This window comes from Amblyomma americanum, chromosome 5 (genome assembly GCF_052857255.1).
Source record: "Amblyomma americanum isolate KBUSLIRL-KWMA chromosome 5, ASM5285725v1, whole genome shotgun sequence".
Classification (NCBI taxonomy): domain Eukaryota; kingdom Metazoa; phylum Arthropoda; class Arachnida; order Ixodida; family Ixodidae; genus Amblyomma; species Amblyomma americanum.
The window spans coordinates 180,422,411-180,493,890 of record NC_135501.1 but is presented as its reverse complement, the minus strand read 5'-3'; the positions used below and the strand labels follow the sequence as shown (position 1 = coordinate 180,493,890).

The 71,480-nt window shown below is 48.3% G+C and overlaps 1 protein-coding gene, 1 long non-coding RNA gene and 3 pseudogenes across 4 annotated transcripts; 1 reads left to right on the top strand and 4 right to left on the bottom strand.

The window, feature by feature from the left end:
* Positions 1–2,685: 2,685 nt before the first annotated feature.
* On the bottom strand, positions 2,686–14,758 carry LOC144135367 (uncharacterized). The gene is made up of 2 exons (XR_013315480.1): positions 14,610–14,758; positions 2,686–3,111 (listed from the first exon to the last, which is right to left on the bottom strand). It is a non-coding gene; the product is annotated as an uncharacterized LOC144135367 (long non-coding RNA).
* A 7,791-nt stretch (positions 14,759–22,549) lies between these two features.
* LOC144135366 (sodium-dependent dicarboxylate transporter SdcS-like) lies at positions 22,550–40,577 on the bottom strand. The gene is made up of 12 exons (XM_077668043.1): positions 40,329–40,577; positions 38,517–38,751; positions 37,616–37,678; positions 37,408–37,480; positions 34,273–34,392; positions 32,519–32,635; positions 31,502–31,582; positions 29,674–29,781; positions 27,194–27,365; positions 24,287–24,448; positions 23,636–23,773; positions 22,550–22,842 (listed from the first exon to the last, which is right to left on the bottom strand). The coding sequence occupies exons 1-12, from the start codon at positions 40,575–40,577 to the stop codon at positions 22,672–22,674; spliced, it is 1,689 nt and encodes a 562-aa protein (XP_077524169.1). The 3' UTR covers positions 22,550–22,671.
* Positions 40,578–41,181: 604 nt separating this feature from the next.
* Positions 41,182–43,551, top strand: LOC144134421 (uncharacterized; annotated as a pseudogene).
* A 9,542-nt stretch (positions 43,552–53,093) lies between these two features.
* Positions 53,094–54,960, bottom strand: LOC144135365 (ipis-1 pseudogene; annotated as a pseudogene). Its single transcript, XR_013315479.1, has 2 exons — positions 54,888–54,960; positions 53,094–54,256 (listed from the first exon to the last, which is right to left on the bottom strand). The product of XR_013315479.1 is annotated as an ipis-1 pseudogene (transcript).
* An 8,709-nt stretch (positions 54,961–63,669) lies between these two features.
* LOC144135364 (iris pseudogene) lies at positions 63,670–68,360 on the bottom strand (annotated as a pseudogene). Its single transcript, XR_013315478.1, has 2 exons — positions 68,249–68,360; positions 63,670–64,965 (listed from the first exon to the last, which is right to left on the bottom strand). The product of XR_013315478.1 is annotated as an iris pseudogene (transcript).
* Between the last annotated feature and the right edge of the window lie 3,120 nt (positions 68,361–71,480).

The following is a 71,480-nucleotide window of genomic DNA, read 5'->3' as shown; positions in this document are numbered from 1 at the left end:
GATGCACCCGGAACACCACGCCGAGAGACGGGCCGACCGGGCTCGTCAGTTCGAGAAACGCTTCAGCGGACGTCCGGACGTCACGTATACGGACGCCTCTTACCATCCATCGAGGCCAGCGATGGTGGCGGTAGCTCTCGCCCCTCACCGCAGCTGGTACACAGCCTGCAGCATTCGCAATGCAGAAACAGTCACCGAAGCTGAGGAGGTTGCCATTGCGCTCGCGCTAGCCGACCCTAATACCAAAGTCGTCATCAGTGACTCTCAACAGGCTATTCGCAATTACGATGCTGGCCGTATCTCTTGCCAGGCGTTACACATTCTACGTTCTACAGCACCCTCTTCCACATCTCGCTTACTTCTTTGGGCTCCAGCCCACGAGTCGCTCAGCGGAAACGCCCAGGCACACACTCTCGCTCGAGATCTCAGCTGCCGAGCCGAGAGTATGATCAGCCACCCTGCTTCCGCTGACACTAATATCCCACGCGCTTCACTATCTCTACTCACCACTTACACGGACATACTCCAGCACTACAGACTCCAAAGGTGCACATATCCTCCCGCACACCGCGATCTAACAAGGCGCGAGGCCGTCCAATGGCGCAAACTACAAACTGGCAGCTTCCCACACCCCCTCTTATACAGCAGGATCTTTCCGGAACAGATAGCCCCCCTGTGTAAACACTGCTCAACTCCGGCCACACTCATACACATGGTGTGGACTTGTCCACATTACAACAGAGACAACGCAAACACCCCAGAGACGTGGGAGTCTCTCCTGTGTACTTCCAAGCCAGCAGACCACCGGTCCTTTGACTGGTCCCCTGTTTTTGGGCGCAATAAAAGAGTTTACCTACCTACCCCAGTGGGCAGTTTGTGATGACATCAAAAGGCGACGGAAGCTCTCTATCCAGTGGGCCGGTTGCCACCTGCCAAGTTGGGTGGTTGTGATGACGTCACACGGTCACGGGACCCCACTCGGCCTTTCGGCGAATTTCGTTACGCCGCCAAAGTAAAGGTGCGCCCAGCATACTCAGCTGAGCAAGCAGAGCGAGCCGAGCAAGTACAGTATGAAGACACGAGAAAACATGAAGCAAATGTATGCCGCTGATTCGTTCGGGGAATTTATGCTTTTTGTTTTTTCATTTCTTACTTCACCACATGAACCGTAACTCTCCAGGCAAATATGGGCGCCATGATTGAACGCTTGATTTGCTTAACGCTGCGCATACGATCTGCCGTAAAACTGAAAGTTGAACTAGTTGTCAAGTCTTTTATTACCAACTGTGGCCCTTTCTGTATGTTCGCGTCGCGAAAATTCCTGTGTAGGCCCACAAGGCCTTAAAGCAACTCTAAAGCTCTCTCTGAGGGGAGCGCACAAGCTCCCTCAATCCCTACACTGCATTATTAACACCTGAACCACATGATACACTGCTAGACAAAGCAGACAACCCACAATCACGCGCGAAAGTTGGCGAGCCCGTTCCGGTGACTGTCATGCTCGCGCCCGCCCTAGTTTTACGCTGTGGGTGGTTATTGGTTAGATTCTTTCAGACGTCACACGGCCGCCATGGACGCAGCCAGTCAACAGCCACGTTGCTCCGGCAGGTCAGGAAGCTCCGCCTCCCGGGGAATGTATAGTAGTAGTAAGTGGTTTTTATTGAAATAGCAATAGAAAGTTAGGAAAAGATCTTTGCTAGCCCCAGCATCTGCCATCGATACCGAAGCGCGGGAATTCGTGTTGGGGATCGCGAAGGAGCGCCCACCTTTGAGAGCGCAAAAAGTGGCGAGAGCAGGGGGTAAAGGCGCGAAGGCGCTAAAATTATTTGACTGCATAAAAATCGGCTTCTACAAAACGCGTTTAAGAGTTCTTACTGAAGTAGATTCGTCAAGCTTCGTCCTTTAAAATTACAGGCACACTGAAAGACCCTTTCGTGGCCCCTTTAAGCCGGTAGTAGTATATAGTCGGTTGTCTCCCCGACTCAAAATGCAATGCTCGGCTTCTGCACAGGCAGGCTAGCGATTTAGGGGATGCCACCACAGTAAATATGAGCATGAAACTCATTTTTCATTCCGTTTGCCGCATGCAAACAAAACAATTTTGGGTCAGAATTCCTCGCTACAGACAAGCACACATGGGGAACCTCAGCCTTCACCCTCGTCGATATCGTGCATAAAAACATCAGATGACAACGGCATATTGAGCAAGAAAGTAGTTTCTGGGCCCATCTGTGCATAAAATCTCCGCAAGAATATTAGCAGGTGTCAGCGGTGGCCGGCATGGGGAATGATGGAGGGGTGGAGGGCTCGTTTGTCTGCAGAAGTTCGTCCTACTCTACGTGGACTCCTGGACCTGTAGGAGACCACCCTGGAAGATTTTTTTTCTTTTTTTTCTAATAAAAGTTGTCTCTATCCATCCACCCATCCATCCATCCATCCATCCATCCATCCATCCATCCATCCATCCATCCATCCATCCATCCATCCATCCATCCATCCATCCATCCATCCATCCAACGCATTATAAAGAGCGTCACAGATGCGCGGTTCACTGCAAACACACGAGGAAGATCGAGCAAGCGGAGACAAAAGTAAACAAAAAGCGTTTAATCGTCACAGAAACGATTGCGTATAGAGCGCAGTAAAGAGGAAAAATTGACGTAGGAATAGGTATAAGTCTCAGTACAGGAATATATAGTACATTTAAGGATCGGCATAAAGTTAGAAAGGGAGGCGCTGTCGCAGAGAGGCACACAAAAAATGATGTAGGGCTGTTGGAAGCGAGGATGATGAAAAGGAGGAATTGCGGGAAGGAAGGAGAGGGTTGAGAGAGGGGAAAGTCAGTCGTTCCGGTCGTCGTCGTCGTCGTAGAGAGAAGGGAAGGAAGAAGAGGAAAGGAAAGGAAGGAGGGGCGGAATGGTAGGCGCGCTGCTCCTGAGGTGGTGCGCGCTAGGCGGCGCTGTTGCTGGATTTGGCGGCAACGGCGCCGCCATTGGTGATGCGCATGGCGATGGCCCGCGCTGGTAGCTCGCCCCACCGAAACAGCTGAGCGCCCACCGTGTCCACCGACGAGGCCAGCACGAGAAGCCTGGCGGCCAGCCAGGGGCACAACTGCACAGGAAGGAAACGCGCGCAAGCCTCGTCAATGGAAGGTTACTGACGGGGCTGAGGCCACATATTCCACTGCGATGCACCCAGTGCGATACACCGCTCCCGTGCCGCCTACACTGGGGCAGTTTTGTGCGGCTATGCAGTGGAAGCTCACGAGGGCGAGGCCAAAGGCTTTCACCAGCTCTTATAGTTTATATAACGTGATAGCAGCGGAAACATTTATTGGAAGCTTGAAATCTATAATGAAGCCTAATTCATAGCGCGCGAACTCGCACAGTGCACCCTACCATGTCAAGCTATGTGTCCTATAGGCAAAATTAAATGAAAGTTATTGATTTTGGTTTGGTTTGTGGGGGTTTAACTTCCCAAAGCGACTCAGGCTATGAGGGACGCCGTAGTGAAGGGCTCCGGAAATTTCGGCCACCTGGGGTTCTTTAACGTCCACTGACATCCTTTCATTTCCTTGGGTTTCCGTTCATTGTTCAACTTATGCACAGAGTCTTGTTCATGCTCCAGGTAGCGCACCGCAGCAACACCGAATGCGTAGGAAAATTCGCTTCAAAACAAATGCTTAGGAAGACACTTAATTGTCATTACCTGTGACATTGCGGTAGCATAGCGCCTCCGCGCGACCGTTAGTTGTACTGCCAAAGTACTACACGATGCATAAAGGCAGTGCACACATGTAGGCGCCCTCTGCACCAGGGGCGCGCAACAGCCCTGCCCTCTGGCTCTGTACCAACGGAGCACTTGGCAGGTCCTCACATGGGCTAGGACAGCTGCGGACAGCCGCTTCGCCCGCCGCGAGCCTCCGCTGATCACGTGCTGCGCACCGTCACATCCGTGTCAGCCAATGGGAACTAAGTGACGGAAGACGGTCATGGCATTTTTTTTTTGGCCGATGAGGCTCCTACTGCTATCGCAATAAAAAAAGTAAGATCCATCAGTGCATAGTTACGATGGGTACTATACAAAACTGTGCGCGCATATTGCAACCCTCGGGAAGAAAACTAGGGCAACAGAAAAAAAAGACAGTCGTAACAGCTTGAAATAAGCTACATCAAGACAACTGACAATATGTCCTTGAAAGCAAAGCAAGCAACATTCAACATGTAGGGCATGATCAGTTCTGTACCTGCAAAGATAAGCGCCATTTTGTTCATTTTGTCATTGTTCATTTCATTCAGAAACTGCCAAACTCTTCATCAAACACATTAAATATGTGTGGCAGGTAGCCATCCCCTTACCATATTTCCATAATTTGTAAATCATCGTGGCTTAATATACTTTCCTGTTTTCGTTAAAACAGCGTTTAATTCTATATATACTCCAAGTAATGACGTGTGGGCTCAGCCAAGTGGAATAGTTCCCGCATTTCCAGGAAAGAGAGAGCGGGTCTTCGCTCTATACGCGCCTACCCATGTATAAAGTGCAGTGTGGTGACATCTGTCGCGGAACTTGTGAAGTTTCCGTTGACGTGAGCGCTCAACGAATTTGTGCTGCTTGCGCTCACTGCGCCCAGCGCCTTATGACGTTCCAACGTTTTCTATGCCAAAGGCCATCTTTTCGATCGACGCCAGCTGCGCAGCACAAATCAGTGGACAGCGCCAGTGAAGGATCACTATATTGCTAAGCGCTTTTAGAGCAGTAGCTCTGCTCAAAGCAAATGTAGATCACCATTCTGTGCCTTATTTGACCTTGGTTTAACCTTGAGCGGCACAGCATTGCAACAGAATGACGTTGACAGATTTACCTTGGCCGATTTGGACGAAAATTGATGTACAACCACAACTGACCGAGCCTGTCATGATGGCCGCCTCAAAATTTGGCTCGGGCAGTTGCCAAAATTTGGCCTGTGCTGCCCCCGAAATTTGACCTTGGCTGATTTCGACCAAAATCAATGCCCAACCATGACTGACCGTGCCCGACACGATTGCGACCTCCAAATTTGGCCCGGGTCATTTCCGAAATTCTGCTCGGCCGACCCCCGAAAGTTGACCTTGGCCGATTTGGACGAAAAAGTATATCTAACCACAATTGAGCGTGTGGGGCGGCCTTCAAATTTGTCCCGGGTCACCCGCGAAATTTGATCCTGGCCGATTTGGACGCAAATGAACGTCGGACCATAATTGAGCGTGCGCGACACGATGGCGGCCTCCAGATTTGACCACAGCTATTGACAAAATGCTATCGCCCAGCCTTTGGGTATAACTGAGGTTAGGTCCTGCATAATTTTTTTGCACACTCACTTCGTCTGACACACATATCACTAAGGCGGATCCCGCCGTAACGCCTTCAAACAACGGGGCCGGTCACACACGCCAGGCCGCATCAGCAACAACAGAGGCGGCAGAAACGGCTGCCAGAGTCGCTCCCGATCGAAGACACCATCCGGAGGCGGCAACAGCGGCGGCAACCGCCGCTCGCGCTTCCGGACTAGTTCGAGATCCGGGGCCAGTTCGAGGTCCCGGAGCGAGTCAACCGGACGCCGAGAAAAAGGTGGGCTGGACCAACAGGGCTCTCGTCGCTCGAACCAGCGGCACCGAATTCCCACCCCTCATCCCCTCCCAACCCCTTAGGTCACAAGCGAATCCCCAAAAGGACAGTAGCCAAGTGATCGAGCTTAAGAGGATCATAAAACGCCATAACGCTCAGATCCAGGAGCAGAACGCCCAAATACGGACGCTTATGAATAAGATCGAAACGCTGGCGATTAACGGCAGGTCGGCAAATGCGAGACCCCAAGACAACAGCACGGCGGATGGTGCCGCGGAGGGACCCCCCCCCCCCCCCCTTCGCCCCGCCTAGGGCGGGCGGCGGGAGAGGCTAGCAACGTGCATCAAATAATAAAGAGGCGATGGACGCCGAAGAGACACCCGCGAGCGGAGAGGAAGCGGCAACCACAGAGACCGCGAGGAGACCTGACGGTCATTTTGGCCGCAATTTCCCAAATTAACGAAAGGTTAGGCAAAATGGACGCCCGACTCGAAGCTGTCGAGAGTCAACCTCACACGCCATCGGAGAGGCACAAGGGCCTAGCGCCAAAAGTAGCCTCAACATCGGTGAGGAACCGCTTCGCGTTCCTGAAAAAGGAGCGGGCCGAAAAAATCAGACGCGATCGCGAAAAGGCGCAATCGACTCAAGACGTCCGGAAAGGATGATGCAGAAGCCAAGTAAGAAGCACAAGAAGACCAAGGGGGGGGGGGGACACCACCGTAATTTACCAATGGAACTGCCGCGGGATTCGCAACAAAGAACCGGAACTAATGTTACGCAATGACGGGCAAGAAAACAAGCCCGATGTAATTGCGCTACAGGAAACAAACGGGAAACCAAGACTCCCGGGGTAAGCCACTTACACGGACCCAACGGAGAACGGAACGGCGGTGCTCGTCCGCAGCAACGTGGCGGCAACTCAACATGTCACGGCGCAGGGCGGGTGCGAGCACACGCTGGTCGAAATTCATGCGAGAGAAATTGGCAGCTCGGGCAATTTATTTGTAATGAGCGCGTACTGCCGGCCGTCACAACGGCAGTACGAATTTGACCGCATCGTGAGCCAGGCGAAAGGGTTGGCGGGGTCCAGGCCGCTCCTGATCCTTGGCGACTTTAACGCCCCTCACACAACGTGGGGCTATAAGTTCCAGTCCAAGAAAGGAAAAGCATTGGCCAAAACAATGGAGAATGACGAGATGGCCCCCCTGAACGAGCCGGGCGTAACCACCAGAAGAGGCGACAGTGCCGCGAGGGACACCACGCCAGACCTGTCGTGGTTATCGGTCACGCTATAGACGTCTCCTGGAGAAGCGAATAAGTGGACCTGGGGTCTGACCACAGCGTGATCGGCATCACGATCCGAGGCTCCTGATATCGCGCTGTGCTGGGGACGGCGCGGATCACTGATTTAGACAAGATGAGAAAGTTTACCCAACCACAAGAAGAGGCGTCCGAGGAAGAATCGGGACAAGCTGAAACACGAAAGACCTACATCGAATGGGCGAGGGACCAAAAGACGGCCCTCCAAAAATTTACCCAAGAAATCGCAACGACGTCGCAGACACCACCGTACGTGGACGCCAGACTAACCCACATGTGGGCGACCCGGCACTCGTTAACGCGGGGGCGGAAACGTCAGAGACACAACAGGAAGCTGGCCAAGCGCATAGCAGTTTTGAACAAACAGATCGCCGAGCACGCGGCCAAACTATGCAGGGAAAATTGGCTGAAGACCTGCGACAGCCTGCAGGGCAAGCACTCGACGGGGAAGACGTGGTGTCTCTTGAGGCATCTGATCGATCCGCTGAGTAGCAAAACTGCGACCAATCGCAACCTCACCAAAGTATTCAACACATACAATGGAGACGGTTGCAGGCTCCTGGAAGACCTGAAGGCGAAGTACCTAAAGACAGAGAAGGGCCAGTACCCGGTGCCCGAGAGGTACGAAGGACCCGACAACGAAGAACTGAACCGGCCATTTATCATGACGCAACTGTGGACAGCGATAGATGAAAGTAACAAGAGAAGTGCATTCGGCAGGGACGCTATAGCTTACAAACTACTCGATAACATGAGCGGTACAGCGGCCCGCGGCCTCCTAGAGCACATAAACGAAGCCTGGGAGAGCTCGCGGTTGCCGAAGGAATGGAAAAACGCCGAGGTCCGCTTCATTCCAAAGCCCGGCAAGGCCCTCACGATAGACAACACGCGGCCCATCTCCCTCACGTCCTGCGTGGGGAAGGTGATGGAGCGCACGGTCCTTCGCCGGCTGCAGAAGCACCTCGAAGAAACGGATCAGATGCCGGAGACGATGTACGGTTTCAGGAAACATTTCAGAACTAAAGATGTGATGTTCCAACTCCACGAACTGGTCGTCAAGCCGACAACGAGCCACGCGGGATACTCGCCCTCGACCTGAACGGAGCGTGTGACAACGTGTCCCACGCGAGCGTGTTGCAGAGTCTGAACAAGACCAGGTGTGGCCAAAAGACATTCGGCTACAAAAAGATTTTCTATCAAACCGAACGGCAACGATCAGGATAGGGCAGAAGAAGTCGGACCCTGTTGAGCTCGGCGATAGGGGCACCCCTCAGAGATCGGTCTTGTCGCACCTGCTCTTCAATCTGGCCCTCCTGTCCCTGCCCGATCTACTCAAGGAAATCGAAGGCGTGGACCACGCGTTCTACGCCGACGATATAACGGTGTGGACGGCCCGAGCCGTGTCCTATGCCTGGATGGAAGAAGCCTTTCAGCGGGCGGCAACGACCGTGCACGAGCACGCAAAGTCGTGCGGACTGAGCTGCGCTCCCTAGAAATCAGAGCTGCTCATGATCCAAGTGGGAAAATCCAAGAACGAGCTGCCGCCGAACGTGATCATCACCATCGACGGAACGGCCATCAAGCCAACACAGCAGATTAGGATTCTAGGCCTACAACTTCAGAGCGACGGGAAGGCACACGCCGCCGTCACAAAGATCAAGACTACAACCGAACAGATACTTAGTATGCTTCGGAGGGTATCTAACAGAAACCGAGGCCCTAAAGAGGACGATGCCATGCGCCTGGTACTCGCGTTCGTCGTGTTGCGGGTTACCTACTCCGCCCCGTATCTCCAGCTGACGAAGGCGAATAGGGACACCCTAAACACGATGCTTCATAAGGCAACGAAGCAATCGCTGGGCATGCCCATATACTCGTCCATGCAAAGACTGCTAGACATGGGCGCCCACAACACGGTGGAGGAGCTCATCGAAGCCCACCTCTAGAATCAGAGAATCCGGCTCAGTCAGACCACACGGAACATGGACGAGCAGTCCTACGCAAGATAGGATGGCAAATCGAGCCTGTACCCATCAAGGCGGCCCTTCCGGAAGACTGGAAGACGACCATTCAGACCAAACCCCTTCCCCGGAAATGACGCCGGGCAAGGACGACGAGAGGCGCAACTCGCGGGCCGAAGCAATAGCCCGGAAGCTGTAGGAGAACTCCGGGGTCCTCTATGCGGACGCCTCGCTTCGAACGCGCAGTGACCGTGCAGCGGTCGTGGTTACGACAGAAGACAGGCTGATCGTCAGCGCGTCAATGAAGACAGCAGACCCCGCAGTTGCCGAAGAAGCGACCGTGGCGCTCGCATTCGCACAACCGATCGTGGACACCGTGATCACCGACTCAAAGACAGCCTACGAAAGCTTCCGCACGGGGGTAATCTCCTCCGCGGCCCGAGCCATTCTATTCAAGTGCAAGCCTCCCGGAAGAGCCATAGAGCTCATGAGGGTTCCGGCTCACTCGCAGGTAGCAGGCAACATCATCGCAGACTACCATGCCCGAGAAATGTTAATCCGGGCCGAGCACGAGCCGAAAGAGCTAACGCACCCGGTTACCAGCTTTCGGGACATTACCCGGATGTAGCGAGAGGAAAGGTGCAGACTGCCAGAACCGCACCACAAACTCACCAGGCAACAACAGACGATCCTTCGTCGAGCGCAGGCGGGATCGCTTGCTTATCCCGTACTGATGAACCGTATGTACACTGCGGAACACGCTGTACTTTTTGCAAAAGAGAAAAAGGCACCCTGCCGCACGTCTTGGAAGAGTGCACAGAACTCAAGACCCCCCTCCTCCCCTTCCCGCCAACCCTCCCAACCCCCAGCCCCTTGAGCGATGGGAGACCTTGTTATCCAGCCCCGCCCTACCGATTCAGCTCGTACTGACGGACAGGGGCCAGGAGCTGCTGGGAACATTTGGGTCCCGTAACTAGGAAACCACCCCGTCTGGTGCCTGCGTGCACCACCGATTTATTTCGGGCCCAATCAATGTTGATTTATCATTCATCATTTCATGGTTAGACAATATTTAAACACATTTCTGGCTTCTCAGGCAGAAACAAAAGGGACAACGCGAAGTCGTCCACCTCGCCCTGGGCGCTGCTGAGATCAAGGAGATCCCTGTCGATGGCTGAGGGGGAGGACATGGCTGGGACCGACCTGCGCCTCGGATTGAAATGAAAATTTGTTCTTGAGTCACCCGTCACCCGTGTCACCCGTGTGGTGTGCAATGTCAGTGCACGTTAAAAAAGTTGGGCTGAGGCTTAGATAAAGTGTTAAGCCTGGATATCTCGAACCGAAAAGCTTCGTGGCGGTGCTCGTGGTTTAGCTTAAGGTTTCATACACAGGGTTACAATTTGGGTATACCTTTATAACTTTTCCAAAACGTGTTGTCTTAGGTATACAAAGCTTGTACAATCGTTATACAAGGCTATTAAAATCTCCAACTTTCACGCTACCACTTCTGGGTCTTCTCCTCCTTCCCCGGCGAAAGGTCAGACGACGGAGGCAGCGCGCGGCGGTGATGACGGCTGCGGCAGCAGCGACAACCTGCACTCCGCGTGACGTCACTTGGTTTCGCGCATGCGCAGCTGTGGCAAATCTGTAGTGTGGCTCACGCGAAGCCCGGTGTTGACGAGCCTAGTGAAGCTTTTCGCGTCAAAATCCTGAGGTAGTCGAAATTATTCTGGTCCTCCACTACGGCACCTCTTTCTTCCTTTCTTCTCTCAGTACCTCTTTTATCCCTTCCCTCAAGGCGCGGTTCAGGTGTCCGCCTATATGTGAGACCGACAGTGTGCCATTTCCTTTCCCCAAAAAGCAGTTTTTATTTTCATTTCAAGGAAATGACACAGTAAGTCTCACATCTCTGTGGCCACCCGACCAGAGCTGTAAGGGAAGGGATAAAGGAGGGAGTGAAAGAAGAAAGGAAGAAAGAGGTGCCGTAGTGGAGGTTTCGGTAAAATTTCGACCAACTGACATCGCACAGCACACAGGCGCCTTATGCGTTTCGCCTCCATCTAAACGCGGCTGCCGTGGTCGGGTTCGAACCCGGGTACTCCGGCTCAGTAGAGAGCGCCTTAACCACTGAGCCCCCGCGGCAGGTGATTTCTCTCTCTCTCTCTACGGCGTGTGAGTTTCTAGATGTGAAATTTGTTTTTTTTAAGGGGAAAGCTTCACTACACTAGGTAAAGGAGTCGTCGCGCAGGCCGGAGAATAACCTTGAACGACCTTCAACTCAACCACGTTAGCCGTGTATGACCATATGTGGTACAGTTATGATGTCGAAACCTTGACCCGTGACCTTTAGTTGACCTTTGACCGCTGATAGTGAGTTGACCTTTGTAATTGGGTGCCCTTTTGTTGAGTTTTGACCTTAAAAACATCCGATGGGGTTATGTGATGCCAAGTGATGACATCCGATGGAGGTGTCATGAGACCATGTGATATCACGTCATACCACGTGGTCGTGTGGATATATAGATAGAACGGCTGTCGCGAGCGTGTAGCGTGGAGGGGGCAGCGGGTGGCTTCGTGGCCTTAAAGGGCTGGGATCTGGGGGCTCTCGCAGCAATGTGGCGAGGGCTCCTTGTCACCGGGGGTATCTGTTGCTAAACCGTCGTCATCGCTTTATTTGACGCGGTTGTTGCGACGAGCGTCCTTTCTTTCAATCTTTCCTCTCCTATCTCTTTCACTCTCCTAGTGTCTGCACGTGGCAGCGATTGTGGCACAGCTGAGCCAGTGGGCAGGCCCGTGCACTTTCCTTTTCATTCTTCCTTCAGTCGCAACAACAGCGTGTAGCGTAGCTGTCACGGACGAGCCTCAGACGCTTAGAAAGCGTCCCTGCTTTTCGCTGAATTACAGGGTTAGCCATGTAAAGCCACTGCCATTTTATCTTTATTAGTGTAATATGAAAATTTGTTTCTGAGAAAATGAAATGCCAGTATCTGTCTTGCATATCGGTGGACACCTGAACCGTGCCGTAAGGGAAGGGATAAAGGCGGGAGTGAAAATTTCCTTTCCCCAAAAACCATTTGATTTTTTTCGTCTCGATGGAGGCGAAACGCAAAAGGCTCCCGTGTGCTGTGTGATGCTAGCGCACATTAAAAATCCCCAGCGAATTTATTCCGGAGCCCTCCGCTACGGCACCTCTTTCTTCCTTTCTTCTCTCAGTCCCTCCTTTATCCCTTCCCTTACGGTGGTGTGGTTCAGGTGTCGCCGAGATGTGAGACAGATACAGCGCCATTTCCTTTCCCCAAAAAGCAGTCCAATTTTCTCCATCGAAACGCGGCCGCCGCGGTGGGGTTCGAACGCGGATATGCCGACTCAGTATATGAGCCCCTCGTTCGAAACTTTCGAGAAGTTGGCACCTTCTTTGCTTCATCATGAACTAATAACGCGTGCAACATGTACACATTTCTTGTTTAAATTACCTCTCTCCTTATCTTCTCTTCCTGCCCTCTCACCTCTTTCATTTTTATTTTTCCATTCTTCTTACCCTTTATTTCCGCTGCCCCAGCTCAGGTGCTTCAGCACCGATAGGAGATGCCGGGGCTAGCAAAATCTTAATCTTCCTTTTTATTATTACTCTAATAAACCACTACTCCTACTACTTCTCGCTTCCCCCTTCCCTCTACGGCGCGGTTCCCGTGTCCACCTAGATGTGAGACATGTAGTGCGCCATTTTCTCAAAACCTTTTTTTTGAAGCCAAGCGTCCTCTGTGAGCGTTCTAACTAGGTAAAACTTGAACAAAATACTGGTTCCCGCAGCCGCTGGTCATAATGCAAAGCAGAATAAAACTTTAATTCTTATTTTAACTAACAGTTTAATGTCTCATCTTAGGCGAAGCGCCAGAAAAATGTGTAGAGGTAGTTTCTTTAGAGTATTTGGAATGAAACGCGCTTTTTATGCCAGGTGATTACTAACTTGGTCTTGCGTTAGATATTATAGCATGCGGTATAAAAACGGTAGATCGCGTAAGCACTCGTTCAGTAGCATATTTTCGTCCGCAATGTTGAGGGACGTTTTCGCCACATCTGGCAATATGGAGCGCCGGCTAGTCTGCAAAATGATTTTATTGTTTTATTTGTGTTGTGTGCTGCTGCCTCGCATCAGTGAAATTAAAACGAAAATTGTTTTTTGAGGAAAGGAAATTACGCAGTTAACTGTCTCCAGTGGACTCCCGAACCGCGCCGTAAAAGAAGGGATAAAGAGGTGGCGTATTTGACGGCTCCGGAATAATTTCGGCTACCCGTGGATCTTTAACGTGCGCTCACATCGTAGAGCGCATGGAAAATTGAGTAGTTTTTTTTCGAAAGGAACAGTGTCTGTCTCTCATATCGGCGGACACCTGAACCGCGTCGTAAGGGAAGGGATAAAGGAGGGAGTGAACGAAGAAAGGAAGAAAGAGGTACCATAGTGGAGGGCTCCGGAATAATTTCGACCACCTGGGGATCTTTAACGTGCACTGACATCGCACAGCAAACGGGCGCCTTAGCGTTTCGCCTCCATCGAAACGCGGGCGCCACGGTCGAGTTCGAGTCCGGGTACACCGGCTCAGTAGATGAATGGCTTAAGCACTGAGGCATGGCGGGAGGTTGAGTCTGAAGAATATAAAGGATATAAAAGAACTAAATAATATAAAAAAGAAATGTGTAGGGAGAAACAGAGCCTTTCGCATTTCCGCTCATAAGCAGACGTAAATGCAAATTAATTTTTTTACTTTTAAATATTAGTGCCAAATACTGTAACCTATACTCGTGAAACTCTCTGCTAATGTTATGAAGCAATTACAAAATAAGCGGTGAAAGTCCCAAAACATTACCGGCACTTCCATGTGCACCCGCCGCGGTGGCTCAGTGGTTAAGGCGCTCGACTACTGATCCGGAGCTCCCGGGTTCGAACCCGACCGCGGCGGCTGCGTTTTTATGGAGGCAAAACGCTAAGGCGCCCGTGTGCTGTGCGATTTTAGTGCACGTTAAACATCCCCAGTGATCCAAATTATTCCGGAGCCCTCCACTACGGCACCACTTTCTTCCTTTCTTCTTTCAGCCCCTCCTTTATCCCTTCCCTTACGGCGCGGTTCAGGTGTCCAACAATATATGAGACAGATACTGCGCCATTTCTTTTCCCCAAAAATCAATTATTATTATTATTACTTCCATGTGCTCAAGTTTGGAACATAACGCATGTTAAAATGCATGCATAGCGGTGAGCAAAACCCTTTCACTCTCCCTTTAATAATAATAATTGGTTTTGGGGGAAAGGAAATGGCGCAGTATCTGTCTCATATATTGTTGGACACCTGAACCGCGCCGTAAGGGAAGGGATAACGGTTGGAGTGAAAGAAGAAAGGAAGAAGAGGTGCCGTAGTGGAGGGCTCCCGAATAATTTCGACCACCTGGGGATCTTTAACGTGCACTGACAACGCACAGCACACGGGCGCCTTAGTGTTTTCCCTCCATAAAAACGCACTCTCTCTTTGCAAACTGCATTTTTGTCGCAGCTGAAATAGGTAGCACTGGTCTGTCGCATTGCCCTGGTTTGCGTCCCAACTTGAAAACCAAAAAAAAAACACCGGGTGGCAATAGCTTGGACCTCTTTTGAGGTCGTCGAGAATCACAGCCAAGTTCCAAGCCGGTGAGGGTGATTTACACCCTGATCACGGGTGCGTAACTCACGTCGGTGTTGGCGACGACTGCCGGCATGAGGAACAGAGGCGGCGACGCACGGCCCAACAACTGGCGGTGGCTGAGTCGCTTGCGACACGACTGGTGCCGGCTTTTGTTGTCTCCCACCTTCTTGGCGGCCGGCATGGAGGCCAGGATATACATCTGCGCACAGAACCATGGGGCTTTTGTGCATGACGAGGGCAATTGCTCATTTTACAGAAAGGCTTACTGACAATCCTCAGGGTGAGGGTGTGTCGAAAAGCTGTACCGCGCCCGATACATGCCTTGCTTCCCCCGATAAATTACTCCACATATGATTACATTTTGGAGGGACTTTTGTTGGCCTAGTTGGTGCTTTACTTATAGAAGAGTATGCACTCACATAGCATGAATACCACGCAGGGAAAGGCTCTGATCCGCAACAATGCGACAAAGGAGAGTACCAGGGAAACAAGAGAGTTCTTGTTCATTTTCTCTTGCTACGTGAGTGATTGATCGATTGATTAAACAACTTTTATTTCCAAGCCGCCGCGGTGGCTCAGCGGTTATGGCGCTCGGCTGCTGACCCGAAAGACGCCGGTTCGATCCCGGCCGCGGCGGTCGAATTTGGATGGAGGCGAAATTCTAGAGGCCCGTGTACTGTGCGTTGTCAGTGCACGTAAAAAAACCCCAGGTGGTCGAAATTTCCGGAGGCCTTCACTACGGCGTCCCTCATAGCCTGGGTCGCTTTGGGACGTTAAACACCCGAAAACCAAACAAAACTATTATTTCCATAAGAAAAGTCGTTTCTCCCCGCCCCCGGCACGTAGGCCTGTATACGTTAGCACTTTTAGTATCTAACGCAGCATGTTCGCGAAGATTATCAGTCAGACAGCAGGTGTACGCAAGAGTTTTGCTTGTAACATACCATGTCGACGGTTAGGGCGATAGTGTTGATCCTGAAGAAAGTGTCACGCTTACTTAATGTTGTACAAGGGATTTTGGGATATGACGACGGCGATTGGTGATCAACAAGGCCTATTAGAGGGCTTTAGAAGGGAGGCGCGTTTGTCCTCCAAAAGGCGTATCAATCCCGATGATGATGAAAGTAGGCACTGTAACACTGTAACAGCTCCATGAAGGAAATTAAAGGGACACTGAGGAGAAATTGAAGTTGGCTTGTATCCATAGAATACCAGCTCCTGATCACAAAAACGCCACTCTTCCTGAAAACAAAGCTCTTGTAATGTAGAAAATTGCAAGAACCAAAATACAGGTATCGCCGCCACAGGCCAATCTCGCAAGTACAAGCGTGATGACTTCCTAGGACAAGAGGCGCCACCATGGAGTAATTTTCCTTACTTCATGGATGTCACGAATCTCCGAGGCTTGCAAAGGAATTTTGCGCACCGCACCGCTAGCGGCCAGAAATCACGGAGTCCCCGTTTACGTCACGTTTCTCGTCACTCCGTTCTGTGTCGTCATAAGAGCTCGAGTTTGAATCGGAGCGGCGGGAAAAAAATTTTCAACTTCGAATCCAAATTTCTTTGAAATAAATGCATCTTTCGCTCCCGGACAAGCCTCAACAAAGCCATGAAATGCCGAACTATCAGATATTGCTAACAAAAAACCTTTGATAGGGTTCTCCTCAGTGTCCCTTTAAGCAGGGTCAACAGTATACCTTCCGGCGAAGTGTGTGGCAATCAAGAAGTCCAGCATGTGCCTGCGCGGTGAATGTTAAGCGAATGGGTGGACAGTTGCGCAGTTCGGAGGATGGGCTGAAGCAAGGAGAAGGATACGTGCAGCACGAACGTCGCGATCACTTCGAGGCATCACGCGCGGGCAACGAACTTGCACGGTAGCTTGCATGGGAGATATGTGTTTGCCGTGGAAAAATCTGACACTCCTTAGCAGATTGTTTCTTCAATCTAAATCTTTGCCGTTTCATTAAAGCACGATTCCATATTTTAACATAAAAGTCATTCTGGTATAGCGCGGTTTACCATTACTTCGGCCCCATTATCTCTGTGCTTTAAGATTAAACTGAGCATTTTTCATTCCGATTTTTGACGGATCACTATAAAATGGATGTTGATATTCTGACCTTGCGTCTCACTAGTGGAAACTAAAAAAAAATGGTCGAGCAGTATCTAGGCTATTGCGATCACAAGTTAAAGGGGCACTTTTAAGGCTCAAGCCTTAATGGCCGTATTTATCGTAGCAGCGTCGTGCCTGCGTGCGCGCGTGTTTGTACCCATAAAACGGCGTTCTCATGCAACCTGGCAAGTGGCGGTTACATTAATGACTGGTTCCGCGAGGTTGCTCGGAAAGAGGAACCTGGATTGTAAAAACCCCACGGGTGGCAGCACTTGCCATCTCAACGCAGTAGCGCACCGCTCGAAGCGCTGCACCACTGCGGCAGGAGTGGTATGAGGACTCCCTGTACCTGGGGTCGGAACTCGACCGCGGCGGCCGCGTTCGATGGAGGGGAAAAATTAAAATTGTTTTTTGGGAAAAGGAGATGGCGCAGTATCTGTCTCGCATCTCGGCGGACACATGAACCGCGCCGTAAGTGAATGAATAAAGGAGAGAGTGAAAGAAGAAAGGAAGAAAGAGAAGCCACAGTGGAGGGCTCCGGAATAATTTAGACCATCTGGGGATCTTTAATGTGCACTGAGATCGCGCAGCACACGGGCGCCTTAGCGTTTTTCCTCCATAAAAACGCAGCCGCCGCGGTCGGGTTCGAACCCGTTAACTCCGGGATCAGTAGCCCGGCGCCCCATCCGCATTTAACCTGATTCGAAAGCTGGTGGGGGAGATGAGGCGGGCGGCGGTATAGGCGACGGTATATGGTGGCGACTGCCTTCACGAAGTTATCGCACAAATAAGAAGGGGTGCGGCGGCGTCGCGGTGTCGGCTAGGTAAAGCCATGCAGAGGTAAAACTGCCAGCGGCATGGCATCGGGATACACCATGCCGCAGCGCACGGCTTGAGCATTCACGGAGTGGGCGGCTTTAGGCCTTGTCACACGTAAGCAGTCTTAAGCGTCTTTGCCGTTTTTTTTTGTAAAGTATCGATAGGTGCATATACCAGCAAGGGCTTCGATGGAATTACGTGATTACATGGTGGATATCTTCGTGCTGCTGCAAGCCGCTATCACTAAATAGCGCCACTGCAAGATCTAATGACTACGCCACTTAGCATAACAACTTACCTGGAGATAGATGGCCGGTAGGACGGCACCGCGTGAACGCAAGAGGCGAAGTGCTGCTTTGTCTAAGCCCTTCGCAAGCTGCCACCCGTTCGCGTTCGATTATTTCCTTGCTCGTGCTCCCCGTGCTGGCGCAGTCCTCATCTTCTTTAGCCTAGAGCGAGGCTCGGAGTGCTTTGCTCGTGTTGCTTAGCAAAGCCTTGTACAAATTCCAGTTCACCCCATGTGATGCTTCCAGTATATATACCAAAATTGATTTTAACGCGACTGCGTTAAGGAGCTCATGTCGCAGAAAAGCCGGTGTCGTCAGCGGCGTTGCCCGTGAGCGAAAAATGGCGCATTTCGGTGGACACCTGAACCGCGCCGTAAGAGATGGGCTTTTCTTTCCCTTACGGCGCGGTACGGGTGTCCAACGAGAATTGTGAGAGAGGCGTCATTTCCTTTCCTTAAAACCAATTTTCATTTCATTGTCCGTCCCTTACGTCCCGGTTCGGGTGTCCACCGTGATATGTGAGACAGGCGTCCTTTCCTTAAATTGTCCCACGGGCCACGCGTCGCGCCGAACCGGCGACGGCATTCCGTGCATCCCTTGGCAACGCGGCAACACGCTGTCGCGATTCGCTCTTAAAGACTAAGCTTAAGCGTCCTCCAACTTTTTTTAGGCGAGTATGGCACAATATCATGACAAAGAGAGACAAAGTACATTTATTGAGTCCCTAGCGGCTGCGGAACTAACCAAGACGGCGGCGAGACCTGGACTCAGCGGAGGGTGATAACTCAGGTGCGATCACGATGTGTTGGGGAAGGCCCCTATAGTTTCTTGATCTGGCCGAAAAATTCATTTTTCAAGAAAGTGACGCAGTAACTTCCTCACATATCTCGGTGGACTGTATTTCCCGTTTCATTTCGTTGTTCCTTTTTGTTTACTTCTTCCGTCCTCACCATTCATTTTATTTTCGTCCAGGAATTATTTACCTCAAAAACTCTCTGTGCCCCCCCAATTCTTGGCCAATCTCCCTATGTGGGCATGTGCCATAGTATGAGGACAACAACAAGAACAACAACTACAGAACCGTGCCGTAAGGGAAGAAATAAAGGAGAGAGTGAAAGAAGAAAGGAAGAAAGAGGTGCCGTAGTGGTGGTGGTCTCCAGGATAAATTTCGACTACCTGGGGGTCTTTAACGTGCGCTGACATTGTACACAACACGGGAGCATTTTCCGCTTCATCCCCGTCGAAACGCGACCACCGCGGCCGGATTCGAACCCGGGTACTCCCGCTCAATATACGAGTGCCTTAGCCACTGGGCCACCGCGGCCTGGTTGATTTTGACCCAGCATGCGGAAAGAGTGCTTGAAAGACACACTTTGCTTCTGTCTACAACTGCGAGAAAGCGATTCATGTGCATTTCTTGGACCCTGTCTCCACTACTGTCTGATGACGTCATTGAGATATGGTCACAGATCCGAACGATATCTCTGTAGAGAGTCATGTAGTGAGAAAGGCAAAAAAAAATGTTGGCAGTGGGATGAGAGAGAATTGGCGTGACTCGGTCGATTTCTTTTAACTTACAGGTCTCAGGATGTCCCGCTACAGGCCGAAGAAGACAGTTTGAGATGGGATGATCGTTTTAGGAAAGAATTTTCAAGATCGTTCATTTCCGGGCTAAGCACACTCACCAAGAATGAAGCCCGATGACGAAGCGGAGGATGTAATGCGAAAATTAGAAGACAAAGAGGAAGGGTATGCTAAGTTTTTGTTTCACAGTTGCCGCGTTGCCGAGGGAACGAGGAGACTTGGCGGGCTTCAAACCGGCATAGAACTGCTGGCGTCCTTGCGATTGGCATGTGTTCTTCACAGGTCACTCTCACTACCTGTCAAACGGCATCGACACACGACAGGAGTCATGGTAACTGAATAAGAGAGAGACAAAAGGAATTGTAATGAGAGGAAAGGAGGAGAGTTCGGCCGGTGGTAACATGACCCTGGCCTGCTACTCCACATCGGGGAAAGGGGAGAGAAGGGAAAGAGCGAATGAACGTTGATGATGGCATAATACAATGAGTTTAATAGGGCGATGTCCCACGCACACACTCTAGCTGGAACTCGCACTGCGGTCATTAGACGTACGTGAAATTCATGTCGTGAAATTCATGTCTTGAACACACTGATTCTTTCTTCTTTCACTCCCTCCCTCATCCCTTCCCTTACGGCGCGGTTCAGGTGTCCAACGATATATGAGACAGATACTGCGCCATTTCCTTTCCCCAGAAAACCAATTATTATTATTAACACACTGATTCGGAGTTCCTGGGTTCGAACCCGACCGCGGCGGCTGCGTTTTTATTGGAGGCAAAACGCTAAGGCGCTCGTGTGCTGCGCGATGTCAGTGCACTTTAAAGACCCCAGGTGGCCGAAATTATTCCGGAGCTTACTACTACGGCGCCTCTTCTTCCTTTCTTCTTTCACTCCCTCCTTTATTCCTTCCCTTACGGCGCGGTTCAGGTGACCACCGATATATGAGACATACTGGGCCATTTCCGTTCCCCGAATACCAATTATTATAGTTAACACACACCCACGCATGTCATTACACACACACCGACACCGACCGAACACAAACCGACGCAAGGAGTAGGGGTCCGAAGAGGTTCATCTGCGGCAATAGAGGTCATGTGGGCCGGGAGAATGTGTCATTCGCGATCACGTGAACCATGGGGACTTCACACTAAATTAATTCTGCGTTTTTCGGAAGTTGAACAACTGCAGGCTTTACATATTCGTAACTTCGATGAAAGCTGACCTGCATAGCAATTCTTCAAGGCCGTTCCCCTCGCCCTCAGAATCTGGCTCTCTCTCGGTCAACCAAACTTGTTGAGCACTGGTGATTAACTTCCCGAGGACGTTACGAACGAAACGAACTCCTGCCTGTTTGCCTGCTTGGCACTCGACTTGATCGGAGCGCGGCTGGAAGATGTATCCTCGATTTTACACTCACAACTTAATATCCACCTTCTGCAGGTCTCCATGCTTCTGCATGTTCGTGAATCACGATTACAATGAGCCACTACGTACCTCAGAACTCGCGCAGTTGAACCTGCTATAGGCCATGCGCACTCAGAGCTTCACCGCTTTCAGCAGCTACCTACTTTATAAGGTAAGTACATGGAGCGTACTTCCTGAAATTAAGTATTGTCTTTCAAGACTACCACTGATAGTTTCTCGGCAAAAGAACCCCACAAGTTTTGCCACCTGTATTGTTTCGAAAGCTGAAACGAATGTAACGCGGAAATGGCTGAACATCCGTCAAACAACCTTAAAGGGACATCAGTCGTTACCAGTAGATTGCTTTATTCCTTTGATGTGTGGCGTCTCTGCGTGAAATCGCAAACTGGTTTGCTCCAGAGAGGATGCTTTACGTGTAGGTGACGGCTTTTATTGCACCTGACATCTTACTCTCTCACATGAACTAACGACGACTTTGCTAACAAAAAACTCAATTTTATACCGTTGCTGAATTGATGAAAGTGCAACATTTGGGTTTCTTAGTCACGCCGAAAGCGGTTACTCCTTTCGCAAATAATTGGGACACACAATCGCATCACGTGTGCGATGCGATAGCATAGCTCCACTTGTCGCTTGAGCGCGACAAACTTTCGGCTTGGTGACTGCACTGACGACTTAGTTTACGTCACTCCTGGTTTAGGCGGTGTCACTTCCGATCTGGTGGTGAAACTTCGGGTCATTACTATCAGAAGGAACTAGTCTGGCTCATACACACTTGCCATACACAGGATTCGTCACGTTCAGCCTGGTCAAGTTGCTTTTGGTCTATGTCCAACGCTTCAACGCAAATTCGTCCGACGATGATGTCGCATAAAAAAAAGATTGATGTTTCATGTCGAGAAAATTCATAACGCATGGCGTTCCCTCGAGCACCATTTACTGCCTTCCCCAAAGATGCGTGAAGATGCATCTGTGCCCCTCACATTGGCGACAGCACACTCGCACAACAGTACAATCCACAATTACTGCGCCGATGCCTCGGGGGACCTGTCGTCCTAGCAGCAGCTTCCCATTTGACTGCAGCGCAGTCGAGCCGGTCGTCTTGATTTCCGTGCCTGTTGTGGTGGAGCATAGTCGGTTGTCTTGGCGGCTCAAAAGCACAAGCTTCAGTTTCTGCGCAAGCACGCTCTGTCAGGTGCATTAAAAGGCGCCAGCACAGTTCCTATGCGCAGCATGCAAACAAAATAATGCGCTGGTCAAAATTTTTCGCTACCGACGAGAAGGCACCGGGAACCTCAGCGTTCCTCACATCCACATCGGGCGTACGCACATCAAACGACATCCCTATATTTCAGCAAGGAAGCTGTCTCCCAGTATATCCAAGTATAAAAAGTCCCCAAATGTATTGGCAGTTATCAGTGGAAAAAAAAAGGGGGGGGGGATGTTGAACAGCTGGTTTGCGCGTTAAACTTCACCCCACGCGCTGTACTCAATACAGCGCGTCTCAGTTATTGCAGAAGTGTCAAAAATGAACACAAGTGCTTAAACGCAACAAAGGTAACTCCGTATAAGGTGCGCCAAGTTGGAAAGGTCGGCATAGGGTTAGGTATGGCTATGGCTACAGGAATATACAGTATCCTTAAGAAGCGTCCTAAGGTAACAAAAGGGAGAGGTGTGGTAGAAAGGTGCACACAATAAGAGAGGGGTGTTGGAGGATAACAGAAAGGGCAGAAATTGGTACAGGAAGGAAGAGATTGGAGAGGGGAAAGTCAGTCGTTCCGGTCGTCGTCGTCGTCGTAGAGAGAAGAAAGGACAGAACCAAGAAAGAAAAGAAATGAGGAAGCGAAAAGAAAGCGAGCTGCTGCGGAGGTCATGCGCTAGCCGGCGCTGTTGCTGGTGTTGACAAAGATGGTGGCGCCATCGTAGATGTGCTTGGCAATGGCCCACGACGGCAGCTCTCCCCACGGGAACAGCGCCGCTCCCACCGTGTTCACCGAGGCCAGTATGAGGACAACGGCTGACAGCTTGACGGCCAGCCCGGGGTACAGCTGCAAACGAATACACGCGTGGACGGCTCGTCGCAACAAGGCCTTCATTTTGTTTCATTGCAGGATGCATTCTACATCTTGTACCACGCACGATGGTGCTCCGTTCGCAAGCCGCCATTCTGCAAACAATTATCGCGTGAATGCAGATATGAGAATTAAGAGTATATGCCAGTGTACGGCGTTCAAACGGTTTTATAGAATGGTTTACAGCGGCGCTAGTTTCGTGGGACCACCCGTCTAGAATTGGGAGGCGATCAAATGGATTAATGCGGAGGAACTGCCAAAGTTTAATCTACAACTATCTTATCTTCCTGTATGCTGTCATCCTGCAGCCTGGAGTCCGAATCGCACCATTGCAACCGCTACTGCAGCTTGCACCTTCGTTAAGCCACTACGACACTACGTTAAACCACTATTAGTTGTACACTTGAAGGCATCTATGAACCAACTGCCCCAACATCACGTCTTATTTCAGTGCCTGTCTTCTACCCCGGGCTCTACTCTACCTCTCAAAAGCATGCGCTTTGTGAGTGTGTCTCTGCATCTGCTTTCGTCCTGTCCTCTTCGCGAAGTTTTACACTTGCTGAATCTATGAACCGACTAAGAACATGTCCGACTTCAGACCATGTGTGGTGATGCTAGGTCTCGCCTGCCGAGCGCGGCTGGATACATGTGCTATCGTCGAACCAGGCTGGGCATTGCGTAGGTGTCCGCTTATTATTTTTAAGTAGCGTGCAGCCGGTGCGTTTTTATTTTGTCTTTTTTTAATATGCGGAGGAAGGTTGGGACTTACAATGTCGTTGAACTCGATGTCCATGGCGGCGGTAACGATCGCGATGCTGGGTGCCGCCGTGGGCAGAATTGTAGGCGTGCACGATGCCATCGCCACGGGCAAGGCGTAGTACAGTGGGTGCACGTTGGTCAGCACACCCTGCGGCGTGCACAGGTCCGCGTAAGCGCGTGCAAGGCAGGGTGTAGCTAAGCTCCACCTGACCCCCAACTTGTATTCACTCTGATTGAATGAGTGAAAGAGAACGCCTTTTGTGGGAGAACTCGAAATGGACTTACTCCTGGCTTTCGTACTTATTAGAAGACTGGCGATTCTCAATTCGTAAGCGAGACAGAGGCATCATGGCACGCTTGTTGAGGAAACCCCAACTTTCTTCAGCACCCCAGACATTATAATGGTTGTTTTACACTAGGAAGTCGTTTCATCAAGTAGCTGGAACCTTGTAACATTAAACGATCAGTCCGAAAAACGTCCTTGCGCCATAATGTGTGCATCTGTCATCACAAATTGCGGTTTCTGAAAGTTACACAGCGGATACCGGAACTAAAAGAAATGGGCGTCTGCGCTCAACGTCCAGCCATCGCGTACTGCAATTTCTGCAACGAACCGACTGGACATCACGCTCAGAGCAACGCGACTATGCTGAGTTCTCACAATGCCCGTGGCGATTGGTATGAGGAACCTGGCGATGACCACGTTGGTGTTGACCTCCGCGAGCAGCGAAGCGAGCAGGGTGAGCAGCACTTGAGTCTGCAGCGGGCTCAGGGAGTCCAGGCGGGTCACCTTCTCAGTGATGCGCCATGACAGACCAGTGGACTGCGTCAGAGTGCGCAAGGGGTGCGGCTTTAGGCTTAATGGCGCATCGCGTACAGACGAACCGAAGCGTGGTGTTGTACAGCCATCCTGCTTTGCGACAAGGCCACGCTTCGGTTCGTTTGTACGCGATGCGATCAAGATGCGCGGTCTGTCCGAGATTGCTTCAAGAAAGCATATTTAAGCTGCGTGAAGTGTACAAGGAGCTATGTTTTGGAGATGAAGTTATCGAGTTGATGAGAGAGTTGTGTTCTTTAAAAGAGTTTTGATTTTCTCACGTGAGTGAAACACATGTCCGCTCGTGATGTTTGAGAGTGCAGCGCAGAACATATTTGTGATCTGTTGTAAACTGTCAAAAGAGGCAATAAAGACAAAGAAAGCCAAAGCGTGGCCTTGTGGTAGAGCGTCCGCCTCGCATCCGGAAGGTGCTGGGTTCGATCCCCAGTGCCGACGGGTACCCACCGGTTTTTTAATGGGTACAAGATTTCCCCCGGCCTGGTGCTCGGCTCTTCTAGGGTGAGGTGCTTGAGAAAAAAGGGTCTTGACCACAGCTGCCTTGACGGATCAGCGATGAGTTCCGCCGGCAAGCAACCCTAAATCCGCCTCGTGCGGTAGAAGCCCATTTGTGTCCTTTTTTTATGACTGCTCCTGCTGATGCTGCTGTGTGCAGCGGATCAAGGTTCGGCGAGAGTTGTGCGTTCTGTCGAGAGAACTGCGGGCGACGGTGTGTGCGTCTCGCGAGAGGGGAGGCGTCGTCGCGGAGACACCGTGGCGCTGAGGGAGTTGCCATCTCTGCGGAAGGTCTGCTTTGACCTCACGGAGGAGGAAAAGCCGTTGCGCTAGGGCGTGCGCGCGCCCAGGGACAGCGCATCGAGGCTTTGCTCGCGCTCGAACCCTGTTGGCCGAAGGGGTACCCCCTTCAGCAGGCTGCGAGGTCGTTCGAAACTGTCGCTTGGCCCGCGAGGGATGCAGCGGGGTTTACGGAGCTTCTCCCAAGCGAACACCCCTAAAGAAAGCCGGGCGCCAGGCCGGGGCCGCTTGTACTCATTTTTACCGGTGGGTGTCCGGCAGTGGGTTTCGAACCAACCACCTCCCGCAGCCGAGACACTGCAGCACATGGGCGCTCTGAAAATGCTGAACCACGTACGAGCACAGAGAACGGTCCCATGTTGTGAAACGTCAGCGCAAACGAAACAAATATGCGAAGCATAATGAACTCTAGCTGGCTTGTTTATCGTCGTCCAGTGTCACACCTGCGTCGATGCCAAATGTCAGGTCTCGTGATCAAACATGGCGGGTGGGTGTGCTGAGGCGCATGACTAAGCATGACACGTGATGCGTGGTCATGACAAGCATGTCATGTCGTGACGTCACGTCACCCATAGAAAAGTTACGTCAGCAAATAGGAAGCGACGACCAGAAGGTGCTCCAAAGCGGATGTGACGACCTGAAGCAACGCAGTCAAACCGGAAGTGACGACAAACGCTTCGATGGTCTTGTGCAATCGTAATACAGGATGGGCATTGCCTAGGCGTCCGCTGATTTTTTTAGGCTATGTAGAAGGACGCATTTTTCGCAAATCGTATATTCAGCAAGATGTGCTCGTTTGTTTTGCGCCCTGCATGCACCTTGCAATTCGGGCGCCAACATGGGCAACATGTGTCAGTACTCTAGGGACATATCGTGCGATCCTTTCCGTCACTGGCCGCCGCAGTGGCTGAGTGGTTTTGGCGCTCGGGTGCTGATCCGAAAGACGCGGGCTCGGTCCCGGTTGCGGCGGTCGATTTTGATGGAGGAGAAATTCTGGAGGCCCGCGTACTAGTGCCATTTCTGTGCACGTCAAAGAACCCCAGGGGGTCAAAATTTCCGGAGCCCTTCACTACGGCGTCTCTCATAGCCTGAGTCGCTTTGGGACGTTCAACCCCCATAAATCAAACCAAACCTTTCCGTCATTAAGGCCAATTGTTCGAACAGCTCTACTTGTAAGCCGTGGGGCAAAACCTTTTGCAGAATGAGCAGCTGTTATGTTCTCTGGCAGTTTTATGGGGTTTAATGTCCCAGAGCAACTCGGGCTATGAGGGCCGCCATGCTTGAGGGCTTCTGGAAGTTTCGACCGCCCGTAGTTCTTCAACGTGCATTGAAATCGCACATTTCGTAGGTCTAGCATTTCATGTTTATCGAAATGGGATGACTGTGATCGAACCCGCGTCTTTCTGGTCAGCAGGCAAGCACCATAACCACCGATCCACCACGGCGTTTGAGCGGCCATGTGTATAGGTGTGGGTTTGAGGTAGACATTTACATGCGTGACGAATAATTTTCTGCTGTCGTGGACATCTGTTGTAATCATCAACATCATCAGCCTGACTACGCCCACTGCAGGGCAAAGACCTCTCCCATGTCTCTCCAATTAACACTGTCCTTTGCCAGCTGCGGCAACCGTATGCCCCCATACTTCTTAATCTCATCCGCCCACCTAACTTTATGACGCCCCCTGCTACGCTTGCCTTCTCTTGAAATCCACTCTGTTATCCTTTTGGACCAGCGGTAATCGTTTACGTCTGTACGCGTAGCTTTTCAGCACAACATTCCCACGCAACATATGTGCAAGGATGCTTCCAACCGCATACATCGCAGTCGGAAACAAAGTCTTAGCGCGCATGTCACTTCACGCCACCAACGAAGTTGTGACTCGTTGAGCACATGCCCTCTCCCTTAAATAGCGTACGATGTTAGGAGACGTTGTACCTCGACGACTCCTGCGAGCGAGAGACCTCCTCCGGCAGCCAGCAGGGTCCGCCAGGAAATGCGCTCGGTCACATGCGGCCAGTCGAGCACTGTCTGTGCCCGGCGGCGACCACGGGGCAGAAACGACAGCAGCACCACGACCACGAATACTTTCACCGACTCGTGCGCGTACCTGGCAAGGCACGCAGGAGCGAGGCATGCATGTGACCGTCGTTAACACCACGATGTCATACGAGCGCCTCAGCTAACAACGTCAATCACAAGACTAGAAACGCACTTTCACAAAGAACATACCGGCATAAAAGAAAAAAATTTGGCAGAGACACTGAATACTGCTTACGTCTGAAAATACGAAGCAATTAAAGGGCCAAGTCATATTACGTTGCATAATGACTATGAGTCATGACTACGTTTGTGAGGCACGACTATGAATACTCTGTGCAAACTCTACACGCCTCACATTACGTTACATTAGGTGCGGAGTCATAGTACATTGCAGAATGATTTAAAGTCATGACTATGACTACGCGTCAGGACTGAGCATCCTTTGTACAAACTTACATTATGTTACTTGTAAAGTGCTTAGTCATGACACGTTGCAGAATGATCACGATTCATGACTGTCATATGTCATCGTACGTTACGTTTCATCATTTATGACTGCATAGTATCTTCGCTTGCATGTGTTGTGACATCATACACCGGCGTACTGCATCGTCCGAATTGTGTCATGTACGGCGGCGGACGGCTTGTGCTGATGGGACATATGATGCTTTTGTATTAAAAATTAATCAAATGTTGCAGTGCTTGCACCGAGGTTGCTGCAATGGTAGTGCTTGTTCAGGTAATAAATAGAAAACCTAGGTTCAATTGGAGGGATATGAGAGGCTTATTTGCCCTGCAACGGGCGTAGTTTGGCTGATGATGATGATGATGGTAATGATAATGATGGTGAAGTAGAAGCGGGGCTCCGGCCGCTATACCTTACGATTTTATTTGAATCGCGCAAAGGAGGAGCTGCCAAAGAACACCACGGCTGATGTATTTGGTCCACAGAGGGAAGGGTTATGATTACAAGAGAACTGCACACACGAACGTGTGTATGAGAACAGAAATCTAAAAAAATGAAATTGGAGATGGGGAGATGAAATTAGGGAGCTGAGCTGATTGTTGAGAAACCTCGCTGCACATTCCCTAATTTCGCTAACTGGCTGAGGCTGTACGCCAGTGCCAGACCTTGCTCATGTCATCAGCTCTGAAGGCAGATTGACGTTAGTACTGGCATGTTACATGTACACAAAAATGAGGAGCAGCGAAAAAAAAGGGAAAATTAAAAATCATGAGACTCACTTGACTGGTACCTGAACAGCTGTCGGCGTTGGGGACAGTAAAAGGATGGACAGAGTGAATGAAGAAAAGGGGCCTATTTATACACTGCGTGCTAAGGTAATGTAGGTACAAGTCTTCGCCCATGTTATGAAAGTTTCGGAGTCTGGAATGGGATACCGACGGGGAGTAGTGAGTTAGACGCTTGACTGCTCCGTCGTCCAAGGTTGCGTCTGCATCTCTGTCCGACGTGACTCACCAAGCTTACATTAAACGCACGAACGACGCGTTTTTTTAGGGAGAGTTTAAGCGGCTCTTCGGTTCGCCAAGTTGATCTGCGCCGTAACGCTTGGTCTGGCAACACGTACAGCTGCTCCAGAGTTCAGCTGCTAAATTTACCGGGCACGGTGGCGCCATCTAGCGTTAGCTTATGGAGCTCGTTGGCTCGCCATGGTCATGTACGACGTAACGCTTGGGCCATAGCCGCTGGTATGGCAACATGTACACCTGTGCCAGAGTTCTTCCGCTAAATTTAGCGGGCGTGGTGGCACCGACGGAGGCCTCGTGGGGCACCGAGAACCAGCGGCGCGAACCAAATCTCATGGAAACAGAGACTTAACCTTTTAGTCACAAGTCGGGGGGGGGGGGGGGAAGAGGAAGCTTCAAATTACATTTCCCTCAGGAGCATACCATGGGTGATTGCACAGAAAAAAAAATCTCCAACCTTCCCAGATGAGAAGGTAAGCAATTCTTGTCGGAATCCGTTATGCAAGAATCGCGATTCAGCACTAAACTCCTGCTGCTCTTCTTTTGATTCACTCCTTTTTTCGGCATGTGAAATATTCACCACAATTTCGGTCTTTTAAGCACTCATCATCGCAAAACAAGAAAGCGAATACATACACCGAGCATCCTGTGGAGAACTACCTGAAAGCTATTTCCTGCGTTCATGTCGGCTGCCAGGCGTGTGAGTGCTTTGTGAGGCCTGACGCGAAGGTTTGCAAATAGCATATTATCCAGCAATTCACGGCACATTACATGCTTGCGGTAACCTAAACAGATGCCAAAAAAACTTGCGTCCGCTAAAGTAGACAACAAGGCACCACGTCAGTTCACGCAAACGTGTTTTTCGTGAGACGGTGAATGAGTCTCACTTGAGTGAGAGCTGCTGCTCCAAACCCACGAGTCTGGCGATGCTCCTGCCGGCGACACAGGCGACGAAAAGCACGCCGAGAGAGGCCACCAGGATGGTCTCTTTGCGCCTGCAAGAAAACGCACCATTGGGTTGGAGGCAGTGTTCGGTGAGCTACGGTACTCCGCTTTTGTCTACGTCAGCAATCAGGGGCGACTTCGGGGGCCTTGCACAAATGTCCTCTATGCACGCGAAAAGGTTACGTCAAGAAACGGCGAGCTTAGCGACTACAATTTTTGCGTTTCGTCGGGCCAAAACTTATTTCCGCTACAGAGAGACGCGTCGGCAGGCCCTGTATGCTTGGCTTGACTGTCTGGCAGGTCTCGAAAAGCTGGGTTGGGGTCTGCGGAGGAGAAAGCAGTAACTGCATGACTCGGTGTGGGCGCCCGGACCGTGACGTGAGGAAAGGGTTGAAAGAGGCAAAGAAAGGACAGGTACAAATGCAGCGGTTAAGTGATGTGCTACTGCACAGCAATGGAAAGTGCACACCAAAGATGGGGCTTATGCGACCCAGATTGTTCTTCCCGAGCAACCTGTCGCGGCTAGTCATTAACTGCCACCTGCCACTGTGCGCAGTTTGCTCACAACCCGGCAGGAAATGTGATGACGCCACAAGGTTACGCCTCATAGGTGGTCCACTGGCCTCAAAAGTTGTTTCTCAGGGATTTTTCGGGGATTTTTCTCACTGTCAACGACACCGACGACAACGACGCCGGATTTTTTGCGACACGAGCTCCTTAACGCTATCTCGTTAAATATTTTTATACAGTATATAGACTGTTCACAGAATTTTTCAATAAAGCCTATAAGCTGTCATAGACAATGTATGCTTTCATGACCAAAACTCTTAGTAGAGCTTTGTCTGTAGACTTTCAATTGACGGTCAATTGAATTATCTATAGAATTGTTACACACATTTTGTAGGCTTGTCACTTAAGATTTTAGACTACTAATAGACAAATAGACAAAAGGAAATACCTATAGGAAGGTCATAGTGTCTACAAGAAGTCTGTACACAATTATTTATAAGGAAAAAGTCAGAAAGAGAGCAGAATAAATCAGGAACAAACGGTAATTGCTGATATCATAGCTGAGATCAAGAAGAGGAAATGGGCATGCCATGGTATGCAAGGCGGCGAGCGGATAACCCGGTGGCCGCTTAGAGTAGAGGAGTGCATTTCAAGAGAAGGCAGGCGTAGGAGGGTGCGACAGAGAGCCCGGTGTGCGGATGAGATTGGAGAGTTTGCAAACTTAAGGTATGATGACCTGGGGTATTTAGGCCACGGTTAGCTGGAGATCAAAGGGAGGGGTCTTTAGGTGCGAAAGCGCTACTTCACTAGCAATCCTGAAAAAAAAAAAGCCGATGGGTCTCCGAACCCTCGACCTTTGCCTTTTGAGATTAAGGATTTGGATACGGTGTGGCTCTGGGAAGTTCGCGTCGTATGGAAGTTTAAGAGATATTGTCTTGGACGACAATGTAAAACAATGTCTAAGCTAGTAAGCGAATTCATAAGACAAGATAAGGCAATGTTTAGGCAGTAGGCAAGTTAATTCGAAACCAAGTGCTTTCGCAAGGCATACTCGGTTTAACAGAGTTCGAACTCTGTCATTTTTTTTCCTGAACTGTACGATAATGGGCTGACGATGCTGCTGTGGCTACTGGTGATGATATGGTTCTTAACGGCGGCAGTGGGTTCACGTAAGCTGGCGTTATGTGCGTTTACACGCCCGACAAAGCGGTTGCTCTCACGGCTACCTTCGTAGATGGCATGGAAAGAAGTAATGCTCACGTGAGCTTGCCGAGAAACTTGCGCTTTTTCCTTATGATCTCGGTGATGGCCTGCAGCGTATCGCCATCTTCTTGGACATCGCTGCGTCAACAGAACAAGACAGCATACACAAGTGGTTCTCTTTCACGCGTTCTCTCGTGACGTATACGTGGTGGAGAACGTGAACTGAATTGTTAGCGTTATATATGAATGGTCTTTTTACATATTTTGTTCAACGGTGACACATCGCAGCTTATTTAGATCAATGACTGTCTTCATTGTGACTCCAGCGCACCCACGCATTGTGGAATCTGTGAGTTGCAGTTCTAGGCTGGCATAGCTGATGCGACTTTCCTCTCCATTGAATAAGGCCCAAAGAATATCAATTTGAAGGTTAGTTTGGTTAGTTGGTTCATTTTATTTAATATCCCAAAGCAACTCAGGCTATGAGGGCCGCGCAGTGCAGGGTTCCGGATTATTTCGACCACCTGATATCACACAGTGCACTTCATGATCTCATGGCGTTTTAACGTCCCAAACCGACTCAGGCTATGAGGGACGCCGGAGTGGACGGCCCCGGAAATTTAGACCACCTGGGGTTGTTTAGTGTGCACTGACATCGCACCGCACACTAGCCTCTAGCATTTTGCCTCAATCGAAATGCGACCGCCGCGGCCGGGATCAAACCCGTGTCTCTCAGGTCAGTACCCGAGCACCACTGAGACACTGCAGCGGCTTAGTTCGAAGGCCGTACACTGTAGTCGTATATACACACCAACAGTCTAGCTATATGTGATGCAGCGCTCTCGAAATACACTACTCTAGCTAGTCGTGCTATCACAGCGATACAGCATTTGCATGACAGATTAAAAGCAATAATTAAGAATCAAGACTAGGGTTCGAAATATGCCCATTTCCGTTACTGTAGACGAAGTCCGTCTACTTTTAGAGCGGCTCTCATTTCAGCATTTGAGCACGAACGGCGTATCCACTAACTGTCCGCAAGGAAAACAGTGCAAGGTTCAGACATGCACTCACTATGCCCGCAGGAAGAGGAAGTAGGTGATGAAGGCGCAAAGCAAGACGGACACGGTGGCCACCGGCAGAGCCAGGAGGGTCCAGGACAGGGCGGTCACGGCGTCGTAGCCGTATACGCTGCGCCAGAGTGGAGAGAGTTACCCCGAAGGTCTCCCGGACATTTTACACTCGGTACACGCCGTACAGGGCTAACCTGTATAGAAAACTTCGATAACACGCGCTCAACTCTTTCTCCTGAACAGTGAGAGAACAGCACAAAGCGATAGCATTAGACTTGTCATACTAAAACACCGCCGATGCCTGGTGTCACGAATTTCGCCGATTGGTCGATAGAGGTAAATAGAGCGAACCACTTCCCTGCGGATGGCAGGTGCTGCCACCCGTTGGGCTTCTGAGACTCACGTTGCTCTACCCGAGCGACCTCTCGCGATCAATCATTAATTCAACTGTCACTTTCCACGCTGTTCAGTTTGCTCATGATCAGGTGGGCAGGTTGTGATTATGCCACAAGGCCTCAAACACAGTCTCCAATGCCGACGCCAGAGAGATTTTTTTCGACATGGGGTTACTAACACTTTCGCGTTAAAAACTTGTATAGGTAAATCCCGTGCTGCGCCTGTCTTACTATACGGCACGAAGTAGGGTAGATTATTCATTTACGTAGTGGACACATCATTTGTCATATATGTTAGTAAGAGCAGCTTTTGGGCAAGTTGGTTTCTTAGCTTCGGCATAGCTGCAGAACGAAAAAGACAAACACAATGAAAGGAAAACACTCACGACCGGGAAAATCGCAGCGGTTGTCCGTGTCGCGAGTGTTTCCCTTTCATTGCGTTCGTCTTTTTTCGCGCTGCAGCTATGTCGAAGTATTTGCCACATGTTTACAGCCCATAAAAGGTTTCCTTCTAAGCGCGTATATCTAGAGCGGCTCTTGTGGTATCCGAGGAAGTCCTAATCTCCGGAAGTGGGAGGAAGAGATGTGCTTTTGACTTCTAGAGACATGGAGTGCTGGGGATGCATAACGATCCGCACGTTGTGATCCAGAAGCAAACTTTTTGGCTCCTAAACTTTTGTCAAAAGCTGCACCTACTCGTCGTGCTTCATTTAATGGTACGTGGTACAAGAGGTACATGAATCATACGATACTGTTACGAAACTTTAAAATACAGGGGGGCTCCTCTTTTATTCAGCTGGACCTAGACCTGACTTCATACGGCGGTCTCCCACTGTAGCTCATGTATTATAGCGCTACCTGGATGAGCAGCGTAGCCGCGTTTCAAGACGTTGGAACCCGCACAGGTGCAAATATTATGGGCATGCTCATTTCTCCTTACAAGTACAATACGATAGAATAGATTTCTCATCTGTCGCACTAAATTTAAATTGGCTAGTGTAAGTGCTGTAGTGAGTTAAAACTATGCGTATATATTCCAGGTTTTTTTCGTTGCTCATGTCACCTAAAGGTCAACCACACTCCACAGCCATCGTTTGGTTGATGAAGCGGAAACCGAACCAATGTCAAGAAAAAGTTTAATTGTAAATTATTGAGCGGTCATACCCGAATAACTCGCGGTGATTCATGAGTATTATTGTCTAACGCGTCATTTGAAAAAAAGACAAAACCTGCAACTAAAACTGTGTGCCTATGGTCGTTTAATGGTTGAGCTTCTGACCTGGGGTCCATGAGGAATAAAGTGCAAATGCGGTTCGCGCGCGGTGTACGCATGTCCAGAATAGAAGGGAGGGAGGCTCACCCCTGGTAGTAGTCTCGGAGGTAGATGCCCGACGTGCTACCCAGCATGCTTGCCATACACCCCACGGCGCTGGTCTGGGCCACGTTGATCATCAGCGCCTTCTTGATCTTCTGCAGTCGGCTGCCGGAGAAAAAAAAAAGTCACTTTGACACTCAGCCTTTACCTGCATCTATCTGCGAACTGTGTCGCTCGGACAGGCTGACATTCCTCCGTAGTAGAAAAAAAAAAGTGGATTCCTAACCCTTCTTTCGAATGAAGGTAAAGGGTTAGTCGAAAGTCCCCAGGCCAGCAGCTCTCGTTTAGAGGCGTGTAGGGAAGCGTTTTCGCCAACCACGAAGCTAAAAATATCGGGTGAGCGAGGAAGAGTTTGGTCCTTTAGACTGAAGGACCTTGCTAGTTTCATAGGTGCCGCAAGAACCAGACTGTACTGCTCATAAGCGGGAGACTTTTAGCCAAATCTGTAGATAGTGGCCACAGCCGAGATAACCTGATTAGATAGCTGGTTTTTGAAAACGTATTCGTTGTGCGCCTTTGAATCGAATGCGACACTTAGTGACAGCGCACTTACTGGAAGAATTCATCCCCCTGTTCTCTCCCCGTAACATCTTCATCTCCGCAACACTGCGCAGAACATAACTGTAGTGGCCGACTGCGAGCGAACGGAAATCGAAATTTAGAAAAGCGCAGGTGTGGTATCACTTCCCGGTGAACCCATCAACTGCGCCATAAAGGAAGGAAGGAAGGAAGGAAGGAAGGAAGGAAGGAAGGAAGGAAGGAAGGAAGAAAGAAAGAAAGAAAGAAAGAAAGAAAGAAGGAAAGAAAGAAAGAAAGAAAGAAAGAAAGAAAGAAAGAAAGAAAGGAGGAAAGAAAGAAAGAAAGAACGAGGCGCCACAGTGGAGATCAGGGGATTTATTTCTGGCACTTGCAGTTACTTAACGTGCACGGGAATCGCACAGGACTTGAACGCACACGGACGTTGTTGCGACGGTCATGGCCGGAATTCAACAACGCCACCTGGGGCACCGCAGCCGAACTTAAGTTTGCACATCGTGCAAAATCTATCGCGCCGTTCCTCACCACGTAACCTCCTCAAGCTTATCGCGCATTTTCTCTCGTGTATATAGGTCACTCTATTGGATAACCTTCGCTTTTAGCCAGTTCGCGCGTGGTTGACCGAAATAAAAAATCCGGAAAAAGCAACTTAGACAAGAAATATGCACTGACGACGTTGAGCGTCTGGGTGAACTCATTCTGGTGGGAATACATTCCTTTCCTGCTCGTTTGTTTTTCAGTCACACACTCAGTTAAGTACGCTTCCCACTTTCTCTACGCTTGAAACAACGAGCGACTTTCCGGCTGCAAATGAGATCTTTATCATGTTGGAACCGCTTGAGAACGCGAGCGTCATACGTGATTTATGTAGAAATCTAGCCCGCCAGGTCACTTCATTTTTCTGCGCGTAAAATGCGACTTTTCGACGGCAAAAGCTGTCATTCCCGAGCGAGGCCTTCTTAATAAGACCCTACCTAGGAAGTGGTCGGCTCCCATATATGCGCTGTGTGCGAAGGCCAAAAAAAATCTCACAGGACGGTTACGACTATGGAACACGAGATTCAGCAATCGCTATTTAGGCGTTTAGTTTAGTTCAGTCGTATAGGAGCATAGTGACGTGACCACTCGTGTAGTGGCCACTTGATGCACCTCTGCACTGACAATAATAATAATTGGTTTTTCGGGGAAAAGAAATGACGCAGTATCTGTCTCATATATCGTTGGACACCTGAATCGCGCTGTAAGGGAAGGGATAAAGGAGGGAATGAAACAAGAAAGGAAGAAAGGGGTGCCGTAGTGGAGGGCTCCGGAATAATTTCGACCACCTGGGATCTTTAACGTGTACTGATATCGCACAGCACACGGGCGCCTTAGCGTTTTGCCGCCATAAAAACGCAGCCGCCGCGGTCGGGTTCGAGCCCGGGAACTCCGGATCAGTAGCCACAGCGCCAAGGGTAATTCTTTTTTTCCTAAATTCTACAAACTGATATGGCTATTACTAACGACCGGCTACAAACCCTCCAATTGCAACTAGGCGCCTAACTTTAATTGTTAAAAACTTAATTATCAGAAATTAGTAAAAAAAATTCACCTGCTTTTCGGTGTCCGCCAACACTGGCAATACTATACTGTACCGCAAAGGCCATATTTTTACCCTAATTTTGAAAATTACTCTTTCCACCCGCGACGGTGGCTCAGTGGTTAGGGCACTCGACTACTGATCCGGAGTTCCCGGGTTCGAACCCGACCGCGGCGGCTGCGTTTTTTTTTTGAGGAAGAACGCTAAGGCGCCCGTGTGCTGTGCAATGTCAGTGCATGTTAAAGATAATAATAATAATAATAATAATAATAATAATAATAATAATAATAATAATAATAATAATAATAATAATAATAATAATAATAATAATAATAATAATAATAATAATAATTGGTTTTGGGGGAAAGGATATGGCGCAGTATCTCTCTCATATATCGTTGGACACCTGATACGCGCCGTAAGGGAAGGGATAAGGGAGGGAGTGAACGAAGAAATGAAGGAAGGGGTGCCGTAGTGGAGGATTCAGGAATAATTTCGACCACCTGGGGATCTTTAACGTGCACTGACATCGCACAGCACACGGGCGCCTTAGCGTTTTTCCTCCATAAAAACGCAGCCGCCGCGGTCGGGTTCAAGCCCAGGAACTCCGGATCAGTAGTCGAGCGCCCTAACCACTGAGCCACCGCGGCGGGTAATAATAATATTAATTGGTTTTGGGGGAAAGGAAATGGCGCAGTATCTGTCTCATATATCGTTGGACACCTCAACCGCGCCGTAGGGGAAGGGATAAAGGAGGGAGTGAAAGAAGAAAGAAAGAAGAGGTGCCGTAGTGGAGGGCTCCGGAACAATTTCGACCACCTGGTGATCTTTAACATGCACTGACATCACACAGCACACGGGCGCCTTAGCGTTTTTCCTCCATAAAAAAACGCTAAGGCGCCCGTGCGAGACATTGCGTTAGTCGATATCATAAGTTGTGAGTTTCAGTTAAGACGATCGTTGCAGTCTCCGCAAACATGCTTGGGCCTTGTCCGCGTACTCACTGCGCTTCGAGGAGAAAAACGTTGGCCGTGTTTCGATGCCTCAGTATGGGGCCCGTTTTCGCCGGTACCTCACCTGCAGTGGTGGGAGAGGAAGAGAATTGCGCATCTGTGTACTCGTTCCAAAGTGAAGCTGAGGCACGACTGTGTAAAATGCTGGAGAAGTTCACGAAACGCTTGTTCAGAGAGAAAAAAAACGCCCATTTCTTACTAGGATCTTCGTTTTCTTCTATTTCCGGAATGACGACCTCCATTCCAGCTATGATTCTCGGATCTGCGTTAAAGAACCAAAATTTAGTGAGGGTATAGTTGCGATTCTCATCTCAACAATTGAAAAGTCAGAGAAATTTCTTACATGTCTGATAAATGTTAGAAATAGACGCAAGTGTGTCCGTTTCGCGTACCTGCCCCGTTTGCTTTGCATAGCCAGCAGGTAGAAGTGATTTCAACAGTATATTACTGTCTCTACTTTGTTTTTATCCTAATAATGTTTATAATTGCATGGTATTATGTTTACATTTTGTGATTACGTGATGCCGAATCTGTGTGTGTGGGTGCAGAGCCCTCTGTCAGGCTTTCACATAGCCTTTAGCCCTTGCCTCATCTAGATTGTAGGAGGAATCAATAAGTCAATTTCAATTTCAAATACGGTTGCTGGGCTATCGCTTATCAGTTATCAAGCACATCTCCTTTGCTCCCAGGCGAATCACATAGCTTTTCAGATGCCAGTGGACATAGAACGGATATCCACTGAGTTCGACATCAGTACCCCACGCCAAGTTTTCGCTTGTCGATCGAGCACTTCACATAGGCGAGTAAGAGGACTAACGTGTTTCGCCTAAGTAGAACCGAGGTTCAAAACAAACGGCGCACTCTAAGAAAGCAAAATAATCGCAGAATTGTAGGGAATTGTCTTGAAAAAGTCAGCAGTGCAACAAAGTGTGCGAAACGAGCGGCCCTGAAAAAAACGGTCTACAGACTTTTTATAGACTCATCTCTATAGTTTGTCTGTAGAAAGTCTCTAGTCTTTATTGACAAAACTCTATAGATAGTGTGAAGATCGTCTACTATAGAAATTTCTGGGAGCGGTGTGTAGTCAGAGAAATCCCCACCGTCGGGCACTTTGGCGTGTAGCTGGTAGTAGGCGCCCGGGTTGCGGGCGTCCAGCGGCCCCATGGAGGGCACCAGGACGCGGGGCCGCAGGTCTTCCTCCTCGTCGCTCTCGTCGCTCTCCTCCTCCTCTTCCTCATCCTCGGGCGAGGTGAGGCTCGACAGGGTGCGGCGCGGCGAGATCAGCATCACGTGCACGGGCGTCATCACCACCTCGCCCCCCACGGTGGTGCGCACCTGCGGAGGTACACTCACTGAGGACCTTGGACCCTGCCAGACGCAAAGTGGTGGTTGATAGGCTGGTCTGTGTGATGGTGCGCTCTATTTCGGAGGCCTACGGACTCGGCTGTCCGAAAGCGATCGTGGTGTTGATTTGACTTTAATGGCATGACCCAAAATTAGGCTGCTTTAACCTAGTTAGGATGGCTTGAACCTAGTTATACGAGCGAAAGCTCTGTTAAGCATAGTTAGTCTGGCGCTTGCGGCGAAGAGTTGAAGTGCTCGGACCGGCGCACGCTTCATCCATGACGAAACTGAGCGAGCAACGCCGGCGAAGCAGCTGTTAAATCCCCGCTAATCATGTGGTACCGAAGCAGCGATGCTCCGAGTGAGCACAGCTGCGGCGCCTCTCCGAAGCGGGTCAGGTGACGTGACGCCAGAAGAAAGACCTCCGCTTCGCCGGCTGAAGGTCAAACGCTCGCCACATTTCACCTTTGGAGTTTGCCTCGAGGAGTACAGCTTTCGCTTAAAAGTGTTTTGCGGAATGTTCGGTTCACAAAAGAGAATTGTATGTAGGTGAAACAAATAAAATGACTGTATAAATCAATTGAACCAGGGTAGATGACCAGGAATCTTAATAGGAAAACGAGGACGGGGAAATGCAGTGTGGGAAGGTGCTTGTTAAGAAGGCTCACTGAGCACCCCTTCTTCAAGTAAAACCAGGTTCTACGAATGTGTATATGGTCAGTCATTCTTTCAGGCTAGAGGACAGACTGATGTAGGGGTGGGGGGGGGGGGGCACTTTCGGCGCGAATAGACTGGTTAGTGATGATTAGAAATATCAAGCGAAAACTTCCATCTCCCGCTGCATATGTGCCGAAAGATATGTGCTAAATGACCAGCCAAAAAAAATGACACGGCCTAAAGAAAGATGCAGAATAAGTGCAGTTCAGGGGATCCACGAACCCAAGTGAGCATTCGGCGTCCACGCATACTCCTACCCGTCTAACACACCGTGCCGCGCACAATGTGTTTTTTTTTCTATCGGACACACACACTGTGCTTTCTTAATTTCCCTCGTTTCTTCATATCCTTCTTAGTACACTCTGAATATTCTTTTTATTTCCGCTGGCTGCCGATCAAGTGCCCAAGAAACAAACTGAAGTTTCCACAGATGGCGAAAACCTCATAGATACCCACCAATTATGGACAAAAGCACCTTTAAACGGGAAACAGTTTATGAGCACGATTTTTTCATATAATGTAAGATCTCCCTAGAGCAATCAATTTATCCGCAGGTCCCCCAACAGCAGTCTTGCATCTTCTTTATCAACGTTTTAGCTATCGTCAATAGAGTTCCCCATTTGTTTTCTATGGAAGCCTTAACTGTTCGATGCGACCGATGAAAGCACGTCAAGATGATGACTTTGCTACAGATCAGAAGAATGGGCCATATTTCCATAACAGTATCTTACAATTTTCGAATTTTCAAAGTTTTTGTCCGTGAGTGTTGGACATGTCTCTGTTTTAGATTAATGGGCATCGCTATCGCGTTCGAAATGAAACAGGCTTTGTGCAACGAAGCAGACACGCACGCTTCGGCGCCTCCGCTGGGCGATGACGGCGGCGATGAGGTCGTGCTGCAGCTCGAACACGGTGGCCTCGACGACGGCGCCCATGAGAAGCGTGGCCGAGCCTCCCATGAGCATCTGCGCCGCCAGGAAGGTGACGCCCGTGAGGCCCAGCAGGATGCCCCGCAGTCGGAAGCCGCACGCCTCGATCAGGTACAGGGCGATGCGCGAGCTCAGCGCCGTCTGCTCGCTCGCGGCCACCAGCACGTTCATGCCCATCAGCAGAAGCACCAGGCTGCCCTGCACCAACCAATGGGGGTATTATATTATGAGGACGGAAACGTTATTTACTGCGCGTGGAATCACTCTCAAACGCCCAATCCTCTTCTTGAGTGTAGAGCAAACGTCAAAAGGCGCATTGAATGGCGGCACATGTAGAGACTTGGCAGACTAGTCCAGATGAACGATACACAGTGCGAAACAATGGCCACACAGCGCTAGCACACCTAATTTAGGTTTCGTCTAGCTACTGAAATTGACTGTACTTTTTTTTATCACGCGGACGCAATAATCGACGTCACGGAGGAAAAACTGTGTTTGTGGACTGGAGGTGGTAAAGACCCTTCTCTGGATGTCCTTCAAAGTTAGATTAGGCACTGTAACCGAAGTACCAGAAAACAAAGTCCTTTAAGGCGACAGTTGCACTTTCACACTACAGTGCCAGGCGGACGCTTATTTTTAGTTCTTTTTGGGAGTCCGCTGTAACGTGTCTTTGGCTTGAACACGCGACACACCAGTGGAGCAAGTAGAAATGAGCTCTTTCGTCCTCCCCTTTGTATCGGTCTTAGGAGGCACGAAACGAAACTTCTGGTTCCAAAATTTTCGATTTTTTGATTTCGATTGTTTTGAAATCTTTGAACATTCTACTTCCTTGTCTAGAAAAATTAAAGTGAAATCTGAGCGAGAAGTTATTAAAAAATGCTTCCAAATGAGTCGCGGTAGCTCGAAAGTCCGCAGAAATGCGCGAAAGTTGCCCATCTTTGAGCCTCGAAATCTCGGGGATGCTTCACTGCACGCCATTGCAATCGCTTGTGGAGGTAAGCCTAGCCCCAAGCTCGCTTCTACGGCAGCCGTCAGTTTCGTATCTAGGAGAGAAATAAAAAAAAAACGTGCGTTTTTCGACCCCTTCCAAGCGTCTGCACTGTCACGTGGTACAATCGCGAGGCCGCCATTGGTCGCCGCGGCGCGGGACTTGTGGTGAAGCCTGCCGACAGGTCAGCATCTCGCAGACCGCAAACCCGTCACTCGCCGTTGCATCTGTGCCGCTCTAGTTTTCGTTCAAGATGACTAGTCCGAAGAAGCGCGATTTCCGCGATCGGAAGTACAGCACGAAGCGCAAGTTCAGAGGTAGGCGCAAGGCGAAGCGGAGAACGACTTCTGCGGGAAGCGTCCCCGACCCACGACCCGCTAGGCCTATCGACGACAGCCCCTCTGACGAGATCGACGCAGCGTTCAGCTTTGTCAGCGCTTCGGAAAAGAAGATCGCGTTCTTCGAAAAAGATAAAAGGACAAGTGACCACGGCTCTGCAAACGTTGTGATGTGCGACATTGGTGCGTTGACAGCACTAGTGAACGGTGCACCGTGCCCAACATGTGGAGAGTACCAACTCGCTGTACGGGAACCGGTAAACAAACGCAAAGGACTGGACTCATTCCTTGAACTACACTGCGAGAACGTCGCATGCCCTGTGACTGTTCTCTCGTCAACGTATACGTCGAGGCGAGTAACAAGAAGCGGCGACGCGAGTGTGAAGCAAGGCTTTGACGGCGGGAGCTCGCGTGACGGTTTTGCCTCAAATGTGAAGGCAGTGGTAGCTGCTCGCGCAATAGGAGTTGGGTATCAGCAACTCGTACGTTTTTGCGTGATCATGGGCCTCCCGAAACCGATGCACCATAAGACATTTGATGCGATAACAAAGAAGGTCCATGCAGCTGCCGTGAGTGCTGTTGTAAAAAATCTGCAGAAGGCCCGAGAAGCAACGAAAAACGAAGTTGGTGGCTTGGATGCAGCAGTCATGTTTGACGGTACATGGCAAAAAAGAGGCCATAAAAGCCACAATGGAGTGGGCACCGTAGTTTCTCTAGAGACAGGACTCTGCCTTGATTTTGAGGTATTGTCAAATTATTGTCATGGAGGTAGCCGACACAAGGAGCTGCCCGGCGAGGAAGAAATCTGGCAGGCTTTCCATTGCCCTGTGTGTGAAAAGAATGTTGACTGTTCCTCACATGCCATGGAAGCAGAAGCGGCACGTAGGATATGGCAACGAACTCTCTCCTATGAGACGCCCCTCCGCTTCACGAAATTCCTCAGCGATGGAGACAGCAAAGCATACGTTGCCGTTTGCGATGCACAGGTGTATGGTCCTTTGAACATTGAAAAGGAGGACTGCACTTACCATGTTGCAAAACGTTTGGGAAGTGCCCTCCGCCAGCTCAAAACACCGCTACCACGTGGACAAAAGCTGAAAGAATCAGCTGTGCAAAGTTACAGACCTATTACCAGATAGCTGTGACTAGCAATCGAGGCAGCATTCAGAAGATGTATTCTGCAATATGGGCAAGTTATTTCCACTCTTGCTCCAGTGATGGGGCTAGCAGCCACAAGTTTTGCCCCGAGGGACCAGAGTCGTGGTGCAAACACAGGCGAGCTGAAGCCCTCTGCCAGCCTGCACCCAACCACACGCCCCTCCTCACTAAAGCCCAAGGAAAGGCAGTCCTTCCTATATATAAGCGGCTGACGGATGAGAAGCTCTTGGCCCGCTGCATCCAAGGCAAGACGCAGAATGCAGCTGAGTCTCTCAACAGCAGAATCTGGCTGCTTTGTCCAAAGACTAAGTTTGCATCACGGACAGTTGTCGAGATGGCCACAGCACTTGCAGTCCTGTGGTTCAATGAGGGGCATGCAAGCTTTGAACGGGTGTTAGAGGAGCTTGGTGTGCTCCCTAGTCACCAGCTGCTTATGCTTACTGACTCTCAAAATGAGAGGCGCATCAAAAGGATGTCTGCCTGCCAAACGGCTGAGGCACGAGCCCACCGTCGCAGTATGGCAAAAAGGGCTCGTGTTGAAGACTCGAGTCGCAAGGACCGGGAGGGTGTCACATACAGTGCTGGCCAATTCCAGGGATGGTGGACACTGGCAGGAGAACCCATTTCTCATCTTGGGAAAGTTTCATGCACAGCCAATTGATTTTGTGTAAATACACATCTTTCAAACTTTCAGTTGCTGTTTTCTCCTTTCGCATTTTTTGACAATTTTCAAAGTTTGTGCACACATTTTTTCATACTTTTATCGCACTTATTTTAACGAAACTTGGCACACTTGTTCTTTAATATGTACAGCACACCGGTATCTACTTAAAATAACAATATACTTACGATATCCTTTTGCTAATTGGATCTAACTGATTAGAAGCATAGAGAGTAGAAACATTGGAAATTGGCAAATTTGTTTTTAATACTTGCTGCTCCCACAAGAAAACTGTGGCTAGTTTTCGGTGTTCTATAGTTATTATGGAGTAGAATAAGCTGTTTTTCTATGTTCCTTGTGAAAAATTAATATGTAATAAAGTGTGCACAAAAGTCCCTTTGTTTTCCACTTCAAGTGAACACTGAACAAACTCTAGTGAAGCTGCAGAAAAACTAATTAGTGTTTTGGAAAGGGCAGAAAAAACTCTATAAGCACACAAAATTTCATTGCTCTATAACACTAATTAAAAAAAAGTGTCTTCGAGTAGCATCTCCCCTTAAGGCGACAGTTGCACTTTCACACTACAGTGCCAGGCGGACGCTTATTGTTAGTTCTTTTTGGGAGTCCGCTGTAACGTGTCTTTGGCTTGAACACGCGACACACCAGTGGAGCAAGTAGAAATGAGCTCTTTCGCCCTCCCCTTTGTATCGGTCTTAGGAGGCACGAAACGAAACTTCTGGTTGAGATAGGTGATGGTCAGTTTTCACCCCTGTCCATATTAACGCGACAAAAATACATGGGACTCAATGGGCTTCGTACATTTTCGCCCTATATTCCTCTGTCCGGAGAGCAAGTTTCCATATTTGCGAGGCGTGAATACATTCAAAAAGTCTATGTCCGTAATTCGAGTGCTCCATATTAACGAGGAGCTTATTTACGACTGTATATCTCTCTCTGCTTGAAGACTTTTGCAAAATTACGCGTAAATTCGCACTGGGGGGTTTCTGTCGTACTTCTGTCAAAAGGGGAACCAATTGCGTTCATCAAGTAAACCGCAGAATGGTGCTTTGACGTACATAGCCAGCGCAGACTAGTGCGTCAGGCACTACAGCGTTTTGTCTGCCCTTCAGTAGACCATGGTGTCCATGTTTTATGGTAGGTAAACGAGACAGGTGAAGCAGTTTCTCGTAGTCCGTCAGTTAGCCTCTTGGTGTGTAGAATGAAGGTATGAAAAACACAGCGCCGCAGTAGGGTTTGGAAGCAGTGGCAGGAGCGTTAACACTCGCCTCCATGAACCTGTCGGCGAGGTCCGAGACGGAGGTGAAGCCCACCAGGGGAAAGACCAGGAAGGGCAGCAGCCAGGTGATCGGCACGGGCACGGTGCCCAGCAGGGTCCATGCGACTATCAGCAGGCCCACGCACATGCACCACGTGTCCTGCGGGTTAGAAGGCACATATTTGAATATGGCGTAAAGCGGTGTTTCTGAGGCAAAAGTCTGGCTACAATGCCCGAAAGAGGTTCACATTGCTAAGCAGTTTTGGCCGCCGTTGACTTCAAGAGAAGCCTTGCGCTGACCAGAACAATTCAATGCACCAGTTTTAACTGGCAGATCGTGGTGCTGGGAGAGATTTCAGAGGTACAGCCTTTGTCAGAAGTTTAGATCCCAGGCAGTACCCTTCTAATCCGTGGGGTTGATGTATCATTCGTGGAATTCCTACCTATTGCACGTGTAATCACCAGAAATCTTACCTTCAGGCGATTGGGATGCTTCCCGACCCACACGGTGTGGCTCGGAAGCGAATCCCCTGGGCTCTAAACTTTTGACAAAGGCTGTACTTGTGATTAGCCTCCGGATAAGGCGGCTAGGGGGGCAGTCCGGAAGCAGCTGTGCATTATTTGGATGGCATTTGGATGCTGCTCAAAGGGGAATGAAAGCAGGGAATCGGCGATAGCTAACGTGCATGAAATGATTTGTGCAGAGGCCTTTTTGCACGCCCCTGACCCCTACAAGAAGACTAACGCTCAGGGCACATATCGGGGCTCAGTCATGCTTCCTGTTTTGAGGGCCGACTGATATAAGTAATGGAATGTCTCTTGCCAGTATAAATGTCTCCCGGTGATCAAACATACAACTTAAGCTCAGGTAGCGATAAAAGGCTATTAAAATTTCACAAAGAAGATCGCTTAACAAGAAGCGGATTTTCTTGAAATGGTGTTTTTATAGACATCAGGAAACGTAGTTTTCTCACTGTAGAACACATCAGGGAAACGTGAAACACCGAAAGGCAAACTCAACTCTTGAAACATTGAATTTATGGCACGCCGTTACGATATGACTGCGCGAAGTAGTATGTCCTGTTCTCTGCCCGCAGTGTACGATTTGTTGTTCATCACTGTGTTCCTTTGGAGCGACAATGCTTATGTGTGCGTTGCCGGTTTGCGGTTTTATTTTCTGTTGGTTGACGTGTACCTCCTGCTTTTCTATCTTGATTTTTCTGTGCATTTGTGCCTTAAGGTCCTAGAGTCACGTGATCAATATCTATATCTATGTAATCACCTATCTCGCTGCAGCCACAAATTAGTCGCTATAATTTCGTAACATCACCAGCACTTCCATTTCCACGTTTTCCGCGTAAGACGTGTTAAAGCGAACGTACTGAACTGAGCAAAGCTAGTCAACTTATTTGCGACCAAATTGAAGCCCTAAAAAACACAGGTCGTCAATAGCGTCGTCACATGGACCGCTATTGAGGTTGTCGCGAATCATCGCCATGTTCCATGCCGGGGGTTGAGGGAGGAGTGTCGTTTTGTTGGCTCATGCGCCGTGGTTCATAATGAGTCAAGAGTTCATCACTCACGTCGTTGTTGGCGACGATAGCCGGCGTGAGGAGCAGGGGCGGTGCCGCGAAGCCCAGCAGCAGGCGCATGCTGAACCTCTTGCGACACCAGTGGCGCCAGCCCTTCTTGACGGCCGCCTTCTTCTTGGCGAGAGGCACGGAGGCCGGGGTCGGCATCTGCGCACTGAAGTATGGAGCTAGCACTCGACACGAGCGCGACAACATTTACAGCAAGGCTTACCGACAGTCCTCACCTAGTCCGAAAATACGACAGCAGTGGTCCGAAAATACGACTTTTTTGCCGTCCTGTCGTTACGATAGAATTTTTCTGCAGCATTAAGAAGTTGTCTGCTGTCGCGACAGAAATAGCTCTGTTGTTATGACAGGATAGTGCAAAATTCCAGAGAAAATCTTGTCGCGAAGAGAATTTTTTGTCTCCAGGACCCAAAATACCAATGGAAAATGTGTTGTGACAGCAAAAAAAAAAGATTCTATTATGTTTTCGATAAAGCACAGGGCGGTAGGGGCATCACCCCATATGCCGCTCCAACAACTACATAACACCTGATCCCGCACGGGGAAGCTTTTTGTGGACCTAATGCGAGCAAAACTGCTAGAAAGTAAAAGCGCAAAGGTACAGCCACTCACGTAGCGTGGAGACCAGGGCCAAGCGTTAATTAGTCCTTTAGAAAAAACAACGCAAAGAGAAGTATGAAGAACGAACCCAACACCAAAAGCGTTTGTAGTGTTTGTTATTTCATCGTGCTTCGCCTATGTTCGCTATTTTTTACCGAGAAGCAGTGCCAGCTAATTCAGTTGTTTGTGTTAGGCTGATTAGTCTACTGGCCCATAACAAACCTACAAGGGAGAAGTCAAAGGAGACTAGAGAGCGCTTGTCCATGGTGTCCTTTGTCGTCTTTGCTTTGTGTCTGCGTTTGCTTTTCACGTCGCCGTTTAGTTTTCACGACGGCATAGGCCCCATGGCTAAAGTCACGTTCAACGCGTTCCCGTAATGTTACTTCCCGTAATGTGCTCTCCCCTGTTCCCTAAAAGCGGCTGCAAGTTACACGCTTGGATGAGTGGCAAAAAAAATTCTCCTATTCTTTCATATTCGCACTCCCCCAAATGGCTCAGACCGGCGTCTTAAAGCTAGGTTGTGTGCGGCGAGCACCGCTGTTACGCAATGTGTTCCAGGAGAGGTATGTATTCCGTCCGTGCCTTCTTTTCGCACCCATTAAATCTGTCTGCTGAAATCTGTACGACGTCCGACGTACTTCTATGCAAAGCCTCAAGAGAAGCGAGAGAGACCCTAACCGTTGCCTAAAAGCTGAGTATAACGAAAAAATATCAACTTGAAATGAATAGTTATTTCTAATCCGGTACACAAGCGACTCGTCAACCTTTTGACACTTAAAGTGTTTCCCTCGCTGAACAAGGTATTTCAAAAGACAAGCTTTGAAGTGGGATGCCCATTTTATTCCATTCAAGCATTACTAGCTAAACGACGCTTATAACTACTGCGGCTACACTAACTCCGGGCTGTAAAATATAACTAAACACTGCTATTCTAATTTGTCGACGAAACACTCGAACAAACGGCAAATGACGCAGGCAGTGACGCCGAAATAAAATGGTTGAGATTTCGGGCTTCGCGCCTCCTTGGTGGTCGCTTAACTACCGTGTGACCAATGCGATATTGGGGATCCGAGATTAAAGGAACGCGTAATGGAAACAGTCTCGCAGGCTGGATTGAGAACGACTCCGACATAGTAACAGGCTTAGCACGCCAACCGCATTCGCTCTGCGTCGAGCAGCTATTGGCGAAGAATACGACTGCAGGAACTAAAGACTACGCCGCTTAAGAGAAGTACGTACCTCCACACAGTTGAGGGCTTCAACGAAGACGTGTGAACACCTGAGGCGATGTTCGGGGTGCGGCGAAGCCCTTAGCAAGCTGCCAATCGGTCGATTCTTCTTCGTCTCTTGCTCGTGCTCATGCTCCACGAGTTGGCTCATTCCTCGTCTTCCTTGAGCGTAGAACAAGGCTTGAAGCGTTTTTGAGAGTAATATAGAGTAATATAATAATAATAATAATAATAATAATAATAATAATAATATTAATATTAATAATAATAATAATAATAATAATAATAATAATAATAATAATAATAATAATAATAATAATAATAATAACAATAATAATAACAATAATAATAACAATAATAATAATAATAATAATATTAATAATACTACTAATAATAATAATAATAATAATAATAATAATAATATAGTAATAGAGTAATATATAGTAATATAGTAATATAGTTTATTTAGGCATCAAATAAAGCACCCAGCAGGTCAGCGGCTTGATGGACCAGGCTAGCTGATTGTCCACTGGACGAGAATTCAGGAGACAGGGAGAAGGTGGTGGGAAAAGTGGGAGAAAGCTACGGGGTTTAGGAAAAAAGAGTGCCTGTAGGCGCTTATAGGCTGCCATAAAGGCTAGGGAAGGTGGGGGGGGGGGGGGGTGGCGGCTCTAGGGCAAGAAGGATCGAGGCAAAAGTGGTAGATGTAGAGACGCGTAGGAATTGAGGACGAAATTTGGGTTGAACCTTGTGAATGGGAATGGTGTGGGTTTGGGAGACAAAAAAAGGAGGGATGAGGTCGTCACGCGTCGCTTAGGAAAACCTTGTACAATTTACAATTAGACTAATTTCATTTCAGTGATGCTGGTACAACTGAGAAGCAAAACTGTGTTTTTAAATATAGGTTTGAGGTCTACGGGTGGCAAAGTGGTAAGAGGAAAATCCCCTCTTCACACCAGGGAAAGAGCGAGAGGGAAGAGGATGAAAAGCAACCGGTGGCCTAGTGGCTTTATGGGTCCGCCTGAGCTGTGGAAGATCGTTGGCTCGAAACCGACCGAAACCCACTACACAGAGTCATTGAAGTCCTGGGAAAGTCCAGCTGGTGATTTCTATCTCTACTCTGAAAATACCATGAACGCTAATGTGATGCACCAGATGGAGGAATTAAATGCAGGCCATTCAGTGGAGTGCAAGGGCTCTGGACCGTGGAGATGATATACAATGGAGGCGATTACCTTATGGTTACTACCATTCTTGCAAATGAAGTTGATGAACTGACCTCGCTGACAGAGCGACTGACAGAATACGATCACTGCTTTTTCTTTCAGAGCATCTAAATGGGCCCTCAAGTGGAGCTTTGTTTCCCAAAGCTCACGGTTCAGTGCAAGACTAGGATGAAGAATGTCTTGAGGTCTCTGGGAGTCAACGACCTCTTAAACCAGGTCAGTGTAGACCTGTCAGCAATGTTCGAGAACGACGGCCCGGCGGTCTTAAACATTATGCACGAGGCAGGAGTTGAATACATTGGCACGGAAGCCGCTGCTGCTTCGGTAATCCTTGGAGCGTTTGCTCCTCCGGACGATAACGCTATCGACTTTGTAGGAGATTGTTCGATGGTGTTTCTCATTAGAAAAAGCGAAGACAACTTGGTCTGATTCATGACATCGGTACGTAACAGTGCTTAAGGTATAAGAGGCATCGAAGCCTGCAGCAGCAGTTACAATCCACCTTACGACTACTGATGCATTCCTCCTCCCTTGGATGCAGTGCTTCGGAACGGTTCGGAGTAAACGTGATAAAGAGAAAATAAAATGATAGCGACGAAGTGCGAACGCTACAAGGTTAGGAAATGCTCCCAGTTTTCTTTCAACAGTGCTACAATATGTTTTTTTTTAATGTGGTGTATTTTCTATGAAAACTTCTTGCCATTTGTTGCGCTTGTGTTATAATCTTTTCATCCGCCTGTAATTAGGTATTCATTGCGGTTCTTTGACACTCTGAACCAAACGCTGAGCATTTGCCTTCTTACAAAATACCAAGAGCAGCGATAATGAAAAAGTTAGAAATCTAAGCATCCGTTGGAGCACTTCAACAGATAGACAGGATAGACTTCTGAACATAAATGTGTTCAAAAGTACCGGCGTGCGAATCCGGACCGTTTATTTCGCAGTGTCTGCCCTTACAAAAATTTCTTCAGACAGACTGCAGGCTGTCTATAGACTTCTGCCAATAAAGTCTCAACACCTTTTACAAATTATTCTCATATTCTGATCTGTAAACGATGCATAGAAGATGGGCAGTCCGTAGACAATCAAGAGGCTTAAGACTATGCACCTTTAGTGAGACTTTTGTGCATAGAGTCCACGGACAGTCTATAGACTATGAATAGGCAAAAAGAAATATCTATAGAGAGGCCACATAATCGTAAGGAGGAAGAGAAGAAGAAAAGGCATGGAGGTTAACCGGAAGAAGAAACCAGTTGGCTACCCTGCAGTGGGATGCTGTTTTTTCTTATGCCCGTACAGAAACCCGCATTCTTTCTGAATATTTCGCTGTGTGATCCGAATCAGTTCACACGAGGGCTAGATAGGCATCGATAGTCGCTTGGGAATATTTTGTTTCGGGCAGAATTCCCGAATATTTCTTAATATAGAGAGATGGAACATTTGGAGAAAGCACGTTTACGTGTGGTCATAATTTTCTCGTGGACGCCATTTTCCTAACTAGAGAAGAAAGCACGATAGCTGAACACGCTTTATGGCCATTTGAAGGCCTTGCGTTTACGACATCGTTGAGGACCTTCCATGGTTAGCGTATGCTTAAGACTCGTAAAATGTGAAAATAAGTACCTATAACTCTTTTTCTCTCTTTTAATTTCGACGCAAAAGATTTGCGCTCTAGCAGTACTAAATGGAAGGAAACGAAACGTCCACTATTTTAAAACCTGAAGAGTTAATATCTTGAGAGTTTAATTAAATGCTAGCTCATAAAACCACATGTACTTGTTTCTTTGTGTCCCTCCTTCGCATATATTTTATATTTATTCTCCGCCTCATGCCGATAAATTGGTTAACCTTTCTAGCAAATGTTTTGCAGCGATGTCAATATGTGATAAATTTGGTTGGGTAAACCGTGTCACAGACACTGCTGTCACTGTTGCTCATTCGCCTGTGGGTAGAACTAATAGCGTGTAAGGGGCGTGTAAGAACGCCCCTGAAGTGAGCCGCTGCAGCGTTTAATATCATAGAATATATAATTTACTTAGAAGTTATTCGGTACATTTTGGATCAGTACATAAATTCGGGATGTGTCTTGCACATTTTCTTGCGTTTTTGGTTCGTGTTGTACCGTATACCTCACTATTACATCTACGATAGATAGATAGATATGTTTATTTGAATGTGCCTCAACAGCCAAGTGGCCTAAACGAGCGCACACACGATCATGTATAACAGTGACCTCTTTTGCAATTAAATCAGCTGTGAGTACATGCCTAGTTTGTCTAATCGTTCCTTCGTAATGTGTTTTCGTCTCGTGGTAAACACCAGAGCCCACGCGTACTTGCCTGTTTACTATACTTTAAGGTCAGCTAGGTTGTGTAGCCCGCCAAATCTCCAAGTTGTTTCAAGGGCTTTTTTTTTAGTCGAACATGAACGCGAAATATTACTGCTCATGCATGAATGCTTCTCGTAGTGCCTCACTGCGCATAAAATGGAACTTGTAGCGCACCTTCTCCAAAATCCGCACTGGTGTATGTTAGGGTTAGAAGCACTTTCGACTAATTTCAAGTGGATTTATGGACAAGAATTTTAACGCGAAGGCGTCAAAAGTTCTGTTATCAAGAAAATAAGGCGCCGGCGGCGTTGTGAGCGAAAATAGGGTGGCGTAGGGTGGCCCAGGTGGCCACCCCGGGGAAGCAGCCTAGGTGGACCACCAATGTCACTTGGCCTTGTGACATCATCACGCCTGCCCATCGGATTCTGAGCAAACTGACCAGCGTGGCAGGTGGCTGTTAAATCAATGATAATGATTGATCGTGAGAGATTTCCGCGGAAGAGCAACCTTAAGGATGCTACATACACTGTATAAGACGGCTTTTGAGACCACCTCAACTGAATCACCTCTCCTGAATTCTCAAGGGTGCCTCACAGCTTAACAGAATATGGTGATATTGCTCTAAACTCCTCATAAAGGAACCTAGTGTTTTTGACAATATGTCACCTGAAACCAGAACTCGATATGGTTTCTTAACATTTCTTGGTATTGGGCGAGGGCAATTACCTGTTTCGACGAAGACTATTTCAGAAAAGACAGCCCGTTGAAATTCAGTCTTGAGGAAAGATGAATAATAATTGGTTTTTGGTGGAAAGGAAATGGCGCAGTATCTGTCTCATATATCGTTGGACACCTGAACCGCGCCAGAAGGGAAGGGATAAAGGAGGGAGTGAAAGAAGAGAGGAACAAATAGGTCCGTAGTGGAGGGCTCCGGAATAATTTCGACCACCTGGGGATCTTTAACGTGCACTGACATCGCACAGCACACGGGCGCCTTAGCGTTTTTCCTCCATAAAAACGCAGCCGCCGCGGTCGGGTTCGAACCCGGGAACTCCGGATCAGTAGTCGAGCGCCCTAACCACTGAGCCACCGCGGCGGGGCAGGAAAGATGGCGCAAGCTGTCGATGTCCCGCAATCCCTGGTACGTGTGTGTTTATAGAGAACGCCTAATCGCACGCAGTTTTCTTTCAGTTGTTCCTTTATTTTACTTGATCGCAGAAACTTCCTGCATTCGATCAAATAACTACGGAACCAGCATTGATGCAAACGTTCAAGTCGAGGGTGGTCATCTCGCTGTGACTGTCACCAAGGCTCACTGGGGATTGCGTACCGATCCCATGAACAAGATCACATCCTCTAGGCTCGTCTTAATGAGGAACATGAAAGGATGATCCACGGTGAACTTTATCGGTGATGATCGACGTCGAAAGGCTGGGCTATATATTGAACCTTCGGCAGCCGGTGCGCCAGTGCCATTCTCGTTCACGTGGACTAAAGCCTGATGGATAGCGATTGAAATCGCCGGACTGCCATTCCTAAAGATGCCTGACAAGTCCGCTATGCCTTCGGCAAAGATGTCATTCAGACCAAGACGCTTGAGGACGTGGTGCAGAAATATTTTGCGATCAACCTTGAACTTTGGAAGCGAAAGCATCACATCCGACACAATTTCGAGGCCACTGAAAAGAGAGTCCAAGGTGTAGGCCGTTACCTGCTCTTCCAGGGAGGTCAGTCCATCGACTTCATCGGGGAGAAGAATCACCATGGAAAATCTGCCTCCCTTGTAATCCATTTCCAGGGCGCTACATCTCAGCTCGTCGGAGCGGCCTATCCTGAAAGCGTTCTCCAGGTGCATCATGTCGACTTCAATGCGGTTGTAGCGCTTCACGTAGAAGTCACCGAACGTTGTCAGGCGCTCATCAAAGGGCAAGAGCCAAGGAGCCTTCAGGTAGACAACGCTGATTAGGGTCAGCGTAGTGTACGCGTCGATGCTTCCGGGGAACAGCACATGTCGAATTTTAGACTCGGTGATATTAGAAACCCACTCGTTCACTTCCCTTGTGATTGCCCTGTGTTCGCGCTCGAAGTCGACCGATTTGATTTCAGCCTGGTAGTAGCTACTCAGCAGCTCCGCGTACTCTCTTCGCACCTCGAAGTGACTCGCGCTGTACAGTCTGTTGGCTACGCGGAAAACAGAGTCCTCGTCAGGGAGGCCGCTGAGGAAGTCATGAAGCTGTTGGCGTATGCTGTCCCCGCTCCAGACGTGGAGCAGGGTGGATAATTCCTTGGCGGTGTTGCGTCGGGCGCCGGCGAGAAGCATCGCAAGCACAGCGGCGACGTTAAACGGCGCACACACGTGGCTGCTGTTCGGGTATTGTAACGCAAATTGTGCGTACAGATCCAATGAAAATAGAAACAGGGGTTCTACTTGCATAACTCAGCCGGACCTGGAAAAGAATACACAGTTTTAGAATGGCTCACCTAATCATTTCGAGCGACGACTAACTCTGCATGTTCCGCCATTGGGTGCAGGATCCTTTTCTAGAAGATATCTCCTTTTATCCTTCTATTTTTAGCCGCTACTTTCTCTTTGTGTAGACAACTAATCTGAGATTACAAGGTCTGTCATGTTTCGTTATCAAATCTGGCACTGACGACTGGCTGCACCCCCCCCCCCCCCCAAAAAAAAAAAGTGGCTTAGCTCGGCTATGAGAGGATAAACGTAGCGAAAGCTGAGGTATAGCTTGGTTAGCCTTGGTTAGCTTGGTAGCCTTGGTTAGCCCGGCTGCACACGCCGACGGCGCGGCATGCGGCTTCTCCTTTGACGTCACGCCAGATGGCGAGGAGGTGGCGCCGTGGCTGGTCACGTGGTTAGTCACGCGGTTCGTCACGTGACCAGTCACGTGGTTGGTCACGTGGTACGGTTCGACCACGATGGCGCTGCGAGCACCGCGAAACTGTGAGTTCGTGGCCTATGTAGCTTTCGCTACAAAATCAATCCTCAGCTGCTCATTCGGACCGATTCTGTGGAGGTGCCTGACCCTGGCGATGTAAGAGCGCTTGAAGGGAAACACTTACCAGGACAGCACATCCTATACGAGTGTCATGCGTCGAACGGGCGGGGGTGAGTTGTCTTCCACGAAGCAGGAATGGCTCGCAAGCGCTCTTTGGCGGCGTGAGTGTTGTATTATATTTGTTCTATTATACTACAATGTACTTGTGTGCGCTACGCTATAATGGGCCTCGGACGCTCACACATCTGGAGTGCTGCTGCACAATCAGACTCTAAGCAAAGTTTCATCCTGAATAGGCGCGCTGTGAAAAACGAAAGAGTGGGCGAACTTCACACAGACGGGCCTGATGCGGCTAAACAAAACTGACTGCATGCGAATAATAGCAAAATGAATCTGCTCCAAAATTTCTGCGCTGATTCTGGGTGAATCCCAATAGCAGTGGTCGGCTCATCGTAGAAATGGTAGAACAGCGGAACACGGGCGTGTGCTGTGCGATGTCAGCGCACGTTAAAGATCCCCAGGTGGCCGAAAATATTATGGAGCCCTGCAATGCGCCACCATTTTCTTCCTTTCTTCTCTCAGTCCCTCTTTTATCCCTGCCCTTACAGCGCGGTTCAGGTGTCCATCGATTTGTGAGACAGATACTGCGCCATTTTCTTCCCCCCAAAACCAATTTTCATTTTTAACCAGCATACGAAGGCTAGTGGTTCTAATGCCCAAGAAGAACTTGTTTATTGTGCAGTAGCCGGGGTGCGATTCCTGAGCTATTAGAGGGCTGCATGCTGTGATCAACCTCTGAATGGACGCTTCAACTGCGCTGTGAGGAATAATTTGACATATTTTGAGTTGCGAATTTTTTTGGATCATAATAAGATAGAAGGCTCGTTGAAGAGTAGAATGGGCACAAAAAGGAATAAAAATTAAATGCTTGTTATGGCAAACGTATTAAGAAAGTCGAAATTGAACGAAACAAAATAAAGCAAAGTGCAATGTGTTATCTTTTTAAATTTTTGATGCTCATCAATGGAAAATTGGTACTACAATCATTTTTAGAGTGATCATAAAAATAAAGTAGAAAAAACAGCAACATGTCGCCAGTGGGATACGAACCCACGGCCTCCGTATGTCACGGAATGTGCTTATCTACTGAGCTATGGCTATGGTCGTCCAGTGTTTCACTTTCGGGGGTGTTTATGTTGCATTTCTTCTAGTTTCCCGTCAGTTCTCTTCCACTCATGAAATGGTTGCATGAACAATTATTATTGATCAAAATCAGAAATAAAGAAAATATAAGGCTCCCTTATCATTTCATTGGTTTCATTGACTATGGGCTTTTTTAATGTGAAGAATGAAATTATAGACAAGCTGTTTTTTGTTGCATTAGCTGAATGCTGTATTTTGGAGTTGCAGTCATTGTGCTATTTGCAGTTTTTTCCACTGGGAAAATAGGTGCTTGAGTTTAGTTTTCCCTTCAAGAAATAAGCTGGAAGTTGGTGAGGGCGCTTCGGAAGCGTGAGAGTATGCGCACTCCATATGGGCTTGGGAGCACTATTTGTCTAGAAGGAGAATGAAATAAAGAGAACTGTCCCCGGCTTCAGTAGCTGTCTTTCAAAAGTAGACACTACCTATAAGAGGACGGCGAAAGAGCGCCCGAAAATATTTTTGTGGTACAGCGTATTCCTGCCACATTTACTTGTACCGCACGACATTCAAACTGCACTCTTCGAAGTTAGAGACGGCTACGGACAAAGTTTGAAACTTATCCTTTATTTCACTTCTTCTTTCAGAATCGCAGCACTCCTTCTAAGGTAGGGGACAGCCACTTCCTGAGCCGGAGGTAGTCTACTCCTCCTATTACCAAAAAAAAAAACGATGAAAAAGTCGGAACCACTCAACTTCCAATCGCGAGCTGTGCAAAGAAGTGAAATATGAGACTACCGTGGAAAGGATGTCAGTGCACGTTGAAGATCCCCAGGTGGTCGAAACTATTCCGGAGCCCTCCACTACGGCACCTCTCCTTCCTTTCTTCTTTCACTCCCTCCTTTATCCCTTCCCTTACGGCGCGGTTCAGGTGTCCAACGATATATTTCCTTTCCCCCCAAAACCAATTATTATTATTATTATTATTATTATTATTATTATTATTATTATTATTATTATTATTATTATTATTATTATTATTATTATTATTATTATTATTATTATTATTAGCACTCCTTCACCTCAAATAGTGCGTATATAGCGGCCATCGCAAGTCGAGCTGTTTTTGCAGCTTGAACGCAACCAACCCTGGTCGTAGGAGTCTGCAGCTCGAAGAGTTCGCTTTTTAACGCGTCAGCGTTAAAGACCCCGTTACATAGCAATCCGGCGTTGGTCGGCGTTGCGAGGTAAAAACAGGGCGGCCCTGGTGGCCACCCGCCGGAGAAGCAACGTAGATAAGCTACGAGGTCACGTGACCTTGTGGCATCATCACGGTCTACCCACAGGATAGCGAGAAAATTGACTTCCACTGCAAGTAGCTGTTAAATCAGTGATGGATCGCGAAAGATTTCTCGGCTGGGTCGCACATTCCTCACCGGTGGCAGCGCCTGGCATGGCAGGTAAGTGGTGTTTCCCTTAACGGCTGCCCCATGGCGGAAGCAGTTGTGTTCGGACTACCAGGGACCAATGAATGCAAAGTTTAGGATGACCAATTCCACACATACGGGCACTGACTCATTAACACATAGCGTCATAGCCTTAGGACGGAAATTAGGTGTTCCCTCCAGTTTTTACTGGGGTTCTGTAAGTCTGGCCGAAAGCACGGGCACGCGGACTGCTTTTCACGGGCGCTTTTCTGACCACTACCAGTCCCGAGCAAGGTGACGACGCTTTCTGGGGACTTTTCAGCACCACTACTAATTCCATCCGGGAACACCGCAGAGACCCTGCATTGCTCGACGTGATGGGGGACGTAATGGAATATATGTGAGGTAAATATGAGTGAGCTGTCTTTTATGAATGGTGTTTTTGGCAACCTTTCACATGTCTTGGGGAACTAGAAAGGACGATCAAAATAAGGCAGAAAACTTCATCTTATGTCAGTGCAGAAGGGTGTATTGTTACAAGCCTTAAAATAAAGGTTCCATGCCATTTACAACACACATGGTGGTTCCTTTTAACTTTACAAATATCCAAAAATATTACGGTGATGGTCGTATTGTTGCTGCCTTCACTTAGCATATGTTAGGATACTTGTTTAAAACACGTATAAATGCTAACACACGTATAAATGGCCAACGAAAAGGGCTCATTTCAAGTTAAAGACAACGCAGTGAGCCGTGGAAAGAAAAATGATAGGTGTAACGTGAAGATATCGGAAGCGGATAGTTGGTGAGGGAACAAATGCGGGTTAGTGACATCCTAGTCAAAATAAAGAGGAAGAAATGGGCTTTGGCAGGGCATGTAATGCGAAGGCAAGTTAACCACTGGACATTAAGGGTAACGGAGTGGATTCCAAGAGAAAGTAAGAGTAGCAGGGGGCGGCAGAAAGTTAGGTGGGCGGATGCGATTAACTTGTATGCTGGGATACGGTGGGCGCAGCTCGCAAAGGACAGGGTTAATTGGAGAGACATGGGAAAGGCCTTTGCCCCTCAGTGAGTGTAGTAAGGCTGATAATCATAATAAAGAAATGCTCTCGTTTTCTTACCGCGACAGGTGGAAATCTATCGTCTTCGAAATCAAAGCTGTGGAAACAGAATTGCGTGATTATTTTCATATCTTGCGAGCCGCAGATATGGAATATTCGAGGAAAATCGTCAACGCCTTCCTTAACTTAAGCTAAAAACCGCTGTGAAAATGAATTTTGAAGCTGTGTAAGCACTTTTCGCCCTCTCTTTCGTGCTTAAATAAATAGCGTCGAGTGAGAAGACTTTAGGCAGATCAGGCACTATGTAACTAAAAAATATATAGTAAAAGCATTTCAAGTAATATAAAATCTAAGTGACTAAAAGAGATTGCTATTAGACCCGATGCTTCTTCAGAGATTCGTTGTACTCAATATGTTGTACAAAAATTTGAGAGTTAAGCACTTTTCTGGTGCTACGTTTGGCATTTAATCGCCTAATCTTCCCATTGGCGCGAACCATTTAGAGTGTCTTGTTGCTTTCTGTTCCACACTTGCACGATTTACGATTGATAAGTATTTCGTGCTTAGTATAAAATATCTGTACGCCGACTACTAATTTTCAGACGTGTGCAATCACCCTAGAAGCAGCGAGCGAAAGGAAAAAAAATTCAAAGGATGTTAGTTTTAAAATCATAATGAGGAATCCTGGAGGCTTGGTCATCGTCTCTTTATTATAGTTTTCCCAGGTAACCTATGAACTTTCCTCAAACATTTTGCTTAGTGTTGAAAAATACAACACGATTAGTGAAGTGGGCAGTAAATTGCCACTGCTGGGTCCCACGCACGTCAAGCCAAAAAACTACGTACCAATCCCATAAATAGAATCAAATTGTCCGAGTTTCTCTTGATGAGAAACATGAAAGCATGATCTACGAGAAAGGTTACGGCAAAGCTTTGGTCAGCAACAGAATGTGGCATCAACAATGCAGCGGAATTTGCAGATGCCACCGTACCGTTCTCATTGACCTAAGCTATGGCTTCGTGAATTACTCCGGAGACCGAAGGACTGCCATTGTCGAATATTCCCCGGCGGCCTGCACTTTCGTCGTCGAACAGATCCTTGACACCCAGAGCTCTAAGGACATCCTCCATGCCTTTTTTGACCTGAGCCTTGAACTTAGGAAGTTGGAGCCTTATTACATGACCTTTTACTGCTTGGAGGCTAGCGAGCACATTGCGCAAGTTGTAATCCGTCAGTTTTGACTACTTTCTTCATAGTGGACAGCTAACGGGTGGCACCAGTGTTGGAATGTTTCCTGTTATTAAACCTCTTGGTTAAACTTAACAAGAACTTTCCTTAAATTCACCCTTAGATTAATTTTCTATCATGACGAACATCTAGGATGTTCCTAGCCTGGTAAGCAAAAACCCATTATAGGCCGCTGTTCTGCTAGTAACGCGTTACTTCTTCAAACAAGTCCAGCTTGAGTCCGCTGCTTGCTCTCTCACGTCAAGTTCGTCATAGGTAAACTCTATTTACGCACGGATTTTGGCCATGGCGGGGACTCCATCTCGGGAGTAATGCGAAATAATAAAGAATCAAACTATGACGTATTGCCACGCGCAGCCTGCTAAACTCATGTGCTTGGTATTTCTTTTCAAATTTCTGCCTTCTCAACACCGCGATCTGACTTCAAATCGTAACGCACTGCCTACTCAGTTATAGAAAAACAATTTCTCAGTATTTCAGTTCTCACAATCTGTCTGATTTTTCAACAAGAGATGGCACAAATATCTCAAAACAATCTTTTTCGTTTTTAGGTTGCTTTATGCAACACAGTAATACCTGTGTATGACTATGGCGAACGCGAAGACAGCAAGAGAATCTTATTTAGCGATTCGAATAACTAAATTTCAGCCCAAAATTTTTTACTGTTAAAGATAGGTAGCTGGCTCGCCAGTAAAGATTTCTGGCTTGCCAGTTCTAGTAGGAAATCTCTTTCTACAATATAGAAAACAATTTAGTACGGGAGATGGAAATTTTTATTAGCCACAGGGCCGAGGTTAGCATCGTGGCAAACAAAAGTTTGTCGCCTGAAGTGCTTTTCGAAAACCGAGGAGCCGTTGAGTGCGCACTGCAATGGCCATCAGGACCCTTCGCCCTGTGAAGTCGTGTCTTTTGACCTTTGGCGTCCTCCCTGATGTGTCATAAACCAATGTGTCATAAATCGCAAAGATATAATACTCTTGTGTGATATCATGTAACGGTTGCTAAACGAGAAGACTTAATTTGACACCTCAATATCTACTATGTATAACTGCTCGGCCTTTAGTTGATGAACCCACAGACGTTCGTTCTAATTGCATTAGACATCCTGTGGAGAACACGCATGATGGAGCGACATTGCGAATCTGCTGTTTCTGCAAAACACTATTTCAGAAGAATGTTTGTGCACCAAAAAGAATTGTATCACCAGAACGATTTCGAACCGGAGTAGCTCTCGTTCTTAGTGCTGTGCTTTTCGTGGCCTTTTTTCTACTTCTTTGTTGCTTATTTGTCTCTTATTATGATGCATTAATTATGTGCTCTGCATTGACTCTTTTCTCCTGCTTGGTTGTTTAGACGTGTTGATTTGCCACTGTTTTCTTAATTTCTGTGCAGAGCTCATGTATGTAAAACATCATATCTCAGTGACAAATACCATATTAAAAACAAGCAGCAATAACATAGCGCTCTCGTGCAGTGATCAGCGAAGCTGTTATGTTTGGGCCGCCGCAGGTTCGAAACCCCGTCGCGACAATATTTATTTGATTTCTGCAGGCCTAGCTGGTTGCAGGCAGAGTGGCTCTTTTCGAGATTCGAAGCCTTAGTGCGTCCAACATTTTGCTGCAGGCTAAAATACTTGATAATGCCACTGAGATTAGGTGGGCAGTAAGCGCAATATCCAAATTTTCATAGAAAACAGACAGTTCGAAAGCAGTCTACGAAGCTTCCGGCGTCAGATTATGTTTTACTTCACCAAACAACCAGGCACTGCTTTGCAGATTGAGCAATCTTTATTCGTACTGCAATTTGTAGCGCATAAAGTTCAGTTCAGTTACAAAAAGCTTTCTAGTGTAAAGCGCAGGGTATGCGTTAAGGTTGATCGACATAAGGGAGTGCGCATTTAACATGAGGGCTGAACGTCAGTGACTAGAGAAATGTGGTTTGCTTGCGTCGCATTCTCTGGCCTAATTCCGCACGTCGAAGTCTGGCAACACGTCATCACTCTTGGCATAATAGAACACGTCATGCGATAAACAGCAGACCCATAACGGTTCACTATATTAAAGCCTGCTTCGACGTCCTTTCTGATGCGAGAAAAGGGCCTAATCTTTTTACCCACGCATCGCTGGAAAGCGTTTTAATATAAAGCGGTCACTTGCTCTGCTGACCTAGATATTCTCACCAACATATTTGCATCTCCTGCTCCCTTTAGGCTCCCGCTAACTTGGGCCAACGTCTTGAGGTCTATGCCGCTTACGCGGGGAAATATAGCGCTTTCTATGGTGGCAGGCCCTAATCCGGGCGCGTGATGCTCCAGTCTCGACGCTATGCTCGTGCTCTTATAATGTCTATAGGTGATAGCTATTTTCGTGTGCACCTGTGACTAGGAGACCATGCTGCGCCATGCTCCAGACAGATGATCAACCATTGGCTTTCATTTGGCCAACTGATGCAAGCCTTGACATTAGTGCAGGCTTTCATATATTGTACCTCACATGATGAGTAATCAGAAACGGTAATCGAAGTTTTTTGACGAGAGTGATATTCGTTATTTAAGTTTCAGCTCGGGAGAGGTCAGGTGCTGCTAAGGTTTTGTTCCTTTGGTAACGATGTACTAAAGGGGACAAAACTGTCCAGGACGCTCGAGAAGCAACGTATATGTGTAAGTTTTTTTTCATCTGGCAGTAGCCTTGGATTATCCATGTGAATGTTAAAGTCGGAATCATTTTCTTTTGAAATGCACTAGTTGATTCCGGCATTCTTTGGCACACATTGCATCTGCTTGCCTGGAATTTTAATTCCGATAATACATCGTGCATGTGCACTTGGTCAAGCTTTACTTATCACCCCTAATTAAAAAAAACTACCAACAACAGCAGCATATTTGTGGTCTTAAGTTTTTTCACTTCGGTCTAGTTTGCGTTAGGCTCACATCCCGATAGATTTTAGCCCCTGTTGTGTACTCAACCATCAAGTGTGTACTTTAAAATGAAAAATACGAGTGCACTTTCTCTTCTTCGCCTTGTTTTCGGCAAGCCTTCATATGTCTTAAGGAACTAGAACGATAGGACAAAATAAAGCTGTAAACTTAATCTAATGTCACTACTGAGGGATGCGCTTATACAGTTGCCTGTATTTAAGTTAAGGATCCCTGTCCTTTACATTACCCACGGTGACTTGTTTTAGCTTCGCACATTTGTAAAATGATTATGCTGATTATCAAATTTATGCAGCTTTTATTGAGCATATACTCAAAAATTATTTAAAAACACAACTAAAGGTCCTCGTATAATTGCGAGAGGTCAAAATTCTTGTCTTCAATATCTAAACCGTTGGAGCGCAATTGTGTGAATATTTTCGTATCTTCGGGGCTTCAGGAATAGAAAATCCGCGGGAGATGGTAAACACGACCTTAATCCTAACTAAGGTCTAAAATCGCAGTGGATGTAAGTGTTGACATTAAGTATGCACTTTTTGAAAAATCTTTCGTGCTTAAATAAATGACGCCCACTAAGAAAGCCCGAACCAGATGAAGTGCCATTTACCTGGGAAGTTTTCTATCAAAAAATTCAAGAAATATATTAGACATTTAATGTCCAGAACTGGTATTTCTACGGAAGAGACTAACCTATGCACTTTTACTCCTTCAGACATTGGTAGCAGTACTGTGCTCTTTAAAAAGAACACCTTTAGTTATTTGCACCTTTTTGGTGCTCCGGTTTGCTTTTATTCGCTTCAGCTTCCCATTGGCGCGGACAATTCGTAGCGCCTAGTTCCTTTGCTTCGCCACACTTCGGGATTGACGAACGGCAATAATTTTGTGATTAGTTTGAAGGTTTTATATGCAGAGAGCTAATTTTCAGATAAATGATGCCACCCTGGAAGCACCGAGAGAAGGTTTGAGGCATTTGAAAGTAATGCGCATAATATTCGAATATATAAAGCTTAGTTCGAAAAGAATAGCGACAAACATTGTAGCGTTCGTCATAGTCTCTTTATTCTTTACTTCTCCGAGACAACCTACGAAGTTTGCTGAAGAATGTTTCCCTGCGTTGAAGAACAGACGATTCGACAAAGGGAAGGTGTAATGCCAGTGCATACTCCAATGCTCGTCAAGCCTTAGGGTTACGTACCGATCCCATAAACAGAATCAAATTGCCTTGGTTTCTCTTGATGAGAAACAGGAAAGGATGATCAGCGATAAACTTGATGCGTTCATTTCGGCTAGGACCAGCACTACCAACCCCGATTGCCGCAGAAGCTGCAGCCGCCACCGTACCGTTCTCGTTGACCTCAACTACCGCTTCGTGGATTATTCCGGAGACCGAGGGACTGCCATTGTCGAATATTCCCGACAGGTCTGCCCTTTCGTTGTCGAAGAGATCTTTGACACCCAGGGCTCTAAGGACGTCGTTCATACCGACTTTTTTCTGGACCTTAAACTTCGGAATAGAGAGCTGCACTAGGGGCTTTGTTTCGAGGCCATTGAGCAGAGAGCGCAGATCGTATTCCGCTAGTCGCTCTTCCAGGGAGGTCAATCCATCAATCTCATTCGGAAGAACGATCACCATAGAGTATTCGCCTCCCTTGTATGGCATCTCCAGGACCCTGCAGTTCGTCTCCCAAGAATCACTGACCGCGTATTCCCCCTCCTGGGACATCATCTCAACCTGCACAGTGTTCTGAGCGTCGAGATGGAAATCTTCGGAGCTTGTATCTCTCGGATTGAACAAATAAACCCAGTTGGCCTTGAAGTAGATTGCGTTGACCAGAATTAACTTGGTTCTTTCATCGACGCTTCCAGGGCCAAGCAGATTCTGAATTTTAGAGTTGGTTTTCTCGGAAACCCACTCGTTGACTTCTTTCCTGATGTCCTCGGGGTTGCGCGTGAAGTCGACCGACTCTATGCCGGCTCTGTAGAATTCCTCCAGCACCGTCGCATAGTCTTCCTGGACACGGTACTGGCGTGCACTGTACAGTCTGTTGGCTACCCGGAAGATGATGTCAGGGGTGGAGAGGCCACAGATGAATTGAGAGAACCCTCGTATATTGTCCCCCGCTTCGTCCCCGGCGTGGAGGAGGTTGGACAGCTCTTTGGCGGTGTTGCCACGGGCACCAACGAGTAGCATCGAAAGCAAGACGGAGATGCTAAAAGGCGAATAGACGATGTTTTCGCCCGGATTGTCGTACGCTAAATGTATGTACATTTCCAGGGAAGCATTGAACAGTTGGAATCCTAGTGCAGATCCGTCCATGACTTGTATGGTTCTGAAAAAGAATAAGGTGCACAGATAAGAAGGTGCCGGCTCTGATTTGCCCACGTGACGGTATGTTGGCCTAAGAACTTCCAACAGGTGTCCTGATTTATGAACCTAGAGGCGGTCCTTTTCCTCCACAATTATATTTTTGTATTATCCCATACAAAAACGTCCTATGGGCGTCTGTGGAAATAGCTATGTCCGTCTGTGGCCTTTTATGAACGTCTATAAGCACCCACAGAGGTGCTTATTGCCAGCTATTGAAAAATCTATGCCACTAAAGCTATAGCTTTGGAACCATACACCTGCCTTAAGCTCTCTATAGAAAAATATATCAGCCTGTATATACAGCTATAGATAGAAATAGGATAGCTATTTGGGCCAAAATCCTATAGCCGGCCATAGGACATTTTTGTTTGGGATTTAGGCATAACATCTCTGTGTTCGGACTTATTCGCTTCCGTATTTTCGGCTCAATCCGCATAATCACGCACGCAAAGCTGTGACGTTCGGCCCTTAACTCCTACCAGAGCGACGCTGTGTTCGATCTCCAAACGGCATCGAGCGACTTGTAATTCTGATAACTGCTCCCCTGTAACATTCTGGTATAGAAATGGTTTGGTTTGTTTTATATGGGTTTAACATCCCAAAGCGACTGAGGCTATGAGAGGCGCCGTAGTGAAGACTCCGTAAATTTCAAGCACCTAGGGTTATTTATCATGCACTGACATCGCTCAGTACACGGGCCTCTAGAATTTCGCCTCCATTGAAATTCGACCGCCGCGGCCGGGATCGAACCCGCGTCTTTCGGGCCAGCAGCCGAGCGCCGTAACCACTCAGCCACCGCGCGGCTTTGGTATAAAAATGGAAGAATCGCCCTCAGCAAGAGTGCTTCAAGCTAGGCAATATTTTTTGTGTCCCAGCCACCGCCTTGTTTCCGTAAAAACGCTAAATAAGTGTAATATATCTCTAAACACGTGTTCTGTGGAAGCATTCTACCAATTTTTGTCGGGTATTCTAGGAATGATACCGCCTGCATAATTCAATATAAAGATTCATGTAGCCCGAGGTTCTAAATTGTCATTAATATTGTTTAGTTAATTGGCTGCCTTACGGCGAAAGTTGTCATTTTGCGTCTCTCACTGGCCGCGTAATGTACGTTCACGGATCAATTTTGTGTGTCTCTCAGCGCGTAATTTCTTGAGAAACCTGCGAAAGCTTATTTTGATCGCGGTGTATATCAAGCAGGAAGCTGTTAGCCGCGAAAGCCTCACTTGGGCAGCACAGTTTTGAGAGAGAAAAATGCTTTTGACCGTGGTGCTGTTTCTGTGGTATGTATATGTCCACGGTGTTCCACGTCTCCAATGCGCCTCGTACCGTTCAAAATAACAGTGTATGGATTCCTGTAAACGGCGTTCTGTTTGAAGCGGAGAGCTGACAGGGGAGACCAGTGTTGGTTTATGCTTATTATTAAACTGCGTTGCTAAGCTTAACAAGAAAGCTCCTAAAATTCACCCCTAGCTCAAGTTCCTATAACAATGCTATATTTAGGATGTACCATGTCTACTGAACAAAATCAATTTTAGGCTCCTACCCTGATTTTAACCAGTCATTTCTCCAATAATCTCCCGTTTGTGTCTGCTGCAGGCACACTCGCGTCAAGTTCAACATAGCTGAACTATATATGTGCAGGGATTTTGGCCATGGCGAAGACTCCATCTTGAGAGTCTTGCGACATTTCTAATAATCAGTCTCTTGCGCATTACTTCTCAGAGCCTATGAAGCGCATGTGTTGAATACTTCTCTTTAAATCTCTGCCCTCTGAACACCCGGCTATGACTTGAAAGTGTAACGCACTGCCTATTGAGTTACCGCAAAACAAGTTCCTAGTATCTCAGTTATTCGCATTCTACAGAATTTTTCAACGCAGGCTCATCGTAACATTTCAAAAGATGCTTTTTGATCTTCAAAGATAGTTTGGTTAGGTTTATGGGGTTTAATGTCTCAAAGCGAATCAGGTTATGATGGTCGCCGTAGTTAAGGTCTTCAGAAAATTCGACCACCTGGAGTTCTATAACTTGCACTGACATCGGATAGTACACGAGCCTCCAGAATTTCTCCTCCATTGAAATTCGACCACCGCGGCAGGGATCGAACCCGTGTCTTCCGGGTCAGCAACCGAGCGCCATCACCACGGAGCCACCACGGTGGCTTTTCAGAGATGGTGTTGGGACGGCATAGGAATTGCCGGTTAATACTATCGCGGACGAGAATATAGCAAGCGAACGTTAAGCAGTTCGAATAACTAAACTTCAAGGTTTTGTTTTTAACCATTAAATTGGGTGGCTGGTTTGCAGTTAAAGATTTTTTTTAGCCAGTGAAGACTTGTTGCTTTATTTCGGCGCCAATGAACTTAATATAAGTGACGAAATTTTAGGACCGTTGCTGACTAGTTTACCCGCCATATGTATGTCTTATATGAATAGTGTTTATGCAGAACACGGCTGCTGGTGTGGCATTGCGAATTCGCAAATGAAAAGGATAGGAGCATTGCAAATATATTACAGCGCAGATGGGATGCGTGACGCCGAATGCCAAAGAAGGTTTCGAAGAAGGCGTTGATAGACCTATTTTGTCTTGGAATAGTTAACACTCGAGCGGTCAAAGCAATCACCCTGTTAACGACTGGGCGAAAGAGATTCCTCCCGATGCCTGTAATTCGGCTAATAAACAGCAGTTAAAAAAAAATTGTGGAACTACATTCCGACTACTACGCGTCAGACCTCGAGTGCATCATTAAGATTTGGACCATATGCTGGTGGGACGCTTTGGAAGGAAAAATTCGGAGGGCATCTTTTGCTACGAACACTTGAGTAGCAAACTTTATATTTTGTTACCAAGAAAAAGATGCTTATAGGCTATGTTCACTTAAGGTAGGTAAAGCGGAGACATGCGTCCTGCTATTCCTTTTTATTTAGAGATACGTGTTATAAAATGCAAGTAACGGGCCTCCTCTTAAACTACAAACCTCCGCGCTTTGTAAGCGCATTGGACTAGTTAAACCAGGCCGAGTGACTAAAAAAACTGACGCCTACACAGGACTGTGGATGGCATGCTGTGAGTAAAGGGACACCCTCCTGCAGTGACCGGTTTTTAACAATGGTGCTATTTCGTAATCGCACTTTTCTGCGAGAAAACAACAAAACCTGCTCCGTGCCATCAAAGATCGTAGAAGACAATTTCGCTAAGGCGCTTCGAATATAATGAGTAAATGAAAAATAGCACAATGTCACCTAGCGGATGGTAGGCACGCTGCAACGAAGCCGGCCACTTCTAGATCGGAGCCTTGAAGTCTGCTGCGTTCAGCCAGATACGGCAACTCTTACAGAAATCGTTAACGCCTACGTGGATATTAGCTGCGTTCCCATTTGCTGTAGGGGAATTCTATTGTTCGTCGCGATGCTCGCCTCGCAAAATCTTGCGCTCATTACTTGACCACCTGGAATACTGCTTCAAGCGCCGACTGTTAGGCCAGCTGCATCATGAATAGTGGCTCCGAGAATGACAAAGGAATGCTAAAGTTTGAGAGGGGCAGCCACTAGAATTTGCGCCTCAGTACCGAGATTTCTTTCCTAGGCCTGGGTGTCCGATATGTAAACGCGAGGACGTCGAAGCCGACATTCGCCACTTAATGTGGGACTGCCCGGCTCTAAAGCCTACAAGGAGCCGGCACCCGAGGGTAGCCGCGTCTTCCACCGAGCAAACCTGCTTCATGTATTGCCAGGACTCCGGTACCACACCATCGCTCACTACTGGACGTCATAAAATCAATTAACATTTTCCCGTTACATTATTCATTACTACATTCTCCATCCCACCTCATATTGTTACCTTGGGGAAATAAATATCGTTTTAAAAAACAGGCAATTGGAACTATGTAGAACTTTAGGCGTATTTGACTGCTTTCTGCTGTCGTTTCTTGTTGCTGCTATGTCTGCTGCTGCCTGCTCTTGCTGGTTTCTGCCGCTGCTTCTGGCTGCTGCTGCTCCTTGATGTTGCTTCTGCTACCGCTGCTTGCTGCGGCGGCTGGTAGTTTTTGCAATATAGCATCACGCAGGAATGACACAACAAGAAGGAACGATTTATTCAGGCAGCCCCTTTTATAGCCCGCCGGTGAGGTGACGTTGTGATCACGTGGTCAAGCCAAGGTTTGCCGACGACGCATCATCTCTCCCCCCTTAAAGAGGAAAGCGTACAGGTGGCCGTCGCTGTCTGGTTGATCTTCGCAAACCAGGCGGGCCAGTTTCCGTCCCGGATGCTTCTGGGCTATCTTGCGACGTGGTCGGAGCGTCGTCCGCAGGTTCCCGCTTGCCAACTTCTCCAGGGGCTCTGTCTTCTGATTCAGTCCGACGTCTCAGTTGGTCCAAGTGCCGCCGCTGAAGACCTTGCTCCGAGTCAACGGAGACCATCCTGGAGCCCTGTTGACCATGCACTACTCCTGGAATCCACCTGCGACCTGCTCCGAAACTGCGCATCCAGACCGGTTCTCCCACATCCAATTTAGTCGCACCTACTCTTCGCTGGCTTTCTGCCGACTTCTCACCGGGCGTGATGCAATCCATCTTTGTTCTTATCTGGTAGCCGAATAAGTGTTCCGCGGGCGACTTGCCATGCTTAACAGGCGTTCGGCGATATCGGAACAAAAACCGAGCTATACGCATTTCCAGGTCTTTTCCAGGGTTTTTCTTTAGCCCTTCCTTGAGCGTGCGCACAGCTCTTTTGGCTAAACCATTCGATTGTGGGTGATAAGGGGCTGTTGTGAGTTGCTTTACGTTGTTTCGTGCCAGAAACTCGCGAAAAACGGCGCCCACAAATTGTGGACCGTTATCTGAAACGAAGGTTTTTGGAAGGCCGAAGCGTGCAAATATTGACCGTAGTGCGTCCACCGTTGTTTGCGATGTGGCAATTTTCATTGGAATTGCTTCTATCCATTTTGTTTCATAGTCTACGACGACCAATACCATATGTCCGTCCATTGGGCCTGCGAAATCTGCGTGTAGTCTGCTCCATCTTTCCCCGGTTGCTGGCCACGCCAAAGGTATCTGTGCCGGTGGCATCGCAGCGGCCTGTGCACAAATAGAGCATGATTTCACCAGTCGCTCTATGTCAGAATCCAGACCCGGGTACCAAAACAGCGTTCTCGCCGTGCTTTTCATGGACGTCATACCAGGGTGCGTCTCATGGAGCAGCCCCAACAAACGCTTTGCCGCCGCCATAGGTAGAACAATGCGATGTCCCCAGTACACCAAATTGTGGCTCACGGTTAGCTCTGTTCTTCTGTTGAAGTACGCCCGGAGATGCTCAAGATCCGAACCCACGGCCCTCGAATTGCACGTCCGCTGTTCTACCAACGGATATATGGCGACGGGTGTTCAATATTCAGCTTTCGGGGGTATTTAGCTGTAGCGTAACTTATCCTTGGATGTATGGATGGACGGACGGATGGATGGATGGATGGATGGATGGATGGATGGATGGATGGATGGATGGATGGATGGACGGACGGACGGACGGACGGACGGACGGACGGACGGACGGACGGACGGACGGACGGACGGACTGACTGACTGACTGACTGACTGACTGACTGACTGACTGACTGACTGACTGACTGACTGACTGACTGACTGACTGACTGACTGACTGACTGACTGACTGACTGACTGACTGACTGACTGACGGACGGACGGACGGACGGACGGACGGACGGACGGACGGACGGACGGACGGACGGACGGACGGACGGACGGACGGACGGACGGACGGATGGATGGATGGATGGATGGATGGATGGATGGATGGATGGATGGATGGATGGATGGATGGATGGATGGATGGATGGATGGATACGGCTGAACCCTTTACATCGGGCGGTGGTTCAAGCCACCTAGCCATGTCTTGTGAAATTTTACTCCTGTCTTGCTTTTAGCCACCAATCAGATAACCTTTGCTTGGTTACTTCTAACCTCTTAAAATCCACTTTCCCTTCACTATCCCTAAACCCCAATGCCTTGGGTAGGTCAGCCCCGCTGCCTTCCACTGTAGGGTGAAGCCCTTTACAGAAAAGTATCAAGTGTTAAGCCGTTTCCTCCGCCTCTCCGCACGCAACGCACAACGTGTCTATCTCGTGGTACCTGGCTCCTTATGTCTTAGTCCGCAAAACGCCCGTCCTGGCTTCAAACAACAAAGAGCTTCCCCTACAATTATCATAGATATTTTATTTGGCAATTTGCTGCTTAAAAATCCTCTATGTTCCCAGTGCTGATTTCGTCAGCATCCCTGTTTTCCACAGAGCTCTCTCTGTTTCTTTAACCTTTTTCTTAGCCGATAATTGCTGATTTGCCCCCCCCCCCCCCCCATATTTGCTTGTCAATTGTCTAGTTCGCTTTCTCCGTTTCGTGTCAACATTCCTTATATACACGTATCTGAAAACTTTCCTAGCCCACTGCTTTTCCCCCTTTTTCT

Excerpts from the sequence above, each read along its gene's own strand:
- LOC144135366 (XM_077668043.1), bottom strand. The coding sequence starts at position 40,577 with ATGAACGTGCTGGTGGCCGCGAGCGAGCAGACGGCGCTGAGCTCGCGC. Across the intron at positions 37,481-37,615 it reads AGAAGAAAACGAAGATCCTA|GTGAGGTACCGGCGAAAACG; the intron begins GTAAGAAATGGG and ends CCACCACTGCAG. Across the intron at positions 34,393-37,407 it reads GTTTTTCTCCTCGAAGCGCA|CCGACTGCAGAAGATCAAGA; the intron begins GTGAGTACGCGG and ends TTTCTCCGGCAG.